Source organism: Ambystoma mexicanum, chromosome 5p (genome assembly GCF_040938575.1).
Source record: "Ambystoma mexicanum isolate Mex_15411 chromosome 5p, UKY_AmexF1_1, whole genome shotgun sequence".
In the NCBI taxonomy this organism is placed as follows: domain Eukaryota; kingdom Metazoa; phylum Chordata; class Amphibia; order Caudata; family Ambystomatidae; genus Ambystoma; species Ambystoma mexicanum.
Genome location: NC_090930.1, coordinates 1,136,579,764 through 1,136,651,852, shown reverse-complemented (window position 1 = coordinate 1,136,651,852; position 72,089 = coordinate 1,136,579,764).

Below are 72,089 nucleotides of genomic sequence, written 5' to 3'. Positions count from 1 at the left end.
TGGCAATTCCAATCTGAACGAGAGTACCACCAGCAACCCCATACACGTGTTTCACCCTTGTTGGGGATCATCAGTGAGGTGAAGTTGATGCCTCTCTAAGCACAGTGAGAGGGAGACCACGTCTGGTTGCCCCCAGGAGACCTAGGGTTACCAATCCCAGGTTCCTTAAAAAATAGTTTTACAAAGGTAGCGGACGCCCCTCTCGCAAGAACAGACATGATAACCTGTTCAGTGGTTATTAACCACTTGAGAGTTTGCAGCCACTGCTTTTACTCACTGTGCCTTTCACAGATGGGAAATATCCATTTGCATATCAGTCTTTGTCCTGCCCAGGGGCAGTCCAGCACCGAAATACAATGGCAATTCCAATCTGAACGAGAGTACCACCAGCAACCCCATACACGTGTTTCACCCTTGTTGGGGATCATCAGTGAGGTGAAGTTGATGCCTCTCTAAGCACAGTGAGAGGGAGACCACGTCTGGTTGCCCCCAGGAGACCTAGGGTTACCAATCCCAGGTTCCTTAAAAAATAGTTTTACAAAGGTAGCGGGCGCCCCTCTCTCGCAAGAACAGACATGATAACCTGTTCAGTGGTTATTAACCACTTGAGAGTTCGCAGCCACTGCTTTTACTCACTGTGCCTTTCACAGATGGGAAATATCCATTTGCATATCAGTCTTTGTCCTGCCCAGGGGCAGTCCAGCACCGAAATACAATGGAAATTCCAATCTGAACGAGAGTACCACCAGCAACCCCATACACGTGTTTCACCCTTGTTGGGGATCATCAGTGAGGTGAAGTTGATGCCTCTCTAAGCACAGTGAGAGGGAGACAACGTCTGGTTGCGCACAGGAGACCTAGGGTTACCAATCCCAGGTTCCTTAAAAAATAGTTTTACAAAGGTAGCGGGCGCCCCTCTCTCGCAAGAACAGACATGATAACCTGTTCAGTGGTTATTAACCACTTGAGAGTTCGCAGCCACTGCTTTTACTCACTGTGCCTTTCACAGATGGGAAATATCCATTTGCATATCAGTCTTTGTCCTGCCCAGGGGCAGTCCAGCACCGAAATACAATGGCAATTCCAATCTGAACGAGAGTACCACCAGCAACCCCATACACGTGTTTCACCCTTGTTGGGGATCATCAGTGAGGTGAAGTTGATGCCTCTCTAAGCACAGTGAGAGGGAGACCACGTCTGGTTGCCCCCAGGAGACTTAGGGTTACCAATCCCAGGTTCCTTAAAAAATAGTTTTACAAAGGTAGCGGGCGCCCCTCTCTCGCAAGAACAGACATGATAACCTGTTCAGTGGTTATTAACCACTTGAGAGTTCGCAGCCACTGCTTTTACTCACTGTGCCTTTCACAGATGGGAAATATCCATTTGCATATCAGTCTTTGTCCTGCCAGGGGCAGTCCAGCACCGAAATACAATGGCAATTTCAATCTGAACGAGAGTACCACCAGCAACCCCATACACGTGTTTCACCCTTGTTGGGGATCATCAGTGAGGTGAAGTTGATGCCTCTCTAAGCACAGTGAGAGGGAGATCACGTCTGGTTGCCCCCAGGAGACCTAGGGTTACCAATCCCAGGTTCCTTAAAAAATAGTTTTACAAAGGTAGCGGGCACCCCTCTCTCGCAAGAACAGACATGATAACCTGTTCAGTGGTTATTAACCACTTGAGAGTTCGCAGCCACTGCTTTTACTCACTGTGCCTTTCACAGATGGGAAATATCCATTTGCATATCAGTCTTTGTCCTGCCCAGGGGCAGTCCAGCACCGAAATACAATGGCAATTCCAATGTGAACGAGAGTACCACCAGCAACCCCATACACGTGTTTCACCCTTGTTGGGGATCATCAGTGAGGTGAAGTTGATGCCTCTCTAAGCACAGTGAGAGGGAGACCACGTCTGGTTGCCCCCAGGAGACCTAGGGTTACCAATCCCAGGTTCCTTAAAAAATAGTTTTACAAAGGTAGCGGACGCCCCTCTCGCAAGAACAGACATGATAACCTGTTCAGTGGTTATTAACCACTTGAGAGTTCGCAGCCACTGCTTTTTCTCACTGTGCCTTTCACAGATGGGAAATATCCATTTGCATATCAGTCTTTGTCCTGCCCAGGGGCAGTCCAGCACCGAAATACAATGGCAATTCCAATCTGAACGAGAGTACCACCAGCAATCCCATACACGTGTTTCACCCTTGTTGGGGATCATCAGTGAGGTGAAGTTGATGCCTCTCTAAGCACAGTGAGAGGGAGACCACGTCTGGTTGCCCCCAGGAGACCCCTAGGTCCTGGGGGCAACCAGACGTGGTCTCCCTCTCACTGTGCTTAGAGAGGCATCAGCTAGGTCTCCTGGGGGCAACCAGACGTGGTCTCCCTCTCACTGTGCTTAGAGAGGCATCAGCTTCACCTCACTGATGATCCCCAACAAGGGTGAAACACGTGTATGGGGTTGCTGGTGGTACTCTCGTTCAGATTGGAATTGCCATTGTATTTCGGTGCTGGACTGCCCCTGGGCAGGACAAAGACTGATATGCAAATGGATATTTCCCATCTGTGAAAGGCACAGTGAGTAAAAGCAGTGGCTGCGAACTCTCAAGTGGTTAGTAACCACTGAACAGGTTATCATGTCTGTTCTTGCGAGAGAGGGGCGCCCGCTACCTTTGTAAAACTATTTTTTAAGGAACATGGGATTGGTAACCCTAGGTCTCCTGGGGGCAACTAGACGTGGTCTACCTCTCACTGTGCTTAGAGAGGCATCAGCTTCACCTCACTGATGATCCCCAACAAGGGTGAAACATGTGTATGGGATTGCTGGTGGTACTCTCGTTCAGATTGGAATTGCCATTGTATTTCGGTGCTGGACTGCCCCTGGGCAGGACAAAGACTGATATGCAAATGGATATTTCCCATCTGTGAAAGGCACAGTGAGTAAAAGCAGTGGCTGCAAACTCTCAAGTGGTTAATAACCACTGAACAGGTTATCATGTCTGTTCTTGCGAGAGAGGGGCGCCCGCTACCTTTGTAAAACTATTTAACAAAAGCATACTGGCTGGTTCCTGTTAATCCATCAGATAAACCCCCCAAAAAAATGTCTACTCCACTAGATCTTTTTTCTGTTTAAAGTTCTATGTTTTGGTTTACATTGAGATTCAGCTACCTTTCAAAGATTAATGGACAAAGTCCTCCAACTCAATGCTTCCTTCTGTCTGGCTTATTTTGACAATATTATTATACACTTTAACTCATGGAGAGAACATAAGTATCATCTTTATTTTAATACCCAGAGCCTTAAGAAAAGAGGGACTCACAGCCACTCCAAAGAAATGTCACCTGGCGGGATCAGAAGTAAAATTACTTGGGGTTTGTGTGGGTAATGGGTTGGTAAAACCTCAAACTGAGAAACGTTAAGGCAGTTAAGGAAACTTCAAAGCCCAAGACAAAGAAAGATCAAAGACAAACTGATGCCTCACTAAATGGGTTGGGTGCAGTTCTTTCACAGGGTCATGATGGAATACAACATCCAATCCACTAGATAAGTTGAAAAGTGTTTCCTGCAGAGAAACATGATGCCACTCTTGAGCTTGAAGTTTTAGCCATTAAACGGGCAGTGACTTGCCTTAAATATTATCTTATCTACTGGAAGGAGATGATTCAGTTTAATTACTGACCATGCCCTTATTATTTCTTAGTGGAACATCGGAAAGGAAAATTGCAAGGGACTTTAGATTTCCTTTCCCGGTTGCCAATAGGGGCAGTGAAAACCAGCAACATTAGGGGAGAGTATGTGATGAATCCTGAGGAGTCATTAGTGATTTCCCAGTGTTGATCTTCTCTCACATGGCCAGGGATTGGGAGCCGCTACCTGATCCTGACCCATGGGGTGGTGTCAGGAGGGAGGACCATGGGGAGGAGATGAGGGCCTGGGGGGAGGTGCTTGCCCAGACAAGAGAGACACAGTATTCTTACCCTTTCTGTGAGGAGGAAACCCTAATACCAACGTTTTTGATGGCATATAGTTGTAAAACATCTGATGTCTTTGGTGATTGTATTCCAAACACAACTGTTCAACAATGTGACCCAAAATCATTTCAAACGTATTGGAACTCGAAGTTCCAGAAATTTTTTAGTACTGTTACAAAGAGGAGACATATGGAGTTCAAGTGGAGAAAATGTGACTTTGAAAACAATGTGCAGTGTAGTTGTTATCAACCTACTCAATTAAGCAGGAAATTTAAACTCCCCGAACATCTGTGGCAGAGAAGATGACAAGTGTAATACCAGGGACAAGAATAATGAAGGAAGACAGAGAAGCAAGACTGCAGAGTGTGCAGAGTGGGAAGTGTGACCAGTGGCAGAGAAAAACCCACAGAGGGCTATGGGGAGAATGAGAGACGCCCACCAGAAGCGGGTTGGCGTTGCTCAACACCGTAGGAGAAGAGCTCTTGGAGCTAAATTGCAGATAGTGTGCGATCCTGCACAGCTGCACGTGGCTTGGTGGCAAAGGTCGGGAGAGCCCATACAGAGCCCCAAAGAAACTTTGCACAGAAGTGGAAGCTGGCCCCTTGCGAGCACATCTCAGCTGACGCACAGTGAATTGGTGAGTCAGCCTAACGTCAAAGGGGCCCCTGATCATGTATATATGCCAAAAAGAATTTTTTAAGCACTTTTGAATACCGGCCAAATATAAATGAAAAGAAATGGTGAATACGGTGCTATTCTTCTGACAAGAGATGTCATTTGGGGGAAGCCTGTGACCAGTATTGTCTAAGCCAAAAGACTTTGCAAGAAGAACCAAAGGAGCACATTTGGTGCAATTCTCCTGACACAAGCAATCAGTTGGGAGAAACTCAGAACAAGCATAGCCAAGAGCCAAGAGACATTGTAGAGAGGTTGACAGATGGAGCTTGAACATACCCTCATATACGGGAGGTCACTATGAGGTAGATTGAGCAAGTGCTAACTGAAGTCAACAATGGTTGTGCCACTGAAGAGGTGCAATTGCAAGAATATCTAAGATGAGAGTGATTGTTGCAGAGAAGCCTGATAATGGTATCAATGAGTGAAACCTTTTTAAAAGAAGATACCTGGCAGGAGAGTACACCACATCTGAGTGAACCAGAAGGGGATATTCCTGGCAAGATAGTAAACCAGGATATCAAAGGTTTTCAGTTGAAATTGAAAGGTTTCCTGGCAGGGGAGTGTACCGGGAAACTTACTTTGAGTTGGTATTTTGAAAAGAGACTTTGACATTTTAAGTTTTGCCTCAATTGAACATGTTGTCAACCAGAAGCTTGCCTTTTACCATACTTGAATCACAGTTTTGAAAAAGACATTTGTTTTGCCATGCTGAAAAGTAGTAAAGACTTTTTGTTGCCTGGTCCGCACCAACATTGTGAAAGGAACATTTGTTTTATCATCCTGAGGAAAGTATTAGGTGGAAAAGACATTTGTAATGCTTTTAAGAGACCGGTCTTGTTAAAAGAACAGTGTGAATAATTTACCTGAGGTAATCCAAGCAAAGGGTGACAACTCTGGATACAAGATGTTATTGTTGTTTGAAATATTGACCTTGAACTGTCTGCGTATATGGTAGTGTGAGGGACAGATTGAGTTTGGGCACAAGGTCATCCTGCTTTACTTTTAGTTTCATAGGAAGGGACATTCACGTTTGGAAAGGCAAAAATAGGCCTTAATCCAAACACCTTTTCTGTTAATAAAGTGGATATGGTTGAGAATGATATCTCATTGTACCCTCCTCTCATTTCTCACCCTTCACACCACACACAGTTGCTCCTAGGCCTAAGGCCCGGCTCTGCCACCCTTGTTTTTATGTTAGTTCTAAGATATTAGATTTGATTACAGACTTTTCATCTTAGTGCTGTGAGCTGAATGCATCTGTAGCAGCATAATCACAATAAGCATTAGGCATGACTGGTGGCCCAGGCCAGTCTGAGTCTATGGCACAGTATGTGCTTCTTCAAGGACCTTGGGGGGGCTTCAGCAGCGCTTGCAAGGGGGCCCACTCATTTAGTGTTATGCCACTGCATGGTCCATCAACTGTGAGCATTCCTGTTCATGTGCCTCTGCTAATGGGTTACTCGAGTACCAGGCACATTCTCTCTCGCTCTTTTCCACATATCCTGGTAATGAAAATATAATCCCCTCTTCTGTCTCACTCTCCTCTCCTTAACTCTCGTCCCTTTAGCAGTCTCTCACATAGAAATGTAAGCAGTCTGCCCCCACAACTCAATAACTGACCCCCACCCCCAAAACAAAAATAATATGTCTTTGGATATTAGGGTGCAAGCTATGTAAAGAGTTGGTTAGAAGAACTAAGGATGCAGTTATTGGACTAGTTTGGATGGATGTGATGTATTAAAGAATAATTCTTCGGATAGTAAATGCTTCACGAAAAAAGGGTTTGAATAGTGTATTCTCATGTGATTACATCATTATCATTGTCTTGGAGATCAGGGATAGGTTTTCCACTTCACCTTCAATACAGTCACCTGCCTCATCCCGAGGTTCCATTGAAACATGTGTCTCTGGCAGGCTGTTATGTGGCATTCACAACAACAAAACCTGGAAGCACAAATTGGTCCATTTGTATGTAGACAGGAACTGGTGGTGAGGCTTCAGGCATGCTCTTCATTTCAGACTCATTGTAGCACTACTGGAGTGCACTGATGATTTTCATCAATGGTGTAAGTAGCCATGCTCCAATCCACTTTGAATAGGAGAGGGTGCATGCAAACCTAAATGCAGATTATATTGCATTGTGAATGTCATTATGCACAATTACCTGCGCTCACCAGTACCATGTCCTCCATTCCAGTGATCAGTACATCATTTCACACCTCCTATCCTTTATTAGTTTAGTTTAGTTCATTTAAAATACTTATAGCCTTGCGTCTTTGTATATACAACAAATACACAACAAATACACTTTGTATATAAAGCAAATCCTTTATTTGGCCAGTGCCTGCTCAACAAAATCATACATCAACCATAGCATTATTTCTTCATGCCACATGTGGAATGGTGATGTGACATATGGCTTGTGCCATTGTGCTCTTGCTGATGTATACAGGAAGCTGGGATTCTGGCCCCTGCCCAACTGACTGATGAATGCCCGACAAATGCATTGCTCTGCCACTGGCAGACATTTTCCTGGGAAAAAGTCACAAGTCCTAGCAGGCTACTGAGCACAGCACCTGAGCATGTTTGAGGCACACTGCAGCCAGCCAACCAATTAACACACTAACGAAGATAAAATGGTTGCTAGTGGTCCTCATATTTCTGGCAGTGGTTACTCTGAACCAAACATTCTTGCCTCCCATAACCCTTAGCATGTAGTTTATGGACCATGCTGTGGCATAACATTGACTGCCCATTTCCATCATCAACCCCTTCACAGATAGATAGTGCACACTGACTGTTTTTGAGAAAGATAGCGAGAGAGAGAGAGAGCGAGAGAGAGAGAGAGAGAAAGAACAAGAGAGAATGATAGGTGGCTAGATACTGGCTATGTGAGATAGTGAATTTGGCACAGGTCTACAATAAACCAGTGATGGGAATGCAGGGTTGCAGGCTGTTTTGGCTTGTCAAGCCTCCTTTCCTCTACCCCCAACTAATTGACTCCCACTTAGATCTTCTATCCCCTAACATTACACACACAAAGCTCCCACAGACTGCCTCCAAAGGCCTAGCCATTAGTACTTTCCCACTCAACAAGTCATGACTAAGGTTTCCTCTTTGCCCTTTCACTCTCTCACACACCAGTGTCTAAACACACTGAAAGTACTGTGATCTATCAGATTGTAGGTTTGTCACTGTGGATAACACACTCTCAAGTCTCTCCTGCCAAACCCATAGAACTAGCACACAGGAACTGGGATCTTCTGACTTGCCCCCATCAACACCACTGGTTTGACATATGTCATCCCCCACTTTGCCAGTAATCCCCCTTTTTACTTACAGAGTCAAACACAGTTATGCAGACAAAAATGGAAGATGGATGCTTTACAAGATCACTATTACATTACATTGCATTACACATAAGAGAGTAGAGAGTCTCCATGGGACCGGCTGCAGCAGACAAGAGTGGGTGGAATATCAATTGCACACTCAGGAGCATATTAGTGAATGGCACTGGGTGAACTAACTATGGAATGACTGGTTGATTGATTGATTGTTTATTTATTATGCACTATACACAAGTGTTTCAAAGCACAACCATTCATGTGAGGAGAAGACATAGGGAACACAAGACAAACAATTTTACTAGGCATGGTACATTCAGATTATGCAGGTGAACATAAACAGAAAGTGCATGGGGGGGCAACAGGGACCAAGTGCGCCCAGTCCCATCAGAACCTGGGTTAAGTGCATAGAGATAACACTCTCTTGGGTCATAACTGAAGTGCAGTAGTGCTGCAGCAAGTGCAAGGCCCGAGGTCAAGTGCAAGAAACTGGCGAGGAAACACCCTGACACAGCCCTCACTACCCTTAATCTCTCTATCTCCAACACTCTTGATACTCTTGCCCTTGTCATGAGGGTTTAATTGAAGCCTTCCAAAAAGAGCATTTCTTGGTATGAGTATGATTTGGCTGCCCTTAAACGCAAGTGCAGGGTAGCTAAGCGGAAATGGAATTCATCTGGTGGGCCTGGTGGGCCATCTGACAAATTGGCCTGCAGCATCCTTCAAAGGCATTTCAATGAAGCCTGCATCACCTCGGCATCAAACAACACAGCCAAACGTTTCAAAGTCTACAAGGAACTGGCCAATCCTGCAGCAACCTCCTCATCTATCACTCCCACCCAGGACCTCTGTTCAGCCCTGGCAGCACACCTCACTACAAAAACCCAAGACATCCTCTCCTCTCTCCCACCCACACCAGAGCACATACCAACCCCTGTGCCTCCCCTGGCCCCACCTAAACTAACACTCTCTCCTCTCTCTCTCTCTCTCTCTCTCTCTCTCTCTCTCTCTCTCTCTCTCTCTCTCTCTCTCTCTCTCTCTCTCTCTCTCTCTTTCTCTCTCCCATCACACCTGATGAGGTCCCCAGACAAGTCCGGTCTATGAAGGCCTCATCTAAGCAAGTTGACCATTGCCCTTCTAAAACCATCAAGGACAACATTGACTCCCTCACACCAGCATTGGCCGACCTTTGCAACCTCTCATTTTCCACTGGAGTTTTCCCAACTGCTCTCAAGCACTCCCTTGTGCACCCTCTTCTCAAGAAACCCTCTGCTGACCTCTCCATTTTGTCAAATTACTGCCTGATCTCTATCACTCTTTTCTTGGGCAAAATCCTTGAGAAGCTAGCAGTATCTCAGCTAAACCTCCACACAGAATCAATTGGTTGTTTCCACAACCATCAGTCTGGCTTTAGAGCATCCAGAGGCATGGAAACTGCTCTTCTGAACACCTGCGAAGACCTGCTCTCAAATCTTGACACTAACACTCCCTCTGTCCTCATTCTTCTTGACCTATCTTCCGCCTTTGACACGGTTAACCACAACATCCAGATCTCACGGCTTTGTGACACCTTGGGAAACACAGGTCAGGCTCTGGCCTGGTTAACCTCTTTTGTCTTCGACTGCCCTACCCAGGTCGAACTTGGTGCCTTTCTCTCTATTATCACCCTCTCAACCTACAGCGTTCCCCAGGGTTCTAACCTATACCCCTGGTTCTTCAACATCTACATGGCTACCCTTGCATGTGTGATTGCCACTTTTACCTCTAATTTCCAGTGTTACGAGGATGACACACAACTATCCTTCAGGCTACCCCCAGCTACTGCCTTCTCCTCGTTACTCATATATGACTGTCTGTCGACTATTCAGTGATGGTGTTCTGCAAATGACCTTTGTATCAATACTAGTAAAACTGAGATTGTTTGCATTGGGACACCTGCTTCCGCTTCCCCCTCTCACTCTGGTCGCCCTCCCTTGGCCCCGCCCCCACCCCCACCTTGGCGTCATATTCAATTCCACTCTCTACTTCTCCTCGCACATTTCTGACATCTCAACAAAGTTTATCAACTACACCTCCTCAGAGGCATTCTACCTTTTCTCACTTTCCCCAGCGGCTCACTGTCTCCAGAGCCCTGGTTCTCTCCAGGCTGGACTACTGCAACAGCCTCTTCCTTAACATCCCTGCTTCCACCCTGTGCCCTCTGCAACTCATCCAGAACAGAGTGTGAAACATATCCTTGGCCTCAAGCCCAGAGACTGCATCTCTTCAGCACTGAAATCCCTTCATTGGCTCTGCGTGGCTGCAAGGATCAAATTCTAGACCCATTGCATTATCCACAAGGCTTTCTGGGGCCTGTGACCTACATGCCTTTAATGCTGCTTTCCTAAATACTGTCCCTCTCGAGACCTTCAGTCATCTACCTCCAACCTTTTGTTAGTGAGCCAGTTCTCCAAGCAGAGATTTGGAGGGAGATCCCGTTCCTCATCAGGTGCCTCCCTCTGGAACAGCCTCTCTGCCACCCTCCGTCTTGAGCCTGATATTCTTAAGTTCTGGAAACTTCTCAAGACCGTCCACTTCTCCTCTTCCTTCTCTCTCACCCTACCCTGCTAACCTAGTTCTCTGCTCTTCCTTCTCTCCTTCCTTCCACACAGCTGAGTGGCTGCCTGGTGTACCTCAGAGTGTCACAGGTCACAGTCATCCATGCCATTCCTTTCAGCACTTGCCTTAGAATCCTCAACCCCCACTACACTTGTAATAAACACATGGGAGCTTCTCTCTATCATCACTTCACCAGTCTCTACCGACTGGGTGCACTTGGTCTCCTGCCCCTCCCTTGCCCTTCCCGCATTTGCACGATCTGTATACAGCCCGGCCTGAAGATCGTTCTGTGTGTTCTCCCTTGTCTTCACCACTTAATGTGCACTTGAGAAAAACGCAGAATCGCCGTCAGGCCTATCTGCGGTATCTAAATTGTTGAATGTATCATATTCACTTAATCTGCCTGTGCAGACCTTTACCGTTTCAGAAGTTCAAGGGCTTTGAGCGACTGTTGTATTTCCCCCCATGTTCCAACCCTCCTTCAGTGCTTTGCAACACTTGCCTGTGTAAAGGTGCTATATAAATAAACATTACTGTACCATACCACATCAGGCAGCCAGACGGCCAAACTGAGCAGAAATAGAGAGAGCGAGAGCGCAGGAAAAGGTGGTTAGCAGGTTAGGCAGAGAGAGAAGGAAGAGACAAAGAGCAAAGTCTTGAGGAGTTTCCAGAACCTAAGGAGATCAAGCTCATGATGGAGAGAGACGGGGAGGCTGTTCCAGAGGGAGGCACCTGGAGTGGAAAAAGATCTACCCCCAAGTCTCTGCTTCGAGAAGCAGCTCACCCGCAAAGAGTTGGAGGAAGACAAACGGAGGGCTCGGGAAGGTGAGTATTTAGGAAGAGAGCTTTGCAGATAGAGTGTGCCCAGGCCCCAGAAATCCTTGTGAACAATGCAAAGGGTCTTGAACTTAATCCTTGCAGCCAGGAGGAGCCAGTGAAGGGATTTCAGTGTTGGTGAAATGCAGTCCCTGGGCTTGAGGCCAAGGATACGTCTTGGGGTTCTGTTCAGGAGGAGTTGAAGAGGACAGAGGGTAGACGAGTGCAGATTGAGAAGTAGTCCAGCCTAGATAGGACCAAGGCTTTGGAGAAGATGAGCCTCTGTAGGAAGGTGAGAAAAGGTAGAATACCTCTGAGAAGGTGCAGTTGGTAGTGGGACTTTTTAGAGATGTCCATGATGTGAGACGAGAAGGATAGAGTAGAGTCGAAGATGACCTCCAGATTTTTTTGCCTCGTTTGTAGATGGAGTTGCAGGGCCAAGGGAGGCCGGCATGATAGATAGAGGGAAGGCTGGGGCAGGGGTCTCTGTCTTACTGGCATTGGGGGAAGAGGTTGTTAGCAGCACAACACGACTGAATTGTGGACAGAGAGTCAGGTATGAGTGAGGAAGAGGAAGAGGCTGAGGGTAGCCTGAAGGGGACCCGTATTTCATCCGTGTAACACTGAAAGTAGTAGGTGAAGGTGGCTATCATATGGGACAGGCGGGTGATGTAACCATGGAAAAATCAGGGGGATAGCATAGATCCCTGGGGGACACTGCAGGTAGAGAGAGTGATAGTGAGAGGAAGGACCCTAATTCCACCTGGGATGGGTGGTTGTAGAGGAAGGAGGTTAGCCACGCCAGAGCCTGATCAATGATGCCCAGGGTGTCACAGAGACGTGCGATCAGGGTGTTGTGGTTCACTGTAACGAAGGCAGAGGAGAGGTTGAGTAGAATAAGGACAGAGGGAGAGTTAGAATCAAGATTTGAGAGCAGATGTTCAGAAGAGCAGTTTCCCTGCTTCTGGATGCTGGTCTCAAGATTACAAATATTTAAGAACATTAATGAAGCAATCAATATACACATACCAATTTTAAACGTTTTCAAACTGAAACTTTGAGTGCCAATAGTGTTTCCTGGAGCTCTGCAAATGTTTGCTTCTCCCTGATCCGAAATGCTCACTTGTGTATATTTAGTAAAACTTTTGCTTGTTTTCTTCCTTAAGAAAGCTTGTGTAAAATATGCAATCATGCAAACTGTTTTGTCACCAGGGAATTTCGCCCCACCACCTGCTTTCGTTGAGATGCCTACACATAGGGCCTGATTCACAGAAGTGTTTTGTAATGGCACAATCCCATAGGAAAACACTCAGTGAATCAGGCCCATAATTATGACAACATTTTAATTTCAATCATTGGCGCTTCTGGTCAACAATAAATAGTTCCCCTGATTTCTGTGTACGCATTGCATAGAACTCGTGCTCATACTAGCGTCAACATTGTGCTTAACAGGAATTCAGCAAAAGAAAATCATGCACAGCTGAAAATGTTGCTTATAAGTAAAGTGGCTGAACATCACTTGGTTAAGACCTGTTTAAACATAGGAGGAGCTAGTTTACAGTGTTTGGAATGTTTTTACCGAAACATTTTCACTGCATTCTTTAACCACACCTTTTTTTTCTGAATTTTAGTGGCGGGGTGCGTGTTTGGATGAGTGAGAATGGTTGGGGTAGAGGGTGGAGGGGGAGGCAGTAGATGGAGTGAGGTGGGCTGCAGGGTTTCTCTCCCATCATTTCCACTGCAAAATAAAATTGGTTTCCAAAAATGAGGGCAAAAACACAGAATGAAAAATCAGCTGTGAAGACACATAGCACCAATTTACAGCTGCAATTAATGCATTACCTTTCAGAAGACTACTTAGAACTAACATTGGAATATCCTTAAAAGCGCAGAGATAGCTCAAAGAGGTGGGTGGGAGTGGCCACAGGGCCTAACATTGCAAAGAGCTGTTAATTGGTCGATACAAAGTAAAACATCTCCCACATGCACTGTTCCCCTCTTCACATCCAGTCTCTCGCCAATTTTCACTTTCCCGATAGGTAGTTTCAGCTTAGTGGCAGTGCGTAGATCACCACCTAACAGCCAATGTGTAAAATGGGGGGAGTGCCGACGTTAACTGAGGGTCTTCCCATGAAGAGTAAGTCCTAAAAAGGAGTGGTGTGGAGCAAAGGGAAAGAACTGAAAATTAAAATAGTGTCAAAATGACCTCCGTCCAGTGACTTAAATGGGATGTGTTTGCAAATGAGTTGGACAATTAATAAACAAATTAGAGTATACGGAAGCTGCGAGTTGCTGCATAGCAATTTGAAAAATGGGTTCTCTGATTACTTTTGTATACATAGCTTTAAAATGGCGGGCCAGTTTATGGTCGAGGCATGGGAAGTGAAGTACTGTTCCATTGGAAAACCGAGTCCTTCAACATATTTGCACTCAACCTAAATGTGCACAGAGACCGATTTATTTTCATGATGCGCTGAACTGAAAATTGTAGCTTTAGGAAGATGGGGGCTTCATAGACACAAATAACAGCATTACAATGATGAAAAACATCAATACAAACCCTCTAGATCAATACCTACCACGGAGAAACCCTGGATAATGGGGGGTCAGCCAATCATTACAAACACATTGGTGAGTCTTCCATTGCCATTTGGGAAAAGTGAACCTATGTGTCTTCTTTGCTTTCTGTTATCCAAGTTTGCCCCCCCCCCAACCACAACTCGCCAGACACCGACTCTTCGTTCCTGTCTATATATGACTCTTTGTCCGATTCCATTTAATATCTTTCACCTTGCAAAGCCATGATACAATTTTCCTTGTTAAAGAAGTTCCCTCCCTGCCCCTTTTTCTCACTACACACCACCCTTGCCCCATGCCCCAATCCATTATCTGATCCCATCTGTTAATGGCAGGGTTTCAGCCTCACACCCTCTGCCAACTCCATTCCGTTCCCAGTGAGGACCACAAACCAGATTGACTTTGTCGGGTGTACCTCAGTCTCCGGATCCAGGAACAAGTGTCTGGACTCCCTGGACTATCCTACACGGAGATTCTGCGGCCCTCAACCCGAATCTGAAACTCAAGCTTGTTTCCGTCCGTGTAGAGGGATTTCACACCACCCTGCAAAGCTTGGATCAGAGTAATATGTGTTCTTTGTAAAGATGAAAGAGGCTTCACTGATTACCACTGGTTTACACTGTATTCCAATGCTAGGCACACATTTCCAGCATGAGACATGAATGAGCGCTGGCACCAATTAAAGAGTGTTTAATGACCCATTTCCCCTCACTGGCTGGAGATACCCAATTAGTTGTGCTCTTGTTAATTCTTGTGATTTCTGTCCCACGCATACGCATGCAATTTCTGATAAGAGACATTATTAGAAGGGGAAACAGATGTGAGAGCAGTGTTTGCCCCATCTCATGTAATGCTTGTTTGGGTTAATTGGAGTCAAAACGTGTTTTTCAACCCGAGAATAAACCTGCTAGCACAACCAGACATTATGTCCATGTTCTCTGTTGAAATGTTTCTCTTTTTTTGTAGAAATTGGACTAGCACTCTATTTGCAATAAGCTTTAAATGGCCAATTATTTATCTTTAGAATGTATTTTTTTACGTTTTTATTCAATCAACAATTGTGAAAATTCAATGTCTTATTATTCGTGCATGGACAAAAATAACAAGTATCATGTTTATGGAACTAATACCTATCAACTGGTTCCCATGATACTTATTTCAAAGCACTAAAAGACAAGACTCCTGTGGGAAAAAACGTACAAGTTATATGTGGCACAAACCAATTAGTACCTACTGTGAATGGTTGGCCAGGTTTAGCGAGGGGAATTCCAAAGTCAACAGCCTACCTTTAATTGTATGATTTCTGCAATGTAAAGAAGGTGTTTGTGAGTTTAAAGTAAAAGAACGAAAGGTTTGGGATTGTTTGTGTTGATGATTCTTTAAGTGCTACGGTGTGTTATGTGTATACATGTTATTCAAAGAGTGGACATGTGTACAGTTTTATTATATAATGGTTTAGCCATGATATACCAAAAAACAAGATCGATTTGTCTTTGTGCTTTCATATGCTCTTGTACAACAGCAATTGTGTAGGTATTTATTCTAAATGACCAAGGATTCACACCCTCTTCTCAGACCGTTCCATCATACGTTATGATTTGCTCTGATCTGGCCATGTTATGCCACTGCCTGACTCTGCATGACCAAATATTATTAACGCGTTTACAATAATATTTAAAATTCTTCGGGGGAAGGTATGTACGAACAGGGCTGTTGTTCTTTATATTCATTTTTTAAAGACCCTGGGTTCCGTTTGAATTTGCATTGTAAAGTGTGTCCTAAAAAAGAAAATAATGCCTACAATAATTTGGAGACTGTCACTGCCACATAAGCCTCATTTTTATTTGTTTTAATTGTTTTTTTTTGGTTGTAAATAACAACCTTTTAAATACAAGTTTTAAAAACATATAAATAAAATCATAATGAATCTTTTCGGTTTCAATAAAATTTACAAATAGTTAATTGAGTGAAATGTGGTTGATGCATTATGCGTGCTAACATCAGTCTCAAGCGATTCCTATCTATAAAAGCCTGCCTTTGCATAGTTTTAGTAATGTGACAATAGGACCAATACATTTCATGGTAGCCCAAGACAGTCAAGTTCATTCATTATGTGGAAACCAGGCTGCTGTGGTCACACCTTATTACTGCGCCAGAAATAAAATGTATGCTGGAGACTAAGTCCAATTGCTGTTGTGTGATAAGAAAGTTTAATTGATCTGCCCTATGGTTTACATGTGTTTCGGCAAGGTGCCTTTCTAAAATCAGGGCTTATCCATCTTTATTTCTCTTGATCATTACTGCAAGTGTAATAACGGGGATCAATCCCAACTGGAAATATCATTACCGCGTCCCGCGTTCAAGAGAAGAGATAAAAGGTAGGCATAGTTATTTAAAATATATGGCTATATTGGCACAGCATTATCAACTTGGATAACGTGTATTCGAATCAGATGCCAAACGGGCAGATCAAGTGTTTAGGTGTTTAATCTCAGTAAAAAGTTTTTGTGGCAATATTTAAGGAAATACGAAGGCCATTACATATCATAACCCACAACTGCTGGGGTGTTAGTAAACGAAACTTAGCAAAGCATTTGTGAAAATGTTCTTTTCTTAGTTTTATCAACTTAGTTCAGTTAACCAGTAAGTGTTCTCAAGTTTCTGGTTCGGTGTCCAGGTTACAAAATCTGCACTTTTTGTGTATTTCCTGATTTCTTGCTGAGTCGCTAGCTATGTGTTTGCTGGCCATAAATAAAACCGCATTCTCAATAAGAGAGAGCAATATACTTGATCTGGACATCTTTGCAACTATTTCGGAATCTGGTTGGGGAGTTTAGGCACATAGTGCCCCAAGCTAAAAACTTTGTATTGACTAAATTTGGCCAAAGTCTCATTCCAATGAAAATACCAGAGTTTTTTCTTTGCACGATCAGGATTAGAGATTAACAGGTTAAAATCAAGGTCTGCTTGATTCATGATTGTTGTACAGTTTGCTTTCCATGTACTTAGTAATTTGTCGTTATTTCTCTCTAATAAGTGCCAATGTTGCTATTAAGGTATATTTATACATTGATGCCATTAAACATTTCCTAAAGAGCATCAGAGCCTGCCAAGATACAACGGCATTAAGCATTATCAGACCCAGTTCATAACGGACCACTTAGATTTGGAAACTTTTGGGTATGGGTAGAACTTTTTTCCAGAAAATTCCTTCAAGATAGTCCCTGTCTAGACGGTTTTCAGGTAGTTTATCTTGAGACCCATACGTTACTACAGGTGTGACTTTTGGTTTATAACAATTTATCGCTGGTAAATAAGAAAATGTACCATATTTGCAGTGCAGTAATCGGGCTTAGGAACACATCGATTTCATTGTATGTTTAATTTCATCCTTGTATTGTGTGTCTGTTCTGCTATCATTAATGTTTTTACCTAAATATTTGTATTCAGGGACAATATAAATATTTAGTGTTGCGATTGACTATTTAAAAGTTGATGATTTGTTTTTGGTGTTTGGCTGCATTACCACAATATTTGATTTGTGAGTGTTAATCATGGGCACATTTGTTGATGTGTATTTTTGGAGCATATGAAGTTGTCTATGTAGACTGATGGGTGTTTCATCAGCTAAGACAAGATCATCTGCATAGAGGGGCCACGCTATCGAATGTTGTCCAATTTTGGGGCGAAAAGCTCTAGTAGAGTCAAGATAGCTGTGTAAATCCCTAATATAGAAATTAAAAAGAGTTGCGGCCAGGATGCACCCCTAATCAAGACCTCGGCAAGTACCAATTGGCTGGAAGAGGAGACCATCTTGATTTAATTTCACTTGGATTGATGTGCTAGAATAGAATTGGTGTAGCAAGTTGAGGTTGTACAGCGGACATCCTGCCGCCATCAATTTCTGCCATAGAAGGTTTCTTGAGATAGAATCTAAGGCTTGCTTGAAGTCTATGAACGCTATATAAATGGCTTGATTTGATGACAATACTTGCTTTTTTAATGCTGATAAATAACAGGGGTGCCCAGGCCCGATAGAAATAAGGATTGATGTACATCTGTCAGAGCTGCAAATGAGATCCATTTATTAAGATCTCTGAGTAATAGTCATGCAAAAATGTTACCAGGAATGTCTAGAAGGGCAATAAGTCGATAGTTTGATGGTTGGTTCCGATTTCATTTTTTAAATACTGGGATTAGTATTGATTGTTTCCACGATGGGTCAATCCGGTACGTATAATATCTTGGAAGATTACAAGCAAAATCGGCATGCACTGATCAGGATGGGCTTTCGGGATAGCTTTATATAGTCAGTCGGGCCCCGAGGCTCTGGAGGAGCTACATTTTTTAATTTGTACGAGGATATCTGTGTGGTCAATTAGCAATGAAACCAGTTTATTTTTAAATGGAGTCAGAATATTAATGGGGGGAGAGGAATCAGCAAGATGACTGGTAAAGTGGGACAGCCCAAGTTTGTTCGCCTATCACATTTAATAAAAGTGATGCTGCACCAGAATTAGTTCCCTCATTAAGGAGTCTCCATGACTGGGCACTTGATTTCGGCGCCAATGCAGCAAGCATACATTGACCAGCTTCTTGGATTTTACTTAACTTATACAGTTTTAGAAAGTTCTTGTAGATGGTACGGATATTGGTAGTTTATTTCTGTAATCCATGGAGGTGGTGAATTTAATGCTTTTTAATTCTCTCCTTATCTGAGGTTTCTTGGTTTTAATGACCTCGTCAAATGTATATTCATAGCGAAAGATTGGGCGAGATCCAGGTCGATGTGTCTCGACAAATATGAGGAGTGTATCCGTGTAGGAAGATTCTATTACAGTGTCTCGCAATAGGGAGTCTTTATGTAGTCTAATAGAAGGATGGCTACATGAGACCCAAGAGGATTCAGAGGATTTGCAAATGGAAGTTTTGATAGTTGTATACAGGGGTGAGGTGAGGCCCATAATGGTATCTTGCAATTTAAGTCAAGCTTGACTGCAACTAAAAGAGTCAACATGGGCCTACCGTTTGCTTTTTTAAGGGCAGAAGTCCAGAATATTTGATCATTTGGCCACGTTGGAACTACAGTTATCCAGGTTTCTTGCAATATAATGATTTGATAGGCAGCTAAAGGATGGTTTTTACTGTATCACATTAGATGTTTAAACCCTCTTGTGTTCCACACAGCCATCTTTAACAAGTACTGACAAGACAAAGTTTGGCATTAGTGATTTATACCATGATTAGTGTTACTAATTGCTTTCTTCATTCAGGACCATGTTGTTTCTCGTGTGTGATGTTGGGAGTCCTTGAAATATACTTCTTGTTTTAGGTCACTGCTGTTACCCTCACAGATAATAATTAGGGGCTCTGTGTTAGTGGATTTTTGGGATGATGTCCTATCAGACTTGGATTTATGGGTCCTCATTACGACCCTGGCGGTGGACCATGATGCTAATAGCACCATGGTCCATGCCGGTAACTCACCGACTCCGCCATGGTGGATGGCGGAATTACCGCCCCATTCCAAGGTTGGCGGGGCGGTAATTCCCTATTCACCATGGCCCCTTCCCCATTCCCATTTTTGCCCCCATAAGGCATAATGGGAATGGGGAAGGCGCTAATTACGGCACCGTAAATTACGGTGCAGTAATTAGCTCCAAAGTCCCTTTGCGGGTTGGATTTTTAACGCCTGCTAAAAGCAGGCGTTAAACACCAACCCGCAAAGGGACACTTGTAATCAGGCATTAAGGGTTTAACGGCGCTGACGCTCTTTACGGCGCCGTTAACCCCTTAACGCCTGACTTGTAATGAGAGCCATGTACTTCTATAGCTCGCGTAGGATTTAGTGTTTTACTAATGGATAGACTAAAGCATTGTTATTCTAAACTATCTTTGGCATCCCATATTATTTCCTTGACAATTTTAGAGGGCACTTTACTGTGTTCATATGTCGGCTGTTGGTAAAGGATAGAGTTTGGATGTCTTGTGACTGAATTAATTTTAGTTTAGGGATTAAATTGAAGACAGTTAATAAGGTTGTTCTATTGGGGAATGGGTCTCTTCTTTGTCTATGTTTCATTGTTAGTATTAGCGTATCTGATGGCTTCAAGGTGTGGTTTCTCTTATCGCAGAGTTATCTCTGCTCAGGGATGGTGACTCTGTTGTGTGTCAATCTTTATGATATGAATGCAAGTTTTTCTAGGATGTACGTTTGCATATGAACGCTCATTAAGATGCAACCTCAGTGTTTACCCCTAGATTGTTGCAAGTTATAAGAGGTAAATTATTTAATGGACGTACACTTTGGTCCTGATTTTTGGACTCAGCTAGCACTTTTGAATGCATTGAGTGAATTGTGATCTATTGTTAGCAGAGCTGGGTCCTGGTGGCATCGTCAAGGAATCAATAAACTTTTTAGATTTGCTCTTATTCGTTTTGTTTATTAAGAGGTGATTCTCATTTATACATTTTTTTACAATATTATCTCATTTGGATTTCTTTTTGTGTTTTTGTGGTTGAAAAACCACTGGCTTCTATGATTCCATAATTTCAACTATGGATGTAGATAGTATAGAGTCAGGTTGGATTGTAACATTAAAATGATTTGCTGGCATTACATCCATAGGCTCTGCTGACAGAGAACCTGCCCCAATTGCAACTGAGGGAAGAAAAATCACACTGAAGAGCTCATTCGCAGGATTGATGACAGTTGGAGGTGTACGATTGTTTAGATAAATATGATGATGGTGGTTTAATTCATTAGCTATCCAATCGGTTTTGGAAGATAAAAGATGTAATATGGTGGAATGTGACTCTGTTTTTTGTTCCAGAATCTCAACATGTTTTTGTTAGGCTATACAGCCCATTATTCAGAGCAGACCGAGTAGTTTCATATATAGGGGTGGGTGCTTGCTTTAACCCAAAAGATGGTCTCAGGGTAGGTTTGACAAATGACATACAAGATGATGCTGATGAATTACAAGGCGAGTTTGGTGACTCCGGATATAAGATTGACAAATGTTTGTTTGTTTGTTTGTTTGTTTGTTTGTTTGTTTGTTTGTTTATTTGTTTGCTTGTTTGTTCCAGACTTGTGAGTAAAAGGGTGCAGCAAAATGGAAATGCAAGACTTACATAGTTTTGTGTCCACAGGTTACAATATTTACATGATAGCAAAATATACAGTTTTTTACATGAATACAGGATATATACAATGTACAAAATAGGATCAAGAAAAACATAGCCAATGAAATTAAATAAATGAACAATGGGCACTGTACAAAGGATGAATGTGCCACGTGGGGCCCTTTGTAAGATACTAGGCTCCCGAATGGATCACAATGCACAAGGTCTTTAGAGATTAATGCAAAACTCAAAAGTAATACGGTAGTCCGCTGTTACTTCAGGATGACCAAGTCTCTGTGGGAGTGGGCAAGTCCTCTGAGGGTAATGGGAGACTAAGGATCCGTAGCAGTAATATGTTTTATTAAATTTGTCCTGAAATGTAAGTAGGGTTGGTCTGCTCTCAGCTCCTGAGACAATGAGTTCCAACTTTTAGCTGCCTTAACAGTAAAGCTATTACCCCCAATGGTAGTAAGCTTATATTTGGGAATAGTCAGGCAATTAGTATTCCCAATTCTAGTAGGTCTGAGAGAAGTTCTTCTCTGGAGTTTATCTATGAGGTAACTGGGGGCTCGTTGTTAAGGGCTTTATGTGTCAAGCAGAGCGTTTTTAGTAGTATTTTGTTAGATGTAGATAACCATTTATGTTGACGTCTCAAGGAGGAGATGTGAGTCTTCTTATTTATGCCTAGTGCTGCTCTTAGGGCATTATTCTGTAGTGTTTGGAGCTTTTGAATGGTAGATTTATTGGCACCACTGTAGAGGGCATTGCAGTAGTCGATTCTGGAGAGTATTAGAGCTCTAGCCAGGATCAGACAACTATTGTCAGAGAGGAACGGTTTACCAGCTCTGAGTAATTTGCAGGTGTAAGCCATGGCAAAGGTAAGGTATTTGACCTGTTTATCAAAGGACAGTGTGGAGTCCAAATAGAATCCAAGGGTTTTTACTTCCTTGGAAACTTTAATGGTGTTACCGTCAATATTGAATGATGAGAATTCTTGGTTTAGTTTTTTGATATTAGCCTGCAAACCCAGAATTATAAGTTCAGTCTTATCATAGTTCAAGCCCAGGCCATGAGTGGCCATCCATGCTTGGATGATAAGGTAGACTTTGTTCACTAAACCCATGTCTGTACCGTAAACCCCGGAAAGTGGGAGGAGAATCTGAGTAGCATCTGCATAGTTAGTGTAGGTGATACCCAGCTGGTCCAGATCGTCGAACAGTGGCTTAGTGAAGATGTTGTAAAGGGTGGGCGAGACACAGGACCCTTGGGGAACACTGCATAGGATGGGTGTAGGGTCGGCAGCTGCTGAAGGGGAGAAGACTCTCATGGTTCTCTCGCTCATGAAGGACTCAATCCATTTGTGGCGCCCATGGAGAAGACGGCTGCAGAGTCAAGGTGCCGGCATAAGACCTTGTGATTGACCAGATCAAATGCGGCAGAGAGGTCAAGTAGGAGCAAAAGTACTGCCCTTCCTTTGTCTCTCAGCTCGTCTATTTGGGACTTTAGGTCGATTAGTGCTGTCTCTGTTCCGTGTAGTGGACGGAAACCAGATTGTCTGTTGCCTAGAAGTTTATGCAATTCCAAGTGTTTTTGAATTTGAATGTAAGCGGCTTTATCCAATATTTTTAGTAGAAAGGGGACCGTGGTAATGGGCCAGTAGTTAGTGGGAATAAGAGTATCTAGTGACTGTTTCTTGAGGAGGGGTAACACCCAAGATTGTTTGAGGTTAGCAGGTATGGTACCTGTAGCAAATGAGATCAAGTGCATTAAAGTGACCATCACCTAAAATGCCCTTTTATATTGACATGGACATTTCAATGGAGCAAACGTAAAACAAAAATAATGAAACAACTCAGCATGAGTTTCTATATTTTAGGCACGACAGGACAAGCATGGGAATGAAAGCACCAATACATACTTTTCACATTTATAGGTGGGAAGACAGGTGAGGAACAGGATAACGGTACACCATAGGTGTCACACCCCTTTGTAGGTATAAGGTTAGCTGTGGAAAGCACTGTTTTGTATAAACTTTGAACTGCAGTTTTCCCTTTAGTGTATTAACCCTGAGACAGAATTAGTTTATATGTGTTACTTGAGATCACAGGCATACCTATTCCCTTCAATTCCATGAATGGAGTGATTTCCCAACTATACTCAGGACTAAGAAAGCATTGGTCAGTTAAAAGATCCAATCTTTTAGATCAGTGACTTATTATAGAATTTGAAAGTATTAGTTTTAGTACTCAGAAATAGGTCGGGAAACGCAAAGTCACCATATACACAACTACTGGGACCCATAAGATCACATTACACACCGCGTATACTGCAACATGCTTAGAAATTATCCTCATTACATTAAACTAGTCATTTGACATCAGACCTTAGTTAATTTTCCCTATTGTAGCTCTCATTACTGTAATTGAGCAATGCTGCACAAGAAATTACATTTCCCATGAACCAGCACTCTCATATTACTGTAACCGAGGAATGCTGTATGCAAAACTACATTTCCCGGAGAACTGGCACATAATGGTCCTCATCACGCCTATTATAACCAGGCATATCACTTAGCAACAGTTAATAACTGTATCTGAACAACGCGTGACGCTCGCACTTATACGAAGACGTTTGGCAATGCACTGCTGTAGACCATGGAAAGCTATTTTCTAATATCATAGGTTTTCCTCAATAACTTACAATCAATTGATGCATCATCACTATACAAACATACTTAGCAATACATTCTATTCTCAACAGTAATCTGGGTCGCATACACACGAAGTAAAGGCAGTCTTTTGCTACATCGCTAGAGCCTATTCTGCAGCGACTCCATAGAAGCACCAGCCACTTGTAAGTAGCGGTCGTATTACATCTATAACATGTACACAAACTATACACACTCACTAAACGAAACTGATACTCCTCGGAGGCAGACCTAGACAGAGGTATTTTGGCCCGTTGAAGATTCAAAGACGATTTTATCCTTTTGAGATAATCAAACACACTACATTCACAGGCAGCATTGACCAAAGTGTCTTATAAGGTACATCTTTTCATCACATTTAGCGTATTAACTCTAATTAAAATCAATATGCAGTTACATCATTTTTTGAATGTGTCATTCACAGGTTACTTGCCCAAAAATCACTCCCCGGCTGTACAGATGCATATTATTTTTCCACTCCATGAGAGAAAATTAGGTGAAGTATCAAAGAGTACAGGTTTATTTTGCATAAGAAAATAAAACATGTTATGAGGCAATGGTTCTTAACATTTTCTTTTGAATTTGTTTATAGAATGATTATGTGAAAAATTGAAGCAGAATTGATCTTTAGCTCCTGAAGAAGAGATGGATATCTCGAAACGCGTAGAGCTCATTGTATAAACTGCTTTTTGGAATTCTACTCATTATGAAGTTTCACTAATAACATGATGTATTTATGAATGAAAAATGTGCTCACGTTTGTACTAGCAAATAAATCACTGATTAAACACAACATTATTATGCAAGATTGTATTTGAATTACGTACTATTTGGGTGACTACCTAGCAGACTCCAACACCCTCACCTCTATCTACTCTACCATCCAATCCTGGATGGCTGAGAATTGGCTCTGCCTCAATAGCGAAAAAACTGAACTCCTTCTTATTGGCTCACCGTTCACCCTCGGTAACCTTGGAGATCAGTACAACTCCTTCACTATTGATAACATTCCAATTAGGGTCTCAAACCATGTTAAGACACTCAGAGTCTACCTTGACTCCGACCTGTCGATGGACAGACAGGTCAATGCCATCGCTGCCTCCTCAGCTTACTACTCCAAAGTCCTCAATGCAGCCAGGCCCTTCCTGGCCCGTCAAAGTTGCCTCACGATTGCCAGGGCAATCATCGGGTCAAGACTTGACTATTGTAATACCCTTCTCGTGGGGGCATCTAACAAAAACCTGGTCAAACTTCAGCTAGCCCAAAACAACGCACTAAGGGCAGCCACCAGCACCGCAAGGAGAAACCATATCTCCGAAATCAGAAGACAAGTACACTGGCTCCCTGTCAAAGAGAGAATTGTCTTTAAAACACTTGCCCTCACCCACAAATGCCTCCACAAACTTGCCCCCCCCTACCTGACCAACAGAATTACTAGGCACTCCGCCACAAGACCGCTCAGATCCATCTATGCCAACACCATCGTTACGCATACCTCACGGAAAGTGCGCGCGGGTGGCTCCAGTTTCCCCACCTTAGCAGCCACACACTGGAATGCTTTGCCTCCTCACCTAAGACTCATTGAGTCCCACCTAGCCTTTCGTAAGGCTATCCAAACCAGACTTTTTGTGTAAATTAAATCTGTATCCTCCACTGCTTATTTGTCTGCCAAACTGTAACTAAGAGCCATCTGGCACCTGTATGTAATCTTGAATCTGAGTATCCTCTGTAACAGCGCTTCGATGCCTTATGGGCTGCAAGTGCGCTTAACAAATGCAAATAAATAAATAAAATATTTGAACAGACATACAAATAATTAAGTATTTTACTGAAGTTCTCTACAGTAAAATAGGAATACATGGGACAGGAGTGTCCATAAGTCTTGGACACTTATTCCTGCTACTTTTGAGTGTGATTTGTTATGCCAGAGTCACGTATGTCTCTTGTGCACCGTGATTGATGTAACTCCTCCTGTCTGCAAACTACTACTGCCATCCTTCCACTTAAAATATTAGTTGTGCTTGCCATATCTCAATTCAGTTAAATGCATGCCACAAGGAACAAGACCATACTATAGTTTTTGCAGAATATTAGAAGAATAAACAAGTTAAATGCACTAAGAAGGTAAGCAATATAACAAATCCTTTGTATATGTATACCTAATAGTTTCAGCAGGCCTGCTGACAATCACCACAATGTGCAAAACATATTTCTAGAAAACTAAAAGAAGCATACTAATTGGAAGATTAATCAGGATTTGGACAGTAAAGAAAAGATAGCACGCATCGAATGGGTAAGAGTCTTAAATAGAGCATGTGCTATGTACAAATAAGTACAGAAATGGACAGAACTTAGGGAGTTAACTCTAATAATTCCATCTTTATTCTTAGGACTGAGTACAAAAGAAACTCCTTTTGGGTGAGATGCTATTGAAACACCATGTGATACAGGACAACGGGTTAATGCAGAATTCACTAATAAGGTGGCCCTTTAACCAATAATGATGCACAGCAAGATGCACACAATCTCTTTAATGGTACTAAGGGTACACACATCTGAATTCGTCAATTATGAGAACCTAACAGCTAGCATGTAGCTCTGAACTGGTCACGGGAAGCATGGGGCTCCATACAACCCTCACACTTATATATTATTGCACAACATGTCATTTACCAATAAGACCAAGTTAAGAATGATACTTGTTCCTGTTTGTTTTTCCTCATAACACACCTCTCTGCCCATTTACTATGAATTGGGTATGTAACTTTACATTATTTTATTTCAACTTGTGTTGTTTTGAAATATCATTCTCATTTTGCAATTGTAATAATATGTATGATTTTGACATGTTTTCATTTACAATCTATCAGCCTTGAAAACGACCCAGTGTCAAAACGTGTGTCAGCTGAGCTATGAGACTACATTTTAAACAGAATGACTAAAGAAGAATGAATTACTGATTTTTGGACTTTTACCGCTTTGTCTTTTATATAGACAATTGTCTGCCATATGTTTGTGCCCACACACATATAACACATTGATTGGCAGTTACTGCCTAAAGGCTCAGCGCGATTCGCCGGCACTACTAATAACTGTGTACTTACCATTAGGGGTTTAGGGTAAACCTCTCGGTGCCAGAGGCGCAGCTTGACAAATCATAATTCAAATGGCCCAAGCCCACTCGTAAACGGTTAAATCCTCACAAACCCAATGTTTCTAAGTGTAATAGCACGCTTGGAGTGTATTGGAATGTAGGGTCTGGTTAAAGTAGTTAGATACTCATTGGCATATTCTAACTATATTGGATTTTAGTACTATTGTAGTACTATGCAAGTACTGTGAAAGTGTAACTGTGATGCTATATTTGATGTGTATGTTTGAAGTAGTTAGAAACCCATCAGTGTATTCTAACTGTGTATTGTTCTATACTTTAGTGAGTACATTTGGGTTATAAGAATATTAGGTAGGCAGTTGTTAGACTTGCTGGTAGCCTATGTTTTAGAGTAACAGAAGTATCATTACATTCATACCAAACAAATTTCTTTTTGACAAATGCAGTGTAATGCCCTGAAGTCGTTTGGGCACTGGTGTGGTAGATTATGCCTACTGTTGTGAAGGTTTTCTAACCATGAGATACTTGGCTGTGTGTAAAGCTGATGAGCTTACAGTTGTTTTTGGTACCATCTTCCTTGCACGTTAGAAGTATTAGTATAGCATATTGGCCATGTGAGTTTATTTGGATACTGGAACGATTTCAAAAGAGCATAACAGGCTATGATTTGCATTCTGCAGTTGCTGATGAAATGGAACGGATTCACAGTTTGGTATGGATGCATAGACAAATTGTTCGCTAGGGATGCATTCTTGTGAAAGATGTGTATCTTTCCACATGAATGAAATCTGGAAGATGTCATTTATAGGTATGTTTTTGGTTTGTAATAGTTGTAGTAAGTACATTAGGAGTTCTTGTGGATCTTTTTGTGTGTTTATGGTGAATGTTTCCGTTCTTGCACAATAGGCCAATACTCGTCTTAAACATCAGACACTGTAGGTGCATTCAGGATTATTTGTGGCATTTATATGAAGGTCAGACATTTGCAATCACTACTGGTCCAACCTATTTAAGAAACTATTGTGAACAATTGGTGTCAGTTGGAAGAGAAGATTGATTGCTACATTTTGATAGCAATTTACTCCAGTTGTGTTGATGAATTTAAATGGACCAGGCAATTGTGCCTCTGTATCCTTTGAGGGCCTGCAGTCATTATTCTAGAAGAGACATTTGTCTTTTTGTATTGTGATGGACTTGCAGTTGTTTCTGGACTAGAGAGTTGTGTACTGCAGTTGTATGGCTACACCAAGCACAAGTAGGCTTCAGACCCTTGAGAGGAACAGAGACAGCACTAGTCTAAAGATGAACACATACTCCAACACCAAATCAGCACTGATATTACTGGATCATACTGCTGCCTTCGACACAGTCAAACACAACATCCTAAAAAAAAGACTGGAAGAAATAGGGCTCACTGACAAAGCACTGCTCTGGATCAAATCTTTCCTCTCGGAAAGAACAGAAACAGTTTGGTTAAAACCTTTCAAATCCGCACCACAGGACACCACCTGCGGAGTACCCCAAGGCTCATTGCTATCACTGCTACTCTTCAACATCTACATGACGCCGCAAATCAGCCTTATCAAAAACATGGACTAGAATACTACAACTGTGCAGATGATACACAAATCATCTTCAAATACAGTGACATACAAGAAGAGAACACACCCCTAATATAATGTCTCAAAGAGCTCTACCAATGGATGAACATCAACAAACTCAAAATTAACCCAGACAAAACTGGAATTATGATTACACTTGAAGATAGAGGAAAACATCAGAAGATTCCATGGCCCATAGAACTGGGAAACCCAGTGACACCATCTGCAGCAGTAAAATGCCTTGAAATCATAATGGAAAAGAGTCAACACTAGAACCCCAAGTTTATACGATAATCCAGAAGTATTTTTCAATTTACAAATGATTAAAACAATTCTATCGCTCGTCTTATCCATGCACAAAACACTGGCCAGAAAATCCCTCATCATGTCCAGGATAGATTATGATAACAGCATATACCTTGGAATGCCAGACTACCTACTGAGGAAACTGCAATGAATACAACCACAGCAGCCAGAATACTCCTTGAACTCAACAAAAAAGATTACATAACGCACAGAGCAATACATGGGCAGGGAGCAAAATGTATTAAAAAAATGTTTTCCATCTTCAAACCAAACGGAACCCTGAGATCCTGCAAAGACATCTGCCTAGAACCGAAACAATACACAAAGAAAAACGTGGGTGTATCAGCATTCTCCTGCTTAGCTGTGAAACTATGGAACTCTCTTCCATGGAAATATGAACTATGGAGGACCATACAAAATTCAGAAAACTTCTTAATACCTGGCTCTTCAGCTCCAAACTCAATGAAACCGACTGAACAGTACCTGCATACCCCATAAAGGGACAAGCACTGAAAAATGAAAAATAGCCAGAAACAATAGAAGAATGAGGGACAGGACTGGGAAGAGAGACCTTACACAGAGATGCATCCTCTGGCCCCTAAAGAGGGACTACTAAAAAACAGGAGAAGCTGGTAGGCCAGATAAGATTAGGCCAGTGAACAAGTCTCAAGGGAAACTGGGGGGAGGAAAAATCAGGGAAGAGAGACTCTCAGCTTAGGCGTACGCCCACGGAGGACCAACAAGTAAACAGGAGATATGCTCCATACCCTCCCCAATAGATAATTGACAACGCCTGTAGGGTATCAAGGAAGATGACTAACAGCTCCCTGCCTATTACACTTAGGCCAATGAACACATCAGCCTAGATAGAAATAGGGCTTTTAATAAGAAAATAAATATTCTAACAAATACCATAGAAGCTTAGGAATGATGACCGCAGAGGTGACAATTAAGGTGAAATCCAGAAAGGTAATCTCTGGGAGGAGACAACGATCATGACCGCCACAGGTGTCACGTTAGATTCATTTCAAGGACAGGAATTGTGATGCTCTTAGACAGATTTCAGAGATGGGAACTGTGAGGCACTTAGATGAATTTCAGGGTTAGGAAATGTGATGCACTTAGCTGGATTGTCATAGGGGTGGAGGTGTGACACACTCAGAATGATTCCTGGTGAGGGATGTGTGACCCACTTGGATAGATTACATAGGTGGGAGTTGTGACACAGGTTGGTGAACTTCAGGGGTGAGAGATGTGATGCACTGAATTTTCATGGGGGTGTGTGACACACTTGGATGCATTTATAGGGCAGTGTGAGACAAACTTGGATTGATTTCTGGGGTGGGGGAGTAGTGCACTTGGGTGGATTTTTGGGGGAGGGTGTGGTCACTTGGATGGCTTCCTAGGGTGGGAGATGTGGTGCACTTGGGTGGAATTTGGGGATGTGCGAGTGGAGCACTTGGATGGATTTCCAGGACTTTCACAAACAATCCATACTAATAAACTCACTCCTCTGCATACACCTCTCAAACTCTGGACTTGATATAACCAGACATCTATGACACCAGAGTCCACAAAACCACATATAACCTCGCACAACAGCACATGGTGGCCAACTTCCAAAAATCACATTTATGCTCTGTGAATGGTGTTTCTGAACTGAAGCAGCTCTCTTGCTCTTTTCCCAATCCGCCCTACTAACCAAAACATTACACACCTGCCTTAACACCTGGAGACCACACAATTGGCATAGGTGCGCGATATAAAAACCTTTGACATTAACATTATCATTCGATGGAGAAGCAGTTGATCTTTGTGTGTTAGTGATATTGCAGGAATATCTGGTATAGATTCTGTTTTTTTTCATTTTCTTTTAAAAGGTTGTGTTTTTTGTGGTACACAGTACATATCTATATGGGGGCTGTACAGTGCATGTAGCCTGTTGTATTCTAGGCAGGGGAACCGCCAATGGGTGGCCAGGGGGGCCACGGCCACCCTTATAAAAATGCTGAACCCCCATCGGCTCTCCACGATAAAGCAAGCAAAAACAAAATATATATTTTTTCGCACTGAACTGTGCATGGACAATAACATGCCCAGTTCAGTGTGGAAAAGAAAGTATATGTTTTTTGCTTTTTTGCCACGGGCCCGGCTTGCCACCCATGACGTTCTGGAGTCAGGGTGGACGGACCTGGAAATAAACACAGCCTGAGCCTGGACGCGTGTTTTTCTGCCTTGGCTTGCGCTTCAAGGCTGTGTTCATTTCCGGGTTTCCTCCTCAGGCTGCATGTAGGTTGTGCCGGCCTGAGCGCAGCACATCTGTGTGTAGTATACACACACGCTGGCAATATTTTTGGATTGGCAGTGGCACTGCATGCAAAGGAGACCTGGGCTGCAGCGCTGAGAGATTCGACAAGGCAGGCAAGCAAGCACTTCAGAGCTGAGAGGTAAGCAGAATGTGTATACAGTCTGAAGTGATAAGGTAGCACACGAGCAACGTCATTGAGCTAATCGGGCACAAGCCCTGAGGCCCCCCACCCCCATTCCAAAATGTGAGCTGAAGAGCGCCAGTGGGGAACAGTTCAATGGATCAGGAACATACACCTGGGCGCATTTTGTTTCTTCCGAGGCAAATCTACAATCTGCTCGGCTGATCAAGCACTGCCGTTTCCCTTAGTCACAGCCCCCCTGAGACACACAGGCTGCGGCCCTGACTCTGAAGCCAGCACCAAAATATATTGGAAAACAAGTTTCTTTTGCCATTCAGCAGCACAGCCTTTCTTATGCAGGATGATGAATTTACAACTGAAAGTCCACCAGTCACCTTGCAAATCTGTGACAGTTAAAGCAAGCAACAAAATAAAGCACCCTTTGAAATATTTGTTCATACCCATAATACCTAATAGCTTGATTTGCTAAAAAGTAAAGTTTGTGCTGATGTCCTTAGCTGAATGTTCTTAAAACCATACATAGCACGCTGGAGGGTTGTGACGAATCTCCAGACCTAAGTGAGTTTACTACACAACTTATTTTATTTTGCGTCATAAAGCACTGAAAATAAAGTGGGTAAATATATAGTTTGCCTTTTGCATCTTATAGTTTTCCATTCAAGATGTGGAAAATAAAGGTACTCTGATATTATTTTATTACAGCATGCTTTAAGGATTTGCATGTTTTCATGATGCTTCATTATGCAATTTGTGTATTTTGCAAGTAAACTCCTTAAGACAGCATTATTGTAGGCCTCACCTCCCAAAACATTATTGTTTCTTCCAAGTAAAGCGTGGAAGAAGGTGGTCGTGCCTAAATTGGAGAGTGGGTTAAAATCGATGCTTCGCTGTTTAGCCTCAGAGTGTGATCCTGGGCAAATAATGCAATCCCACCCTGACTTCAACTGCAAAAATTGGAGTGCTTATCAGTGATTATGTTTCTCACTTACAATACGACAGTTTTAATAAGTGTAGGGACTCAATGGTGTACCCTGGTTCTCCACTGCTAGTGGCTCCAATACTGTCACATATCATTGCATGATTGCTGCACTGGCCCTCCCCCGGTCTCCAATCACTTGATTTGACAGGCAGACAGTCTCACCAGCCAGTCAGTGCACCAGAGTTTTTAGTATAGCAGACTAACTGTGGTTGAACCAATATTACATTTTCTCCCCTGTTGCTCCCAGCCACTGAAGTTGCTTGTGCCGTCCAGAGTACTGCCCCATACTCTGCAATGTCCTGTTATGCTATTATGTTAAGTCTTTCATTGCACACCATCTGCCATTTTCAGACTTTCTAGGAGCTTCAGAATCTTCAAGGAATAGGGTAGGGGGCTAATGCAGGCCAAGATTGCTTTGTTACATTGATGTTTGCCGATTTAAAATATATGGTTCTGTACGGTGAACTTTTTAGATATTTTGTCAGATGTGTGGAGCACTAGTTATGTGCGTTTCAGGCAGCTAAGGTACTTGTTTGTATGATTGACAGAAAATGTAAGCGTTTTGCTTCTTGTTTTTGCCACCAACTCACCAGAGAGCCAAAGACCAAAGGAGAGGTGGACCAAAGCATCACCTGCAAGGGAGCCAAGAATCAGAGGAGAGTTCACCATAGCAGCTGAGGACAAGAGGGGCAACTGACCAGCAAGGTTTACTTTTAGCTTAGTTTTTTTTTACTTCATTCGATTTTTAATTGTTGCTGAAACTATTGATCTGGAGTACAATTAGGAAGGACAGGACTTGTGAGGAGGGACACTTGAGGGTGTTTTAATTACCAGCCCAATGACTGCCCATGGCCATGCTTATTCCTATGGACAATCCCACCCACTACATGAAGAGTAAGATTATTCCTAAGAAAGTCAAACTTTTGAACTGCCTGGGTTTTTTTATGCACACTGGCAGGTGGTGACTTTACCGGGGTTGTGTTCTCAGTGAAACAGAACATAGTAAAGGAAAGATGTGTTGCTCAAACTTACAAGTAACATTCTGAAAACTAAATTGGGGATAGCAGAAAAGCTTTCATTTCAGAAACTGAAAATAAGCCTCCTCATCTTACCATGAACCTGAATTCCCTAAGATTATTTTGTGGAGACCAATGCATACAATGTACCACTGGCTGCATTCCCATTGTAAATGAAGTCCAATGGCAAGATAAATCTAGTATTCTATTGCTACATAAGTCAAACCCTGCTGAGTGTGTCTAACAGAAGACATCAAGCTATTTACTTGTCCTTTTGTGGAAAGTGGTCCCGGGAAGTCAATGTGACATTTGGTATAGTATGCTGCTTTGTTTTTATATTAACATTGGCAGTATTTGCCTCACTTATGTTTTTGGAAGCGTAGGATTTGTGTACATAGGTTACAATGTGTGGTTTCTGAAGGGATGTCACAGGTAATGTATTTTTGAATACATTGTAAAACAGTGGCATAACTCTCATGGCTACATCTGGGAGCATATTTTATCCCCAAAAGTTTGTGAATGTGTGGTGCTCATCTGGATTGATATTCCTTTCTCCAAAAGAAGTGTTCTACTTCTCTGAGTGGATGGGTAGTTTTATTGCAGATGAATAGCAGCATGGCAATGAAGCAATGGGGAAAGTACCATGAAACATTGACAGAGTCAAGGGAACAGAGTGTTCCTAGTGTTTTTGTTTCTATTCCCTCTTTATTTTGGTTTGCAGTACAAACAAAATCATGCAAATTACCCCATGCATATTCTGCACAACTGAAAGTAACAAACCATGTGGTTGGGCCTTCGTTCAGTAGCATACAATGCACATCAGCGTGACATCAGAACCAGTATTCTTTTGTACCACACATGTTTGCCAAAAGATTTGTGATACTTGACTGCAAAGCTTCATCTTTGTCTTTTATCTTTTGAAGGAGTTGGGTAGCGGGCATAAGAAACTAAAGAGGAAACGTACCTGGTCCCCCTCAATCTCTCAACACTCTTCGCCTCCCCTGTCTCGACCCACCTCCTCTTTCCCCCAATCACCTCCTTCTCCCATAGCTTCACCCTTCCTGAAAATTGCTACTTGCGCTCGGCCCAAGAGACCACATCTCCCCGGCCCTTAAGACGCTGCACTAGCTTCCAGTAGCCCGAAGGGTGACCTTCAAAACCGTATGCATCTCCCATCAAGCACTGCATAAAACTGGACCTCAATATCTTCAAGACAAGCTAAAACTCTATCAACCCCACACACCCTAAGATCAAGCTGAGCCGGCCTCCTAGTCATACTGAAGACAGACTCAGTCAGGTTAGGTGGATCATCATTCTCCGCCTTGGCCCCCACGCTATGGAACTCACTCCCACCCCACATCTGCCTAATTGAGGATTTAACGTCTTTCCGTAAACTGCTGAAAACCTGGCTCTTCCCTTAAAACCAACCCATACCAAACTAAGCCAAACAGACTAACAGCAACCCAATGACACCAATCCAACATACTACCTGATACAAGAAATTGACAGCTAATAACCCCTAATATAAACTAGAAGGACAAACAGAATTAAACGAATAAACTAGATCAAAGCAGTGAAATGGTTAATCAGAAGTAAATCATTCGGAAACAGTAACGAGATTAAACTCCTGAAATGGACAGAATGCATAAAGAATGAACGAAGTGAATGGCGTGGATGAAATAGTTATAATGGATGAAGCAGGTGAAACAGATGAATGCACTGAGTGGCAGAATGCATGAGTGGAAGAACAGATAACTATATATTTTGAATGAGTGCGGAAATCGAATGAATATGTAGATCGGATGAGTATATAGAATGGATGAACATGTTGAGCGGATGAGTGTGTAGAGCGGCTGGGTGGGTAGAGCGGACGAGCGTGTAGCGCGGATGAGTGCATAAATACAGAGAAGCGAGTAGAACGCAGGAGCGCGTAAACCAGATGAATGTGCAGAAGGATGAGCGTAAACTGGATGAGTGTGTAGAACAGACGAGTATGTAGAGCGGATGAGTACGTAGAGCGCATGAGTGTGGATAGCGGATGAATACGGAAGTGCGGTGAGTGTGTAGATCGCCAGAGCAGATGAATGTACAAACCTACCAAAAGTATAGAACGGATGAGTGTATAGAGCGGATGAGTGTATAGAGCGGATGAGTGTATGGAGCGGATGAGTGTGTGGAGTGGATGAGGGTATGGAGCGGATGAGTGTATGGAGCGGATGAGTGTACAGAACAGATGAAGGTATAGAACAGATGAGCATAAAGATGAATAGATAAAACAGGATATTGCTGTTGATTGCGTGATAAGCACAAGTGCCTAAAGCAGATGAGTGCGGAGAGGGGATGAGTGTGTGGAGCGGATGAGTGCGTAGAGGGGATGAGTGTGTAGAGGGGATGAGTGCGTAGAGGGGGTGAGTGCATAGAGGGGATGAGTGCGTAGAGGGGATGAGTGCGTAGAGGTGATGAGTACGTAGAGGGGATGAGTGCGTAGAGGGGTTGAATGCGCAGAGGGGATAAGTGCATAGTGGGGATGATTGCGCAGTGGGGATGAGTGCATAGAGAGGATGAGTGCATAGAGGGGATGACAGCGTAGAAGGGATGAGTGCATAGAGGAGATGAGTGCGTAGAGGGGGTGAGTGCGTAGAGGGGGTGAGTGCATAGAGGGGGTGAGTATGTAAAACAGATGAATGCATAGTACGCATGTGGGCATAAAGTAGGTGAGTACCTGGAGCGAACAAGTGCCTGGAGCGAACAAGTGCCCAAAGTGAATGGACGTATTGCGTAGAGCGGACGAGTACGTAGAATGAATGAGCACAGATTGCATCCAGTACTGATGAGTGTGTAGAATGGATGAGTACGTAGAGCTGCGGAATGCGTAGAGCCTGGGGGCAGACAAGAGTGCTTGCGTGGGGCAGACAAGAGTGCTTGCATGGGGCAGACAAGAATGCATGCGTGGGGCAGACAAGAGTGCATGGGTGTGGCAGCCAAGAGTGCAGGCGTGTGGCAGCCAAGAGTGCATGCATGGGGCACACAAGAGTGCATGCGTAGGGCGGACAAGAGTGCATGTGTGGGGCGGACTGGAACGCGCGGGGCGGACTGGAATGCGCAGAGTGGACTAGAGCGCGCGGAGCGGGCTGGAATGCATGAGTGTGTGGAGTGGTCCAGAGTGTATAGACCAGACTGCAGTGCATGGAGTGGATAGGAGTGCACGGAACAGACTGGTGAATTGCGTGACGTATATAGTATAGTTTGGAATGCGGAGAACGTGTGAAAGAGCATATAACCTATCATATCACACCACCACGCTTACTCTCTCCTTTACATCACCACTCAACTAGAACACAGAGATACTATGACACCATTCAGTATATCTGTTCTCATACCAACATCTGCCGCTCACTCCACATCATTCTAAGTAAACACTGCTGGTTTCACACCCCCCAGCCAGGCGTTCTCCTCTGGCCTAACACAGCCACTTCTGTTCTGGATAAATCCTGCCAGAACTAACACATTCTCCTGGTCTCTCAACCACCACGCCTACCGCTAAGAAACAGCTATTACACGAATACCGCACGAGCTGCACACATACCCGGTGCTCACAGGCACCTTTTGACTCTCTCTACTCTCTCTACTGATCTGAACTTCGGTTTGCAAGGGCGTTCAACCTACCACCGCCTTCAGACCATACCAATGGTATATAAGGCGCTATATAAATGCAAAATAACATAACATAACATATTTAAGAAATGTGTGCCTGTTTTTAATGTGTGCACAAATCCATAACATAGAGTTGCTGGTTCGCTTTCAAACAGGAGGTGAACATTGGATTCAATATTTTGTCTGAATATTGGGTCCTCAGAATACATTAGTAAAGAGCGATATTCTGATGCACTAATTTGTGTGGATCTTTCATCAAATCTTCCTCATTTTCCTGTAGGAAAGAGTAGAGGGTAAGAACATGCTTCTACACCTTTCTCCCATATGTTCATTGGAGATCCTTTGGCTTGACACATTTGATATGTTTTAGTGCGTCTTCAATGTTGTCTTTGGCATGGAGTGGATGAATTTTGTACTGGTCTAAAATGTTGGCAGCAGCACCAGGACCTACACGTTCAAATTGGCCAGTTTGTGGTCAATCATCAATTATTTGAGTGTTTTCTCTTAGGTTTTGTTCTATGTTTATATCACTGTAGTATTCATTGTCTCGTCTGCATAGGAGAGGACTCTGGAACCCACATGGCCAAATAAGTATCATCAGATGCCAAATATACAAATTAAAAAACAGCAGAGACAGGCGGGACCCTGCAAGTCACAGCAATTGGGGAAGACCAATAGGGAGTGAGAGAAGCCATCTGAGTGAGAGAGATCAGAAAGGCACAGGACCAATGCAAGACTGGTCCAGAGAACCCCACCCCCTGTTATCTGGAGAGCAGAATCCCATGGTCAATAACATCAGCAATGAGCAGTGCTCATGGCTTGCAGTCATGGTTAGTCTCCACAATGCATGAGGCATGGGCTTTGGCCATGCCTCATTCCCAATAAGAAAATCAGGGTCGACGTTTGCTGTTGATGAGGGCCAGGCCAACTGCCCAGGCACTCAAGTTATATCACTATGTACTTACATTTTGACACTTTGGAAAAAATAAAACACAGGACAGATTTGCAAAACCATGCTTTAAGGTCCTTGCTGATGCTCCTCATACAAGTGTGTTACAATCCCGTCCAGTACTTCAGAGTGCAGCCGCAAAAAGAATTTCTTTTCCCATTCAAACCTAGGGCTTCAGCAATGCAGCCTGCCCCAATAACTAAATCAGAGCAGATGTTTGCCCTTGTTAAGGGTCAGGCCTACTGTCCAGGCACCAAAGTTATATCATTTTTGTACTAACATTTTTAAACTTGGGAAAAAATAAGCCACAGGACAGATTTGCGAAAGCATGCTTTCAGTTCCCTGCTGATGCTCCTTGGTCAGGTTTTCTGGAATCCCGTCCAGATCTTTGGCTGTAGCTGCAAGCCAAATTTTATTTCCTATTCAAACCTAGGGATTAACCATGCTGCATCCCCCAATAACAAATCAGACATCTGTCCTTGCCGAGGGTCAGACCCACTGCCTAGACACCAAAGTTATAACACTATTTATTTTTTTATTTTTTATTAAAATGTTTATTGATTCATATAGGCCAAAAGAAAAAAAAGAAGTTATGTTTAACCATTTACATTTGCATAAATCCAATCCAATTAGCATAAATCCTGCATCATATTCTTGAAAAGGATTTTTAAAAACACAAAAAAGTAAAATGGGTTACATTTCCACAAAAAAATCTTGTTAGTAGTTTTGGGTGTCCTGACCCACGTTGGGACTATTATGCTGCAACATTTGGTGCTGTGGGTTTAGAAAATCCAAGATGGCCGAAAAAGCCCACATTGCGCCAGAATCCAGGAAAAACCGCGCAGTTTTGGCGCACACCAAAATGTTCCCCTGACCTGCCGCCCACCAGTGCGAGTGTGAGGGGCCAGGAGTGCCATGAGTGAAATGTGTGCCAAAGGAAAAACAGCAGTGCCGGTGGCTCAAAAAGCGCTTTGAAATCACCTTTGTTTCTCTGAAATGCAAGCTAAAAAAGCCTATTTAAACATTGCAAGATATTCAAAAATCTCAATGAACACCAGCAGACATTTGGCAGAAGGTAGACTTGTGTGCATACCAAATCTGGAAAGAGAAAGAGCCCAAAATAATGTTCATAATGAAACTGGCTGAGCTGTGGATGTCAGCAGCTGAAGTGAAATTGGACTTAAAGCCACTAAAATCGAAATGTTTAAAATAAATGAGTGACCTACTGTTGAGTGTCACATAGTTTGCAACTGTTAAATGTCATAGTTTTGAACTTAGAATCAGCGTTCTAGCTGCATGTGTAAAGATTGTAAGTTTGTTTTGAATGAAGAAAAACTGGGAACCAAAGTGACATTTAGCTGAAGCCTGGATTAAAGAGATTGAATTCTGCCTGACAACTACCCCGACAGGAGTTGAAACTTGATCAGCAGCTGTGTTCCCAGGCCTGGTTGCATTCTGCTGCCCCTGTCAAAAGGAGATGACACCTCTCTGATTGAATTAGGGGAGTGGCACCTGGGGACTGCAGGAAACTGAACAAAGCACTGTCTTGGGCTCAGGCAAATGTTATATTGGGAGGGGTCGTAAAATAGCTTCCTCTTGGGAGAAGTGGGAGGAGAAGTGCCCCTGTGGGCAAGCTGAGCTTGGGGGAAGTGGACAAACCAGAAATTCCACCATGTGCTTTGGAAAACCACACCCCTTTGGGGCCAGAGCATAATTTTAAAAAGATGGATAATTCATAGTGCAGACTTGTAAAAATTATATAAATAATATCATCATTCTTGTGATTTTTTCTGTGCACATTTTCAGAGGTGTCAGGACTCTGTGGTATGTTCTGGGGAGTAGTAGCGGAAAATAAGGTTGTTACTCCAAATGTATACATGTTACAAATCTGACACTTTATCATCTGAAACCCATATCCCTTGTGCACATTTGTGTAAAATCTGGAAAAGTTTAGAGGTCATTATCTGGATGAAAAGGGCAGAATTCTGTCAAAAGTGGACACGACATCTTACAAAGACAGGGATCGGATGGTTTGGCGCTACAGAAAATATGTTAACGGGACATATAATATTAGAAAAATGGTACATAGATAAATGGGTATTTGTATCAGAAATAGATTTGTGTGCAATTTGACAAGGGGAGGATCCTCTGACCATAAACCTACCTCATCACTCTGACTCACTGTTCCTTTCTCAAATCAGGTCAAAGAGAAATCCTTGACCTATCAAATCGTGAGTGGGTTGGGCAAAGAAAGTTAGCATCCACACCCATTTTCAAAAGACATAAAAAGAGCCACTGGAACCCAGGTAGGGACATTCACTTTCCACTTTCTAGCGGGACGCTTTGCCGGGAGACTCCAGACTTCAAATCCATCAATCTCCAGAGACTACAAAACTTTGAACCAAGAAGGCCTACTGCAAGCAAAAGTATTCTCAGCAGGCCTCAAAATCATTTGCAAACTATTCAACAGCTGGGCGAGCTGTTTGAATTATTTGCCAAGAACTTTTGCCAGATCCGGTAGCAGACCCAGAAAGCAGTGCTGTATCCAGAGAGACCAGAGAACCAGAGAGACCAGACCCAGACCAGATCGCTGAGAGCTGACCCAAATCGCTGTGCACAGAACCAGTACCCAGTGGCGAGAGAACCGCAGCCAATCCTGACCCGATCCGTGACGAAGTCACATTCCTGTCCAAAATATAGTGTGAGTACTCAGCCAGAACTGTGCAAAACCAATCTCTTAGTTTAAAATAATGTAATTCAAACTATTTTAACCTATTGAGAACTGCATCATAGAAATCGTGTCCCTCCTGTTGATTCAAAGCTGCAAAACTGTCATCTGTCATTCTGAGCTTTACTTTTATTTTGAGAATCTACCTTCACGAAATCGTCCGTATCTCTTGAACCGTTCGTGCTAGAGGCGTGATTTAACTTTCATTTTAAAGCTAAGATTCTGGGCATTCCAAGGAACCCAGAACCGACTTTCTATTCATTATATCCTTTCCGTAATCACGCTCGACGCACTCGGAAAAAGTGCAGCGATTTGCGATTTGGCTCAAATTTCTTCACGTGTCAAAATAGCAGCTTCTTGCTTTCCTTTGCTGAAATTTGTTTGCAACCTGACAATCATTCATAGAGCATTGCTAAAGTGATCCTGAACTAATTTAAAGTAGCTATCACCCACCCTGAATCTCTTATATGGAATTAAAATCAATGTTAGCATATTTTTCCCTTCTTTGCATACCACCTTTAAAGTACTTTGCCTGTGTTTAAAATTATCCCTGTTTCTCTAAGCTTGCTAGGGGGGAACTGAATTATATTGTACTGTAATTGTATTCCTGAAGACTGTGTGTGTTACTTCCATCTCCTTACATTGCATAGTGGGGAGTGAATTGTCAGAGAAAAAGTGATTCTATTATCTTTTGCTGAAATCATATCAAGTTTATCCCCGTGTTGCTTCTTTTCCACCTTGAATTTCCTTGTACCATATAAAGCATTCTCAGCTACCTTATCCTCCATACTACTCCTAAGTAATTAAACCAGTGTGCTAGTATAACATCATCCATTGTTGATCACTGTCATATGTCTAAGTGTGATGTCAAATATTAATTTATTATAAAAGTGTGATATATATCTATTGTTTCATTTTTCAAATAAACCTTTTCAATTTGCAAAACAAACCTACTTCTTGGCTCAGTGGGGTCAGGGGGATTCTCAGAGAGGGGCGTGATACAAGGGTTCATCATCCAGATTATAACTTGTCATAAAAATATATAAATAAGGGCTTCCCTTGAGCAATCCCAGACAAGGCACTGACTTAGTGGGAATGCTTGATTGGAGTCATTAACAGTACAAAGTTCAGTTCACTCATATTTCTTTTGTGAGAATTAAAATTGCATCTATAAACTTCGACACTTCCAGACATAGACTTCCTACCAATATTGATCTAATTATGTATAACCTAAAAGTTGTGTTTTTTCTTAAGTACATAGAACGCATGCTTGTCAGGGCAATGCAAGATGTAACCAAGTGGTTAAGAGTTTCCATCACACTAGTCTGACTACAATGACAGCAATAGGACATTTCATGTGAGATTAAGTGTCTTTCCAATTGCACCTCTCCTGTTTCGAGAATGTTCAATCTCAAATTTCTGCAGGTACTGTGGGGACTGGTTCAGACTTTTTCTCTCTCTCCCTCTCTCTAAGCATGGCCTCAGGGGATCAAGATTTTGTATCCTGAAACTATTTTTTGTACTTACTGCTAGGGAGTAATTTCATTTTGGTGCTAATTCCCTTCAACCTTAGAGACCCCCAGCTCTTTTGCCGAATTTAGGGCTTGTGATGTTTTCCTCCTCAGTGACTGGGACCCTTTTCTCACTCCCTTGTGTATTTTTCCTGACTAGAACATTTGTGTTTTACTGTTTTATGGAGTCTGACAAACTCCATAGGCATCTGCTTTTTGTATAATGACACACAGCTACTTAGGTGCAGTCCCACTATGATATCCCTTGGGCTTCTCTTAATGTTTAATTACATGTTTTTGGGTGAACTACCGTTCCCAAGAATAGTAAGAAAATCCCTGTCTTACATACCTTTTTCTTTGTGGGACAAGCACATAACACCCTATATGGAGTGCTGGGTGGGGAGGTTACTTAGTAATTCACTATCCCACTTCTCATGTAACATTTTATTGTTACACTTACATACTTTAAATGCTGGTGGCAGTGGTTTACTTTTACTACTAGTGTGCATTTCTGCTGCAGGCTGAACCCTCAGCTGCAGCACAGCACCCATGGGTGACATTTTATTTTTTTCAATAATCGCCCTGTCTTCTTTTTGTGTCATTTTCTGCTTGTTACTTCTTTCTTGGCTTTTACTCTGTTAGTTGAAACCAGTTTGAGCCCTTTGTATGTTTGTTGCTTTTGGTGGGATTCAGCCCTGAAACCCACCCATGCTTGAGTGTGTCTGAAAAGGCAGTAAATGAGGGAGGGTTCCAAAACTTCCCTGTCCTTTGTCCCTGTCCTTTGTCTCTAGATATGCCTGAGTGAAACCAGTCCTGATTGGCCAGCTGGCTGTCCTGAAAGGACATCCACCCTGCTCTGTGATTGACAGCCTGCGCTGTAAATGAAAGGGAAATCACATAAAGAGCGAGGTTTTTGGGACTAGAGGCAGAGTCGGCCATTGGAGAGGAACATCCGAGGAAGAATATATGACAAGATACCAGCAGCACCCTCTTGGACCACAAAGTGCCCGGTGAAGCCCTGCAGCTGTCCTGACCCCATTTTCATATCTACAGGGAAGATCTGTACATGATTACTTCCTCCCTTGGGCTAGTGGGACCAACTAGCCTCAAGACAAGCTTCCATTTGGTGTAACCCCCAACTTGCTGTGCCTCACCAGAGCTGCAGAAGATCAATGCCAGGGCACCTGTGACCATTGACGAGTGCATCATCTTGCAAAGTCTGAATCCATACAAATATTTGCGGGCATTCAGAGAACCCTATCAAAGCAGGAAATCTTGATCCAGAGCCCCCACACAAGAGTCCAGGACTGAGGGAGCAAGCTTCTTCCAACCAGAGTTTTCATTCTTCATTGACGCTGAGGAAAAGGTGCCAAAACACTGAAGTGACGCTGAAACAAAGGAAATTCATTGCTGGGGAGTCCCTCTCCTGAGTACTGTGAGAGGAGCTCACCAGACGTCCTCTGTTTCGTCAACACGACCAGGGTCCAGGAACAAGGGTCTGCCAATCTGTACAAAGAAGGAATCCAGCAGGAACATGTTTCTTCAAATCACAGGTACTGTGGGGCTTGGGGTTTACATCTTTTAGCCATAAGTCGTGCTTCCTGTCTTTGTATAAGTCATTCACACATTTTACCCCTTCTTGGTGAAACGGCACCAAACATTGCAAAAGCATTCAAAGTTGGGTCTTAAATTAAATTGCAAAATTGTATGCAGTTACATGCTGTTTTTCAGTCAGGCCAGGCTGCCAGCCAGCATGAGTTTCTGAGCGCGAGAGGCCTGAACATGCCGGTGCGCTGAACTGCAACCGCCCGCTTCATGTAATCGGATAATGTGAGGCTGGCTGGGTGTCCCCCAGCCAGGCTTGCGCTGTACAATTACACATGTGACACAGCCACATTGCGCCCCCCAACCCTGCCCTGCCACAGCCAAATGATGGGGGGACAAAAAGACATGCCACGAACATTGGGGTGAACAAACATCCTGCCCTCCTATAATTACTCCCATGTCACCAACAAACTGGCCTCCCCCCCACAGCATTCCCCCACACAAGGTACCCGATTTATCTGCAGGCATCAGGGTTGTATATATAGAAATGTTTAACAATGTCTTGTCTCTACTTTGCCATGTGTTCAGATCAACTCCTCTCTGAACGTTCAGTTGCTTAACTGTTGCTCTTAAGTGGCACATGCTACCGGTGTCTTTGATCTGCTCCAGGACAATGGTCCGGACTTGATCTGTGTTACGGAAACATGGCCGGCCAATACCTCAGCGCCCATTTTCCCTCAGTTTCTGCCAGATGGTTATAAAATCACACATTTAGACTGAGCTGCTGCTCACCCAGATGGGGGCATACCCAATATATTTAGGACTGCTCTTCGGTTGACTACTGTGCCCCTAATCCATGACTTGGTGATGGAGGCTCTGCTAGTGTGTTTAGCAATGTCAGCCTCTGAGTCTTTTCAGTTTCTATTAGTATATCGCCCTCCTGGTTCCTAAGCACATTTTCTTCAGCAATTTATGGAGCGTATAGCCTTGTTACACCTCATTCACGTTAATCTGATGGTCTTGGGTGACTTAAATATAAGGATCAACTCTCCCCTGCCTCCCATTCTAGGTGAATTTTGTGAAACGTTTCTAGACGTAGGCTTAATTCAACACGTTGCTGAACCTTCCCTACCCTACTGCATGGGAGCATTTTAGACTTGCCTTTCTCTGCTATCTCTGATTTGGTAGTCTTGCCCCTAATTCCAATTTCCTCTTCTCTGCTATCTCTGATTTGGTAGTATTGCCCCTAATTCCAATTTCCTCGTCAGATCATCATTTGGTCCCTGTCTTGGTGCCTCTGAAGTCTCCTCTCTATGGGCAGACTGCACACTCGGTAGTAAAGAGGAATTGGCATGATGTGGATATGTCTCACCCCGCATCTGTTGTTAGGGCCAATTGTCCTGCTGACTCTTAATGGCTGCTGATCAATTGGCACCTCTCAAACTGGCACAGGTATGCAGCTGCCCCTCCCAACCATGGTTCTCTGCCCAACTCAGAATTGCTAAACTGGGGCTACATCAGTCTAAACGCAAATGGCGTTCTTCTTATAGCCTATGTGATAAATTGATTTTTGTCTCCCTGTCGAAAAGTTATCATCTGTCATTCAAAATCGCCAAACAGTGTTTTTTCCCCTCGCAGATAGAAACAACTCTCTATAAAGCCAAGGAGCTTTTCTCGGTTGTTAAATCTCTTTCATGTACTGCTCACTTTGTGCCTGCTGCTCCTGCATCTCAGTTGCAGTGCAATGCTTTTGTTGCTTTTTTCCACTCCAAAATTGAACGCATTTGTCGCAATATACAGCTCTGTCAGGCTGATGCTGGGCTGTTAACTAACACCATCCCTCTGCCTGATGCTTCCGGCTGGTCCACTTTTCCGGTGTTCACAGAGGAGGTCGAATTGGCTGCCATTTCCTGTTTAAAATCTGCGGCGCCATCTGACTCTATACCTCTATTTGTTCTAAAGGCTCTTGTGCCTGTAATCATTCCCTTGGTGACTCAGGCTGTCAACCTTTCCTGATTTTGGGGAGTTATTACTAAAGAACCTAAGCAAGCTATTGTGATCCTTCTTTTGAAGAAGCCATCACTGGATGCTTCTATTCTCTCAAATTTTCATTCTATTTCACTGCTACCTTTCTTTATGAAACTACTTGAGTCTCTAATCTCACCTCTTTTCTCTGTCTTTTGGAGCACTCCTCCGTGCTTGACCCTTTTCAGTCTGGTTTCTGCCCCAGGAAAGGCACCAAGAGTGCCCTTGTTTCAGTGAGGGATGATATGGCCAAGCTGGTCTACGGCAAGGGCTTGGGGCCCTGATCCTACTTGATCTGCCAGCAGCCTTTGATACTGTGGACCACCCCCTGCTTCTCGCCTGCCTGGCCTCCATCAGCCTCTCGGGTCCTGTCTTGTCCTTGCGTGGTTCACCTCCTATTTGACTGACAGGGGCCAATCAGTCTTGCTTCCTTTGTTTCTTTGTTCTCTGTACTCTCTCTCCTGTGAGGTCCCCCAGGGCTCCGCCTTGTCCCTGATGTTATTTAACATTTATATACAGCCACTGATTGGCTTCATCTACTCCTTCAGCTTCAGATGTTACACGTATGCTGATGACAGTCAGATCCTATTCCAATTAGATCTAGAGCGAGCATGGTGTCATTTTGTCTGCGTGATTGTCGGTCGTGGGGGTTTGGATGAGTGCCAAATGGCTTAATTTGAATGGGGACAAGACAGAGGTTCTGGTGGTTGGCACCTCTTCTGACAGTTCTTGGTCTTCTGCCTGTTGGCCTTCCTCACTGGGTGAGTTTCCTATCCCAGTGACAGTTGTGAAGAACCTGGCGGTCTATTTCTTGGCCTCTCTGTGTATGGCCCTGCAGGTTAGCGCAGTCTGCCAAACCGGACACTTTCTATTGGGGGTTCTTTGCAAGGTCCTCCCTTTCCTCCCCCCTCTTTTCTTCCTGTGGTCGTCACCTCTCTTATCTCCAGTAGGCTTGACTACTGCAACACTTTGTATCTGGCTCAACCCGTGGGACTAATTCATCGTCTTCAATTATTACAAAATCAGGCCACCTGGGTAGCCACAGACATACCTTATGGCTCTCACATCAGTCCAGTACTATGTTGTCTGCACTGGCTCCTGGTGAAATAAAGTATAGCTTTCAAATCCCTCTTCCTTGTCCATCGGATTTACCATCAGGTGGGCACTGACTTTCTCCGGGACAAGTTTCAGACATATGTTGCATGCCGACCCCTGTGATCTGGTAATGATCTTCTGGTTCAGGTCGCCAAGTTTAGCCTTCAGAGATTGGGTGGCCAGGCTTTTTCAGTGACTGCCGGTAAATTATGGAACAGCCTCCCACTTCATCTGAGGCTGAACGAAAATCACCTGCCTTTTTGTCACTTGTTAACAACTGAGCTTTTTGTTTAGTCCTGGGATAGCTACTACCGTGCTGTACATGTCCTCGATCCAAGATGCCCTCCGGTGAACGTGCATGCTACAAGCTTTATTAACATACAGGGTTTGTTTTGATGGGATATTGGTCATGCGCAAAACAACATTTTAACTCTGGTGCACCCCAGAGGGAGCCCTTGATGTGAATGGCTTTCACCCCCATATTCGAGGTCGTTCAGGGCTGTAATAGCCCTGAACACTTGCTGAGGACCTTGCTTTGCTTGGGATTAACTTTCTGGCTGGTCGGTCATTATCAGCCCTGTATGCCCCGAATGTGGGGGTAATAGCTTTATTTAGACAAAAAAAGAGCTGCAACTTATTGTGGTGGGATAACTATATTTTGACACAGAATAATGCTCTTCGAAGTAATGGCCTATGTACTATGTCTCATTGAAGAAAAAACAATATAAAGTTTTAATCATTTATTTTTTCTCTCACTACAAATTATTTTCTGACAATTTACCCCACTTTAATCCATCCATCTTGCATATGTACACACACACTTACTTTCCCTTTCAGATCAGACATAAACACTAACTAGGATATACAGAAGCAATATTAATTAATATGCACACCAGATTTACACCTTGAGCAAATGCACTTCAAACCAGTTTTTCTACTTGTATCAAACGGAATGGATCAAACGCCTTTTCCCAAATCCATTTATCATTAAAGCTTCACATTGGGGCAGACATGAAACAGTCTTCTTTTTGTAATATGAGTACTCTGGCATAAACATAACACCGATTTTGCCTGAAAGAAAATCCAATTTTACACATTGAAAAAGTGTGGCAACATTGTGGTACGTTTTGCTTAAACATAGATAACTTGAATAATTCATTTGTGTGTTCAGTTTTGCTGCCTTGATTCTTCACAGGTAATCTAATGGATTCCTAACTAAAGTTGGGCCTGGCCTAATTTGTTCTATTCCCTATCACATAATTACATTTGCAGCATTTCCGCACTGGTGCAGTGTTAGACAATTAGGCCCTTAGTGTGACCTAAGTATGGTCTCTAATATTGCTGAGAAAACGTACACATTTTGGGAATACACATAAAGCTACACTTCTGTTGGTGTATACACCTCCCAACCAGCTATTCCCTTGAAATAGCCACATCAGCTCTAAATGGCATAAGGAATGCTAACATTTGTTTTTCTGGGCGAGGGTGAAAGTCCTAAACTGGGCCCCATACAAGGAGGTATGCACATTTTCCTTTTTCCAGGCTGAGTTACTAACCCTGTTTCCCTGATTAACTCTAATCTGAGTTTAATGATACTATTCATAAAAGGTTATGTATGTACGTTTTTGATGGTTCTCTTAAGAACATTATTTTCCGAATTAAAAAAATGCGTTTGATTTGGGGTCACATCAGAGACACCATAATTGTGCACCTGAGAGCCTCTTTACTTCTCGGGAATAGCGTGTCCCAAAGACTCTTTCGCAGGACAATCTGTGTGTTTACATCGCTGGCGGTAATTGACTTAAAATGATGAATAGACTCAGGAGGATAGCTCAGGAGCAACGCCTTGGAAGCAAGACCACATGGAGCAACGCAGGTTCGATCCCCGGGTCTGCGCTTAGAAACCTCTGGGTATTAAACGCAACATAAATAAGCTATCATATCATATCCAACTTGTTGACTCTACAGAAGGCTCAGGAGAACACTGCTATTTTAAATGTCCAATGTTAGTTTGACACTTAAACCTGTCCCCTTGTGTGAAAGAAAATTGATGGAGCAATACATGGTCAGGAATTCTGCCTATTTTGGACGTTGAAGGCAGGAGAAGCTAAACACAGTTTTTGCTCGATAATTGAATAGTGTGTGGGTTTCCTGGTAAGAATCCATAGCTGAGTTATCTGAAGCACTCTGGGAAAGATGTAATGTAGTTAGCATCAGTGCCTTAGTGAAATAAATGGATGCATCCTCCCACTTGGAATGAAACTCATGCTCATCTTCCAACTTGCCCACAAAGCTAGGGAGCTTGCTTCATTTCTCTTTGTAACTTTAAAATGAGTCCTGAAATGCAAGAAGAAAGCCCAACCACTACTTGCCACGATCCAACTGACAGGTGAGCTGGGAACTGGGTTATATTTAAGTTGGCTGAACTTGTGGACAGTGAACATTGAGCTATGTATATTCTTTTGGCAAATAACTGCGCCAAAATGTGAGAGACCTTCTACTGGTATTAAGAAGACACCCATTTTTCCTTTATTTAGAAAGCAAGTATAAGGGTCGGAAATATGCTTTTTTGTTTGATCGACATCCTGAGCAGGTCCGTAGTAAGCTTTGTTGAGGCAGGGCATCCCCTCTTAGTAGTTTAGGATACTGAGGTCTTTCCCTAACCCCATTTCCTTTCATTATTGAATAAAAGTCTTTCACCGAAAGCGAAAATGCCACCTGTGTCTCCTCTCAATCCTTCTGCACCATTACACTGGATACATGGATAGACACAGAGGACAGCCAATGTGGATCATGGGTGAGAACATGTGCCATCACACAATTTCAATGTGCTGCACTACAGAAAAGCATAGTGAAGGGCTGCAGGGGGTTCATGGTACAACAGTAATATACCTGCCCTAATGCTGCCATGCACATGCAGGACCTGGCCAATCACCACCCAAATGACAGCCTACAACCTGCAGGAGTAGGACATGATGGGCAATGCTGTATGAATACGCATATGCACATTGGCACAACCGACAACCAACACACACACGTGAATACCGGTAACACAACGCAACATGATACATCCCTAATCAATGATGAACAACAAAGTGCAATACTGCACCAAAGAACAGCAAAAGTAACACAGGTAGTTGTTCAGCCAAATAATCAGGTAGATGAGGCTAACATGGAAGAGGCGCGGACACCGGAAACCTGATGAGGTGCAGCTAACAAACGACCAGGGCACTTGCATGAGAGCAATGTACAGACCAAAAGAGGCACAATGGCATCTTGCCATAACAATCACAGACCCTGAAAAAGGAAACTGCTTCCAGTAAGCTGGGTGCTTGCGGTAACACAACAATGTAAATACTGCTGGATTCCACATACACATACTGTGATAGCAAGACATGTGGTGCAATAAAACTCATAATGCATGCATAGAATGTCCATCAACATGCTTTAGTAAATGCCAACATATCCACAAAGCACTGTGACTGACAACTTTGACCTATCTCCTTGCAGGTGTTTCTGGAATACCCCAGCTGCCATTGTTCATGACACATGTGTGAGATTCACAGACATCAGGAGGAGCACACATCAGGAACAGACTCTGTATTGAGCAGCCCTTTGGTCTTCTGAAGACCCTTTTCCACTGCCTCGACCGAACTGGAGGGGCACTCATGTATAGGCTTTAAAACGTTGGTAAAATTGTGCTGGTCTGTGCCATGTTGCACAATATGTGCCTCAAGAGGAATGTCCCTCTACCCCCTTATGTGGACATGCCACCACCTGACGAGGTGGATATGGCTGAAGCAGTGGCACTGTCACGTCTCGGCTAAATTGGAAACTGCCTTGGCGATTGTATGAGCGCTATCCGGCCCGTAAACACCTTGAAACTACAACTCCCACAACTCTTGCTATTATAGCCACGTGACGTACACGCATGACGTTGCTGTGTTTTCATTTGTTCGGAACTTCATTTAACTCCCATCTATCCGGAGATCGAGTGCTCCTAAACTGCTGTTAGTTACGAGCTCTGTTCCCGGATTCCCGTTTGAATACTTGACTACCCGGCGCTTGAATTAAGTTATTGTCTTTGCCTTGTTCTTGTCTGCCTCCCGACGCCTGCCTCCCTCGATTGTTCCCCTTGGATTATATGAACCCGGCTTACCCATTATTGACCTCCCACTTCTAAATCCTTAAGTTTTTGGTGACCCGATAACCCGAACATTTCCGTAAGGGAAATAGCGTGAGATGAACGCTCGCTTCCCTGACCATTTCATTTCTTTCCTTGTCCACTCCTGTTGCTTTGAACCTTTTTGGGACGCTCTGCTGTTTACACTTTGAATTGCTTTGAACCTTTTTTGGGACGCTCTGCTGTTTACACTTTGCATTGCTTTGAACCAATTTGGGACGCTCTGCTGTTTACACTTTGGATTGCTTTGAACCTAATTGGGAGGCTCTGCTGCATTGACACTGGATTACTTTGAACATTTTTGGAACACTCTGCTGCTTTCACCGTGGTGTTCCTAGGATACTGGCACACCTTCCCTTCACCCTTCATCCTCCTTGTTTTCTGCACTTCGATACTAGTAGGTTACTGGTATATCGTTCCTACGGATCAGGTAAGAGTGGGTAATTGTGGGCGGTGTCGGCTGTTTATTCTCCGGCACTACTTGGCTGCATTTCCTGAACAACTGTTTTGTTCTTTGTCCCTCTAGCTCTGACGATTCTGCTCCGGCCTTTTCACTCAAGCCCCCGGCCTGCCAGGTGTATTGATCCCTGTAGGCTGAGCTCTTTGGAGGGAAGTCTTTGGCACATCACCATAAAGACCCCCGATTCCTTGAGTGAAAGGAACTTCCCTAGAAGAGTGGGGAAGGATTATCTGCAACGACCAGAAAACAACCTCTGAGTTGTGACAGATTTAGGAGCCTTACAATAACGCCTATTTGTTATGGAGGCTGCATCAGACCTGATGGCAGCTCTCATGCAGGCTTTTTCTGCCTTGCGTATCGATATGGCATCCGCCCATGTGACCTTACATCAACGCATGGATGTATTACAGAGCTTCGTGCAGCCATTACCCCATGATGAGGAATTCGGTGATGCCGCTGCAGCAACACCTCCTCCTGTATCCCCTCCAGCTCCAGCTCTGGTTGTTCTTCCTGGGCCTTTTCCTTTGGCCCCACCCGAACGCTTTTTGGGGGATCCCAAGGCGTATCGGACTTTTGTGAATCAATGTCGCCTTCACTTTCCTTGTCGTCCCTTGGCGTTCCCAGACGCTACCACTAAGGCGGCCTTCGTTCTCTCCCATCTAGGTGGCACTGCCGCAGCATGGGCTAATCCGTTGCTGGAAGCTAATGATCCGGCTCTTTACGACTTCGATATGCTAATTCATTCCATGAACAGCGTTTTTGATATCCGATACAAAGCACAAACCTCGGATTTGGAATTTTTGGCTATTAATCAAGGCAAGACGGATCTCTTGACCTACCTGGCCCGTTTCAACCAGTTGGCAGCTGAGACCACGTGGCCAGAACAGAAGAAAGCGGCTGTTTTCTACAAAGGTTTGTCGGATGATCTAAAAGATGCCTTATCAGTGGTGCCCGCCCTTCCACCTGGTTTTCCTGAGTTACTCGACCTGGTTCTTCAAGTCGATGCTCGGATTCGGCAAAGACGGGGCGAACGTCGGTATCCTGATATTCGTACCTCTTCCCGATCAGATGGCACTACTCCTGTTTCTCAAGGCGAAGCCGAACCCATGCAAATTGGGGCCATCAGGGGTCCATTGTCCAAGGCTGAACGAGAGAAACGGGTACTGAATAACCTATGTTTCTATTGTGGCCAGTCAGGACATTATATTCGTTTATGTCCTAAAAGACCCGCCAAACCGGCGGGAAACGCCAGGACTCGTCCGTAAACTGGGCCTTTAGGATGAGTCAAATGTACCCGGGCTCGGATGTGTGTTTTCCGTCTTCACATGTGTATCTTACTATGTGTTTCAAGGCCCCTGGCATCAAATCTTTTTCCAAACCTGTAATAATAGACTCCGGGGCTAGTGGGAATTATATGGATTCTAGGTTGGCCGAACATTACGGACTACCCATAATTCCCACAATACGACCTGAGGACATACATGCTGTAGACGGTTCCCGTTTGATATCCGGACAAGTTACGGAGCAAACGACTTCACTACAAATGTCCACCTTACAAGGTCATTCAGAATCTATCACATTTGACCTTATAATGGCCCCCCAGTTCGGTATGATTCTGGGTCTATCTTGGCTGCAAACCCATAATCCCGTAATTGATTGGGTTGAACAAACCGTGCGGTTCTCTTCCTCTTTTTGCATACAGAAATGCCTTGGGTCTCACGAGGCAGCAGTCTTCTCTCCTTGCCTGGCCCTGGTGACTAGTATTCCTTCCATCAGTGCCTTATCCTCTATCCCGGTCCCTGTACTTCCATTGGAATACGAGAATACTCGGATGTGTTCGATAAAGGCTTGTCAGAAAAACTGCCTCCACACAGAGACTATGACTGCCCCATTGATCTCATACCTGGGGCAGTCATTCCACACGGTCGTATCTACTCACTTACTCAAAAGGAAGAAGAACACCTGCGAGACTATGTGGACAATGCTTTGCGCTTGGGACACATACATCCATCCCGTTCACCAGCGGCCTCCCCGATATTCTTTGTACCTAAAAAGGAAGGGGATTTACGCCCATGTGTGGATTATCGTGCCCTCAATAATGTCACGATCAAAAACCAGTATCCACTGCCACTTATCACGGAGCTCCTTGATAAAATGACCTCCTCTACCGTCTTCACCAAGTTGGACTTACGGGGAGCATACAACTTGGTGAGGATACGTAAGGGGGATGAATGGAAAACCGCATTCAAGATGAAATTCGGGCTTTATGAATATTGTGTAATGCCCTTCGGGCTTTGCAATGCCCCAGCGACGTTCCAACACTTTGTTAATGATATTTTCAGGGACTTGTTGGATTGTTACGTCGTAATATATTTGGACGACATCCTGATATATTCAGAATCCTTATCTCAACACATGCAACATGTACGCTCTGTCCTACTACGTCTAAGAGAGCACTCTCTCTTTGCAAAACTGGAGAAGTGTGTGTTCCATGCATCGTCTGTAGAGTTCCTGGGATTTCAAATATCTCAAAAGGGAGTGCTTATGTGCACCTCCAAGGTCCGGGCAGTACTGGATTGGCCTGTCCCGACTTCAGTAAAAGCCCTTCAATCATTCTTGGGTTTTTCTAACTTCTACAGACGTTTCATCGCTTCCTTTTCCGAAATAGTTGCGCCACTAACTCGGTTGACTAGTCCGAACGTCCCTTTCCTTTGGGATGAACAAGCGCAGTCTGCATTTCACAAATTGAAGGAGGCTTTTACCACTGCTCCCGTCTTGCAGCACCCTAATCCGGCCCTTCCATTTATCGTGAAAGCCGATGCCTCTGCAATTGCCGTGGGGGCCATCCTGTCGCAAATTTGTCCGGCTACCCATCGACTACATCCGGTGGCTTTCCATTCTCGGAAACTAACGCCAGCTGAACGTAATTATACGATCATGGAGAGAGAATTACTGGCGATTAAGGTGGCATTCAATGAGTGGAGACATCATCTATTAGGTGCTAAGCATCCCATTACTGTGTATACGGATCATCGGAATCTCCAAGCATTGTCCCATGTGAAATGTACCAATGCTAGGCAAATACGGTGGCATTTGTTTTTTACCATGTTCAATTTCACGGTGACATATCGCCCCGGTCCGTTACATGGAAAGGCGGACGCATTATCACGTATTGGTACAGATATGGAAAGTATGAAACAGTCAACCCCAGTGTTATCCTTAGGGACTGTAGTGTGTGTTTGTTCGGTTTCTCCGTCCATCCAAGATGGGTTAAGGAGATGGGCTAAGGATCATGCTCCTTTTCTTAAGGAGTTGGACGCCGAACACATCACCGGTCTTCCATATGTTAAAGGCCTACTATACCTGCCTGATAATCAAACCCGGCGAAAAGCTCTCGAATGGTCCCATGATCTCCCGTTGGCAGCTCACCCTGGTCGGGCTAAAACCTATGATCTTCTCCACCGATGGTGCTGGTGGCCTGGTATGAAGAAGGACACCGAACAATATGTCTCCAAGTGTGCCGTATGTACACAGTGCAAAAGACCACCAGGCAAACCCGTAGGTCTTCTAATGAGCATGCCGTTACCCCCGTATCCGTGGCATACGGTCACCCTTGATTTTGTGGTGGAACTCCCTTGTGTCGGGGGCATGTCCACCATTCTTGTGGTTGTGGATGTTTTCACCAAAATGGCACGATTTATACCGTGCTCAGGAATACCTACTGCTTCTATGTTAGCGAGTCTGTTTTTTGACCATGTGGTACGTTTTTTTGAACTTCCTACGGTTCTGATATCTGACCGGGGATCTCAATTCACCTCGAGCTTTTGGCGCTCCCTTACTTCCTCTTTGGGTATTGATACCCGCTTGTCCTCGTCCTACCATCCTCAGACGGATGGCCAGACTGAACGTACCAATGGCACTATGGAACAGTTTCTTCGCTGTCTGTGTCTGCAACATCAGTCTAACTGGTTCTCGCTACTAGGTGCAGCAGAATTTGCCTATAACAATTCTATACATTCATCAATTGGCTGCTCTCCATTTTATGCTTTATATGGTCTGCACCCAAGGACTCTGCCGCCTGTCTTGCCTTCTTTAAAGCAGTTTCCCGCAGCTAATGCCGTGAAGGATTCCTTGCTTGCCATCCGTAAATCAGTGTTATCTCATTTACAAACTGCGCAACGTCGTACCAAAATGCAGGCTGACAAGTGACGCGCACCGGCTCCTTCGATTCTTGTGGTGACCGTGTGTGGCTCTCTTCAAAACATCTGGCCATTAAAGGTAAAAGGAAACTGTTGCCATGTTACCTGGGTCCTTATACGATTCTACGGTGCCTTAACCCTGTCACTGTTTGTCTAGAGATTCCATCTCATTGGCGGGTGCACCCGGTATTCCATGTCTCCTTGCTTCGCCCTTTTGTTCCTGGCACACGGTTACCTCCTGTCCCCACCCCAGTTAACGTCCATGGAGAGGACGAGTATGAGGTGCGTGCTATCATGGACACTCGCCTATGTCGTGGGGTTCGGTCTTACCTGATTGATTGGAAGGGGTATGGTACAGAGGACAGGTCCTGGGAACCAGCCTCTAATTAGAACGCACCCCGTTTGTTACGTGCCTTTTGGTCTCAACGCTTGCGAAGACTCAGGAGAGAGCGCTCTTTGTGGAGGGGTACTGTCACGTCTCGGCTAAATTGGAAACTGCCTTGGCAATTGTCTGAGCGCTATCCGGCACGTAAACACCTTGAAACTACAACTCCCACAACTCTTGCTATTATAGCCACGTGATGTACACGCATGACGTTGCTGTGTTTTCATTTGTTGGGAACTTCATTTAACTCCCATCTATCCGGAGATCGAGTGCTCCTAAACTGCTGTTAGTTACGAGCTCTGTTCCCGGATTCCCGTTTGAATACTTGACTACCCGGCGCTTGAATCAAGTTATTGTCTTTGCCTTGTCCTTGTCTGCCTCCCGACGCCTGCCTCCCTCGATTGTTCCCCTTGGATTATATGAACCCGGCTTACCCATTATTGACCTCCCACTTCTAAATCCTTAAGTTTTTGGTGACCCGATAACCCGAACATTTCCGTAAGGGAAATAGCGTGAGATGAACGCTCGCTTCCCTGACAATTTAATTTCTTTCCTTGTCCACTCCTGTTGCTTTGAACCTTTTTGGGACGCTCTGCTGTTTACACTTTGGATTGCTTTGAACCTTTTTTGGGACGCTCTGCTGTTTACACTTTGGATTGCTTTGAACCAATTTGGGACGCTCTGCTGTTTACACTTTGGATTGCTTTGAACCTAATTGGGACGCTCTGCTGCATTGACACTGGATTACTTTGAACATTTTTGGAACACTCTGCTGCTTTCACCGTGGTGTTCCTAGGATACTGGCACACCTTCCCTTCACCCTTCATCCTCCTTGTTTTCTGCACTTCGATACTAGTAGGTTACTGGTATATCGTTCCTACGGATCAGGTAAGAGTGGGTAATTGTGGGCGGTGTCGGCTGTTTATTCTCCGGCACTACTTGGCTGCATTTCCTGAACAACTGTTTTGTTCTTTGTCCCTCTAGCTCTGACGATTCTGCTCCGGCCTTTTCACTCAAGCCCCCGGCCTGCCAGGTGTATTGATCCCTGTAGGCTGAGCTCTTGGGAGGGAAGTCTTTGGCACATCACCATAAAGACCCCCGATTCCTTGAGTGAAAGGAACTTCCCTAGAAGAGTGGGGAAGGATTATCTGCAACGACCAGAAAACAACCTCTGAGTTGTGACAGGCACGCAATGGACTGGATGAGGTCAGAGCTGGAAGAATGGTTCATCAGGAACTCATGGACATCTTTTTCTGAGCACATTTCAATCAACATGCCATGCATCACTGTATGTATTGTCAGATTAAAGAGTGGACACATTTACACAAAAATTATTGTCCTGGCATTGCTTCAGGTGAACTAATGTTTAATGTGAAATTGTGCAGACACCCACCACACCTTCCCCCCACCCCACAACACCATCCCCAACAGACCCTCCTCCCAAACCCTACCCACAACATTATCCCCCAAGCCCCCTCCCTCCCTCCCCCTCCTCACAACACCATCCTGAAAACACTCTCCCCCCTCCCCATAAAACCACGCCCAACACACCCTTTTTCCTGACAACAAACATCTGATCACTTGTTTGGCCTCTTCCCTTACTGGTGGCTGCCAGAACCTTTTGGGCTAGCACACACACCATGTGCAGCCTAGGGGTGCTGACCAACGAGCCATCTGTGGGTGTGACGAAGATTTATTCCCCAGACCCTGGCACCAGGATGTGCTGCATGGTCAGCTGCATGTTGGCCTGCATGGCTTCAGCGAAGACTGAGATGCCTACCGTGAGCTCCCACACCCTCTGACCATAGACAGTCAGGGCGGCAGATGTGGCAGCAGCCTGACGTTTGTCACGGTCCATGGCGCTGAAAATTCTGTGGATGGCACCCTGAAAACAATCCAGGATATTCTGGAGGTGGAGGATATTTGCATCTGAGCACACCTCCAGAGACACCTCATATGTGGCTTGGGGAATGAGTTGAGGGTTGTAGAGAGTTCTGGGGATGATGTACAGTGACCCATAGTACTGGTTGTCCAAGTCACCCTGTGAATCTTCCCCATGATACTGGCTGCCTCGCTCATGTGTTGAGTACATCTCATGGGCCTTTTTTGGGCACTGGGATGCTGCATACCTTGGGCATGAATGCGAGCAACAGGTTCTCCCGCCACATACACATTGGCCGGCTGATGGGGAGCATTTGCATGTGCCAGGGGTGCAATCCCAGTGGCCATGTTTCCAATAAATGGCAATGGCTACAGGGCTTGCGCTGGCACTGGCAGGTATGGTGCAAGTGGACCCTGGTGTCGCTTGCCGTCCCTTTCCCCTGACCTTTCCATTGCTGGCCGGTGCTGGAGTGGTGGCCAATGGAGTGGACCCAAAGGCCCGGCAATGGGAGCCTGATGGCCCTTCCCCCTCCTCATGCTAAGTTCGCTGTGACCTGTTGTGTGTGGGAGCAGACCCCTAATGACCTCAACCTAAGAATACCTTATTTCAGAGTTTTCGCAGTGAGAAGCGTGTAGCAGACATGTCTGGAGGCTTGCATGCTACAGAGGGTCATGGTGAGCCAAACTCCATGCCTGTGTGGTGGAACCAAAGGCAGCTTGAAGAGAGGTCCGGTCAAGGAAACACCCATGGTAGAAACCCTGCAGCCGTTGACTGTGGCCAAGGAGCCGGTGAGTGATGACATCCACTCGCAGGCCTTCAGGCAGTGCAGGTGGCCAACTGTCATGAGTTGCTTTTCACTCGCAAAGGATTGAAATTGAATAAGGCTGACCCAAGTGTGTCAGACAATGGAGTGCAACAAATGTACCACTCGCCTATAAGCGAATATGGTGTGGATGGAAGTTTAAACCATGTATGTTTTCTAAGCAGCTTCAACTGCGTTAAGAATGGTTGCATGTACTTAAAAGTGACTTTGAAACAAATACCAAGCCTCAGTAAAGACCTGGCAACATTGCATTTTGTTAACCAAGTAGTAAACCTCTATAGGTTGAACAGGAAAGAACGAAAAAGCATTACCTTAAGTCAAGAATTCAACAAGTATTGCCCTCAGCCAAAAGAGACTGAAATAACAGTTCTGTTGGGAATAACCAGTACTGCTAGAGTAAAAGGGGCTGATAAAATGTCTTTAATGTAGAGCTTGCACATGAATGACTATGGTGTGAAAGAACCAGCTATTGGGCAGGAATTCACATTGTCAAAGCAAATACAGGCTACATTGAAAATACTTGGTTGGTGGCTTATCAAAAGACAAGGCTGTTAAGTAGTAGCCCTTGAAGGAAGGGGGTGTTAAGAAGGAGGCGAAGACATTGCTTCTCTAGCAGAGCTAAAAGGGCATTGGTCAAAAGCTTGCCTTTATTATAACGTTGTACAGACATTTTAAAAGTTGTTTTAAGTGGAAGCAGTTGTATTTAAATGCAGAAGAGTGAACACTGCATGGTATACATTTGAAGTAGTTAGTTCTGGTAATAGAGTGAACCAGGAAGACGCAGAGGTAGAAGACTTGGAGTGGATCACCCCAGTGAAAAATGAAGATGTTGTATTTCATGGTGCCAAGAGAAAAGCACTGTGAACTGAGCTGTGTGTTTCATAGTGCAAAGAGAAGAGCACTGAGATAAAAGCTTTGTATTTAATGGTGCCAAGAGAAATGAACTGTGAGACGAGCCTTGTGTTGCATGGTGCCAAGAGAAAAGCACTGTGAGAAGAGTCTTGTGTTTCATGGTGCCAAGAGGAAAGTGCTGTGAAGCAAACCTTGTGTTTCATGGTGCCAAGTGAAAAACGCTGTGAAGCGAATGTTGTGTTTCATGGTGCCAAGGAAAAAGCACTGCAACATTTTCTGAGGAAGCTGCTGTGTTTCATCTTGCCAGGGAGGAAGCACTGTGATACCTACTAAGTCAAGAAGTTATTTTGTTACATGGCACTACAGGAAAAGCAGTATGTTTTTCTTAAAGGAACTTCTTGAACTATATTTACTAGAGTAGATGGATCTTCTCTGGATTGAACTTTGAAGTGTTGGCCATTTCATTCAATCCAAATAGACTTTACAAGGAACTGTGTTGGAACTCTGTTTACACCTGGGATTTTCTTGTTTTGTGGTGAACCTGACTTTGACTTAAAACCTGGGGAAGTGGAATTCACTCAGGTTATCAACATCAAATCAAAGGTGTTACACATACACATTTTTAACTTAAAAACTGCCATACATTTCTTGTTTATGTTATTGTATAAGTGTGAGGGCCAGAAATGTAATGTTAGAGTGTTTTTCTTTACTTAATTTAGGCAGCAAAATCCTGCTTATAGTACGGCAAGAAAGGTGTTACATTTATCATGTGGGTTAATAAAATGATACTGTTTGAAAAATCCTCTAAAATGTGTCCGCTTCACATATTTGACCCCTCATAGCAGGCATGTTTCATATTTTTTTCACTGTGGGTTCTCTATGACCAGTTATGTCCCTTGTATGAACATTAAAAACCCTTCCCATCTCTGAATTTTCACGTACTTCAGAGCAACCTATGTGTGAAACGGGTTCATGTTATATTTGGTGGTCTTAACATTTTATCTTTCAGTGCGCATACAAATCTAATATGTATCCATTCTAAAAAAAAAGTAACACTAGGTAACGTATCCCATTCAGATTTAACTATACTGGATACATATGATATTGTTTGACGAACCCCCAATCACAAATATGGCATGGCATTCCCCCCTTTATTTAATACTTTAACAAATCATAATCATCTTCTTAAGGAACAACCCTAAAACCCTCTGTTATACCAGCCCTAATATGGCCATACCCCTCTGCTGATCAACCCAACTGATCCCCCCACCATGTCTGAAATCTACAGACTGCTCTACACACTTGTAACAATTTGGTGGAGGACACAAAGCAGCTTCAGTCTAAGAACCCTTGTGAGAATAAATGATAGTTATCCTAGCCTTGGCACTGTCAAGTTTATCATGTCAGCTGCTTTCGGTACCTGGGCAGAACAACAATGTAAGCACAATTCACAGGAGCAGAAAAGAATAAGGAGAAATACAAAAATAGGCAATATGATCTTCAGAGCGAGGCTCATACAAGAAGGCACCCGAGAAAACAGTGTCTAACCACCAATCATTTGTTACTCCTGCCTCATTTTCATGAACACTCTGAGCTTATGTAAGGAGTGAAAGTCTGTGATAGGGTACAATTCTATGTGTTGCTTGGAGGCACAAATGTGCAGCAGGTACTCTCAATTTTCTAACACACTCTGCCCTCCATTGCTTTTAGTAGGTTGAGTATGTACCGGTTCTGCAAAGTCATTAACCTAAGTGCCCGTAACTCTTCTTTGATGGCACTAAATGCTGACTCGGATGTCTTGACAAATAGCAAATGGTCAGACCTGGTCACCTGGAGCCATTTGACATTTTCAGCTGCCTGAACGCCAGGTGCCAAAGTAGAGGCAAAGAAGCTCTTGGTATGACTGAACAGACTATATTGATCGGGAATGTCCATTAAAGCCTTTGATGATGCTGATGAAAACAATTGGACTGTATTACCGCCAAACTCGTAATGATCCCAGAGACAGAGAGAGGGATTTTCTTCTGTATTTATTCATTGTGCCTAGAGGTAAGACTGCTGTACTGTCACTACCAGTGTTGCATTTGCTCAGTGAATGTGAGCAAAGGCTGCATTTCTATTGCCTGTACTGCAGTTTTTGCTCCCTGTGTCCATGTTTCACCAGTTCAGTGTGCCTTTCAGGGATTGCTCTGAAAAACGTTTCTTTGCTATGCTCATCCACTATGAAAAGTGTCTGCTGACAACTCAATACTCATCACAATACCCACACAATGGGTGTACCCCGACATTCAGATTATTTTTGAAAGCCTGCTAGGACTTGGTCATTGTCAAACACATCCAGCTTCCTAGATGTAGTTCAGACCCCATGCCTATTTCATGTATGGCCTCCCTGTTGAGACTTCCAACAAGTGACGCTCCTGTACTACTTTATTTAGCCAATATGAATGGAGGAAGGGGGCCAATACTGGTTGGGTAATTCCCCCGGGGCCATAATTAAAAGTCCAAGCGAAGGCGAGGGCCATATTGCTATTAATACCCTGGCACGTCATACCGGGGTACTAGTAGAATTTTTTCTCGAGTCAAGAAACAGCCATGCGACTATTTCTCAACTTCAGAAAAAAAAAGAAAAAAAAATGGCCACCAGGGTTTGGGGAAAAGGGACTATGTAAAGTCCCCTTTCCCTTTCCATGGCGGCCATTAAAATCACTGTAAAAAAAATAAACAAAGAAAATGGCTGCCATGGAAGGGGCAAAGGGACTACACATAGTCCCTTTTCCCTTTCAATGGTGGCCACTCGCAAAAAGAACTCCGGACCGGCATGGCTCGGAGAGTTCTCGGTGAGGTTAGGCTTGCTTGTAACAAACTCATAGACCCTCGCCGGGTACTAATGTTAAATATTATCCCTGAGAGATGTTCTGGTAAATTTCTGAATAGTTTATAGCAGACTTTTTTAGAAAGGCTGCTGTGATCACATTGAAAATACAGCGACTGTGTTGAGAAGTACCTTATCTTCCTGATAAGGAAGCATCCTACTGAAGAGTTTTGGTAGTGTTTCAACCAATAAGCTCAGTTATCGCACTCAGAATAGTCAGTTGCTTATCACACTAACCAGCATATCAGATAATAGACTGGAATAATAAAGACAATGATCAATGTGATTTGAAGATTAAAAAAAACAAAATAGAAACTAAATCCTCGAAGCCTCCTGTTTCTTCTGGTAATTTTGGTTTTGAAAACTCAAATGCATTTTCAGATTACAGATTACATATGTTTATGTTTATGTTCTACAAATTGCATAACCCAAAGAGTGAATTGAAACTCAATGACTGTTCAATAATTGCAAAATTCTACAGATAATATTAGTACATGCCAGTGTTGTCTTTATAAATGATGTAGCAATACTTCATTTTACTGTAAGTGACCAAAGTACCAATTGCAACACAGAAGACAAAAAAGCAGCTTAAATAAAAAAAACTCATGGAAATCAGCAAACCAAGTGATAAGTTTGAAACTATAAAATTCAATTCATCCAAACAGGACTTGAAGTGGCACAGACTCATGACTGAATTATTTATGTATTGTGCATTTGTAAGACGCTTATACATCAAGTAAATTGTGATTCAAAGCGCCCACACAACAATGGGGAGGGAACGTGGAAATGAAAGGCAACATGAAAATGAAAGAGAGAGGCAGTCCAACTAGACCTTGTGAGCATTCAGAACATGCAAGTGCAGAGAGAAAGGATGGGGTAAGTGCTACGAGTAACATGGAGGGAAGTGCTAAGGAGTAAGTGGCAACTCTTAAGTGACTGGCAGAGATCACTTGGTAAGAGTGGTCAACTGCCAATAAAAAGTGTAGGCCTGTGATAGCACAGGCTAATGGCCAGCAAGGCAAGTGCTGAGGATGGGCGGCGGCTGAAGGCTATTGTGGGTGGGAGGCCAGGACCCAGGTGGACTCAAAAGGGCCCTGGTCACAAATCACAGTGACTGCAGTGTTTAGCACAAGAGAGAGAGAGGGAAGTAGGTGAAAAGGAAAGTCGCAAGGAGCTTCTGTAATTTGAGGAGATCCGGCTCAAGATGAAGAGGATTGGGGAGGCTGTTCTATAGGAGGGAGCCACCGGTGGAAAGAGATTACCCACCCGCACACTCTTTAGCTTCTCTCCATCACTCCTTCCCTCCTTACTTTGAAGGCTGCGTAAAGAACATTTGTTAAAGCAATACATGTTTCTGTTTTGTTACAAGCTTTAAGAAAACACATAGCTCATCCAAGAGTCTGATCCTATACTTCTTAATCAGTGGCCTAATCCATTTGTTCTGTTGATTGGTATACAAAGGACAAACCAAAATGAAATTGATAATAGTTTATTTTACAAGCCACAGGATGGACAAAACATGGAATTACATACAGCCCATTTCCAAGTATGAACTTCAAGGGGGAGAATGTCCAAATGAAAATGAGTAATCAAGGCTCTACGCACAATTTTTTCAGAGCAAGTAAGATATTGTTCAAATTCCCAACAAAATATTATGTTCAGACATAATAATGATCTTGGACCAATCTTCCGATTATTAACAAATTGGATATAGTCCAATCCTGGACTGCTGCCTTCACTAATGTGTTGGTGCTGTTATCAATTCTGGCCAGGACTCTCCTGAGATGAGCTTAACCAAGTTCTACCAGCATATTTCTGATAAATGTAAGCCATGTCCAATTGCTTCCCTGGTGATCTGTAATATTTAACCATAAGATCCTTCTATGAAGCAGCACATCTCTGCTTACATGTAGATACACCCGAAACAACACAGATTTGAGGTAACTCTCAGATAAGATCGGGTGTATAGCCACTTCAAAATACATTGCAATGGTTGCAGCTAAGGGTGGAAGCACCCACAACTGTTGTAAAAATTCCGGTTCCGCTAAACCCAGCCGATCTGATGCCAAGGAATCCCAAAATTCAGATACGTACATGGTGGTTGAGCGTGCCACTGCTTCATTCACTTCCAAAACAGGAAGAGTTGTATTGCACCAAATATTGTGGATTGCACCACCTCATTGCCTCAGAGTGCAATTACTGAATTTCTGTCGGTCACTCCATTCATAAATACGTAACCTAAATAATTAAATGAATAACTAAACAGATAATTTCCCCCTTCCGCTCAAAATTAGGTTTCCGTTTCTGTGCACGGGTGTGTTGGAAAACTATTGACACTGGGCCTCATTACACGGAAGGCGGTAGCCATGGTGCTATTAGTGCCATGGCTACCCCCTTACCGCTGTCGGAGGCCGGGTTCCCGGAATAGGGACTTACCGGCCTACTCCGACCTTTGCGGGACCGTTAAGTCCCCACTCCGGGAACCATTCCCCATTCCCATTTGAGCCCCCATAGGGCTCAATGGGAATGGGGAAGGAGCAAATAACGGTACCGCAATTTGCGGTACCGTTATTTGCACTGAAGTCCCTCAGCGGGTCCCGTCCTTAACGTGTGGTCTGACCACACGTTAAGGACGGGACCCTCTGAGGAACCTTGTAGTAGGGCGGTGGGGATTACCAGCACCGGTGCCCTTACCGGTGCCGGTAATACCCTAACGCCTTCCGTGTAATGAGGCCCACTGTCTCAGTGTTATTCTCTTCAACCTTAAATTCCTGGCTAAACTATATTAAAATTGCAAGCTGCTTTTTAATGCTATGCAGTTTTGTTTTTTTTCTAAATTAAAGCCACATCATCCACATAAAACAGAATCCCAATTTTGTCACTGTCTATGCTGGGGCGTTGCAATCTGAGTTTGTTATCAGTTTGCCAGTTCATTCATATACATTAACAATACAATAGTATTGCTGTACTACAAACGATGTACCTATTCACCTAAAACACCGAAAAACATGTCTTTGTAAAAATGTCATGACTTTTTCCAAAGCATGTTTAATGTTCTATTTATTGAAGAATGACAACTCTTGATTAGTTGCCTAATGTAGTTAATACATTTACCTCATACATAAATGTTTTGTTCAATTTTCTGCAGGTTTTTTTTCTCTCTCTAATCTGGTAAACATGTTTCTTACCCTCTATGGTTAATAATTGTTTTAGAGGTGTACTGGCATAATGTGGTAGTATCAGCCTACTGTAATTATTTTATTTGTCAATTTTCCCCTCATTCCTTTCTCATACCAAACTTTGTATAGATTTCCCACAACCATCTAGGAGGGACTTGTAAAACGACATGGACTTGTGCACAGGACAAAACATTGAAACTTTGATTAGCACTATCAATAAGACTTCAGACGCACAGGTTGCCAGGGTAGAGATCCATCAATAGGTAGGCGAATATGTATGACTTGTTATGAGACAAGAGTCGCTTGTTGGCATTCCATGCAGACTATCTGTGTTCAGTAGCAGATAGGCGATGCAAAGAATGATATAGCAAAATACCTGAGACCATGCACTTAGATGAGTGGTATTTGCTTTCAATTAAACATTGATGATCCTTCAACAATCCTTATTTATCTCTTCTAAGCACTGCAATAATAAATGTTATTGTTGCCCCATTTATCTGTACTCGATTTATCAACGGCAGATGGATGAAAATCGAAATCAACTTTGGCGCAGGATTTGCACTTGCAAAGTGCAGGTTGGCATCATGTCAGAGACCAGCACTTAACTCAAGACCTAGCCATACAAGCAATGACCGTGCATGTTCCTTTAGGATGTAGGAATCAGGAAGTCTGATATATGAAAGTCTCGTCAACACAGGTTATTCCCTGTTCTTCCCAAACCATCAAGGACCACATTGACACCCTTACATCTGCCCTGGCTGACTTCTGCAACTACTGCTTGGCCACTGGAGACTTCCCTTCCCCCCTGAAGCACTCCCTTGTGCACCCTCTTCTCAAGAAATCCTCAGCCGACCACCCCTATCCGGCTAACTATTGCCCAATCTCCATCACTCTTTTTCTGGGCAAACTCCTGGAAAAGCTGGCCATCTCCCAGCTTACTCTTCACACTGAATCTGTTGGTTGTCTCCATGATCATCAGCCTCGCTTCAGAGCAGCCAGAAGCATGGAAACCGCTCTCCTGAACATCTGTGAAGACCTGCACTCTAACCTTGATTCTAATCTCCACTCTGTCCTCATCTTACTTGATCTCTCTTCTGCCTTTGACACAGTCAAACATGCCATCCTGCACAATCTTCTCCCTGATAACCTGGTTATCACCGATCAGGCCAAGGTCTGGATGACCTCTCAAATCGACCCTCTCAGGTCCAACTTGGATCCTTCTTTTCCTCTATCTCACTCTCTACCTGTTGTGTTCCCCAGCAGTCCAACCTCTCTCCCTGGCTGTTCAACCCATACCTGGCACCTCTTGCCCATTGCATTGCCGCTCTCTGCTCCACTTTTCAATGCTATGCAGATGCCACTTAGCTTGTTTTCTGGCTCCCCTCTGTCACCCTTTCTCCTTCTCTCATCTGTGACTGTCTGCTGTCCAGGAGTAATGTGCCGCCAAAAATCTCTGCCTTAATGCCAGTAAGACAGATATTCTCCTCATCGGCACACCTGAAACCTCCTTTCCTGTCATTCTCTGGCCAGCTCACTTGGCCTTCTTCCTGCTCCCACCTGTGAGGCTAAGAACCTCTGTGTCATTTTTGTCTCCAGACTCTCCTTTGATCCTCACATCTCTGATGGCTCTAAGAAATCAAACTACCGACTGCAAGTCCTCAGAGGTATACTTTCTTTCCTCTCCTTCCCCCAGAAGCTCACTGTCTCCAGAACTCTGGTTCTCTATAGGCTGTACTACTGCAACAGCCTCTTTCTAAATCTGCCTGCTTCTACTCCCTGCTATCTGCAACACATCCAGAATAGGACTGCAAGCCTTGTCCTTTGCTTCAAGCCCTGGGATCGTATCTCTCCAGCAATTAAATCTCTGCATTGGCTCCCAGTGGCTGCGAGGATTAAGATCAAGACCCTCTGCATTGTCCACAAGGCCTACTGGGTCCTGGGTCCTCAATACCTCCAACTCTCTCTTTGTAAATACCTTCCTACTCGAGCTCTTCGCTCCTCCACCTTGAACTCTATCAGGGTCAATCGCTTCTCCAAGCAACGAGCTGGAGGTAGATCACTTTCCTCGTGTGGGACCTCAATTTGGAACAGCCTCCCTGCCTCTTTGAAACTTGAGGAGAACAATTTCCAGTTCCAGAAGCACATCCAGACCTTCCTCTTGGTGTCTGTCTTCTCTCTTCCTCTCCCCTGCTGATTTCCTGTCTGAAACTGCACTGGTCACCTGGCTACCCTCTGATTTCGGAGCCAGGGTCCCTGCCCGCCCAGTTGCACACCTGCACTGCCTCCCGGTAACCCTTGCACTTGGGTCTGTATCTGTAACTCTACAGTCCCCTTACCTGCACTTTTGAAAACCTGCTGTCTGCCCTTACCCTTGCACTGCCACCTGCTGGCTGCACTTCTTGTTATTGTTTTGATCCTGTGTACAGTAATTCCCCCCTCCCTTGCCACCTTTGCTTTCCCCACTCCGCAGCACTTCCGTGATCTCAATGTCACCTGGCCTAGTAAGATCGTTGTCTCTGTTCTCCCTCTGTTCCCCCTCCCTTGTGATGTAGCGCCTAAAAACACTTGTGTATAGGCGCGTTATAAATGCAATATCACATCAGGTGTAAACAAAATAAAAAAAAGAAAAAAAAAAAAAATATATATATATATATATATATATATATATATATATATATATATATATATATATATATATATATATATAAATATATGAAATCTTTGGCATATTATTGTGGTAATGCCTGTAAATCTATAAATGGAACAACTGAAGTTGTAAGACAGCTAACATGACAACAAAGGTAAACACAATCTGGAATGGGCTTGGAGGTAAGATGCATTTTATAGTGCATTAATATTTAATGTGTGTGTGAATGAGAGAGTGTCTGATGCATGGGTGCATGTGTGAATGAGCGAGTGAATGCTGTGTGTGAATGACCAAGTTTATATTGTGTGACTGTTTGTGGGCATGTGTTTTTGTGCTGGACCACGGAGTAGGTGTGAGTAACATTTCACCAGTGAAGTGAACATTCCGGAAACGGCACTGGGATCCTCATCCGTTACAGAAATTTTGCACGGTTTTGTGCTGTATCACATGGAGTGTGGTGTTTCCTTCCCATGTTAGTTTTATGTAGCATGACCAGAAACTTCTCACAGGATTTTTTCGATCCATGCCAGTTTAGTGCACTGACACAAGAAACTTCATGTGGGTTTTCCAGAACAGTGTTCGTGTTTTGTGCAGTGCCATGAGAAACTTTGCACAGTTTCTTTATTCATGAAAGGCTCATGCAGTGGGACGAGAAACTTTGTGTTTGTCTTTTTTCAATCCGTAATAGTTTTGTACAGCAGTGCAAGAAACTTTAGGCTCGTCTTTTTCAATCTGTGGTAGTTTTGTGCAGTGGCAAAAGCAACTTTGCACGGTTTTCCACTATCCATGCTAGTTTCACGCAGCGACATGAGAAACTTTGCACTGGTTTATTTTGTTTGTTTGTCCGTTTGTTTGTTTTAATATTTATAATGTGCGCCAGACCCGAGGATATCAGGGCGCAAAAGGCATAAAGAGGGTTGTTCAGCTTCCGTTACATTGCTGTGAAATATCATACATTTTATACACATTATGGCAAGAAACATCAAGGAACAGTTATAAACAGTATGTACAGGCAGGGGGAAAGTGGTGTAATCAGAGTGTAGTAGAGTGTCAGATGTCATGTTCCTTGATCCAATGGATGAGGTTGGATCTAAAGCGTAGATAGGTCAGGTCTTCCCTTAAGGTTGGTGGGAGGGAATTCCAATTTTGGGCAGCTTTGACCGGGAAGCTACTTCCACCGTCTTCATGCGTTTAAATCTAGTAAGAGGTTAGCGTTGGTTCTTCTCGAAGGACGGTTGGAGGATTGTCTCGAGAATATGCCAGTGAGCAGTGAGGTATTGTGGGGCGGTATGGTGTAAGTATTTGTGTGTCAGGGAGGCTGTTTAGAGGAGAATTGTGTCTTTTATGGAGAGACGGTTGTTGGATCGTCTGAGGTCGGATATGTGGGCTTTATTGGGAATACTTAGGGATGTTCTCAGGGCATTATTCTGTAAAATATGGATCTTATTGGTAATGTATTTGTTACTCCCTACATTTCAATAATCCAATTTGGATAACACAAGGGCTCTTGCTAGGGTGATGCAGTTATTAAATGAAGCCATGGAGTTGACTTGTTTTTTGAAGGTTAGAGTCTAGATAGAATACTAGGGCCTTGACTTCCTTGGCTACTGTGATGTTGTTATTGTCTATTATGAAGCTCAAGTAGAACTGGCCTAGTTTGTTGAGGTTAGCAGGGGTGCCAGCAATGAGGAGTTCCGTTTTCAGGCATAGACCATGACATGCCATCCATGCCTGGATGATGAGGTACACTCTATTCACAAAGGCCAAATCCTTGTAATCTCCCGTCAACGGGATGAAGATCTGTGTATCATCTGCATAGTTAGTGTAGGTGATACCCAAGCCCTCTAGTTAATCAAAAGGGGCTTTGTAAAGATGTTGTGCAGAGTAGGCGAAACGCAGGAGCCCTGGGGCACACCACAGGTAATGGGTATGGGGTCAGCGGCTGATGAAGGTGAGAAAACCTGCATTGTTCTATTGTCAAGGAAGGATTGAATCCATCCTATGGCTTCTTGTGAGAAGTGAGTGGCAGAGTCCAAGTGGTTGCAGAGAATCTTATGGTCAACCAGGTTGAACGCCGCTGAGAGATTAAGTAGCAGTAATAGTGCTGTTTTACCATTGTCTCTCAGGGTGTCTATTTGTGCTTTGAGGTCGATAAGCGCAGTTTCCGTTCCGTGTTGAGGTCTAAAACCTGACTGATGTACTCCTAGAAGGTGGTTGCATTCCAGATATTGTTGGATTTGGAGGTACGCCACCTTATCTAAGATTTTAAGCAGGAATGGATCTGTAGTGATGGGACTATAGTTTGTGGGTATAGACGGGTCAAGTGTTTTTTAAGAAGTGGGAGGACCCACAACTGTTTCAGGTTGTTGGGAATGGTGCCGGTGGAGAATGAGTCATTTATAAGCCTGACAATGAAAGGGGAGAGGTCACATGCAGCATCTTTTATAATTTGTGCTGGGCAAGGGTTGCTGTGGCAGTTGGACGGTTTAAAGGGTTAGAATGACTTTTCCAACTTCTAGGATGGATACTTTCTTAAAGTTGAAGTGAGGTGTAGGTATAGTGTAGGTATAGTAGGAGGAGTGGGAGGCAGGGTGGTCAGGGGCAAAGGTACTGTGATTTATTAGGAATAGAGGCAAGGAGGAGAGATTCTTTTTTATTGTTGATCTTAGCCTGGAGGGTCGTTATCTTGTTAGATAGGGCACTCTGTATGCTGGTGTACCAGTTTTTGTCCTTAAGGCAAGTGTCTGTTGCTTTGATGGGCTCTTTGAGGATTGGGAACAATTCTTTTGTATTTGTGTTGGCTTGGGTAATACCAGGGATGTCATTTGGGGGTCTCCAGAGGTCGGAAGTGCGACCTCTGAGGTCTCCCTTGCGACCTCTTAAAAAAAAAAAGTTTTTTTTTTTTTGCAATGCAAGCTCCTGGGCTGTGGCCAGCACCATGTGGCTCTTTAATTCTGGAGTGGCTAGCTTTCTTGTTCAGGCCCCTTGAAAAAAGAAGAAAAATAAAAAAATAAGAACGTGAGGGCCACAAGTCTAACACTTTCAGCACTGAACCTAAATAATAAAGAATAGGAATGCCAAAAAATGTGTCTTTCTGGAATTCTATACAATAATTGATAGACTCATTAAAGTTTATTTCAGGCACACTTCAGGGGGTGAGTCACTGATTTAGTCTGTTCTCAAATGCCTCAACTCAGCCTTTCATCCTTCTGAGGTCGAGTAATGGGTACCAACACAGGTTGGGTGATATTGGGTGTATATTTCTTCTCTGTAAAGCATTGAAGCTTAAGTGCTATATAATAACACATCATTATCATTTAGTCATGGACGTCTGCTTGCAATCACAGTAATTTGGTAATATGGGCCTATACACACTGATCTTAATGATACATATACATATGGTGATCCACTCAGGTATGAAATGTACATCACATTACAGTGATATCGTAACCATATTTTTCATAGTGTACAATGCTATGTGATGCCACTTCCTGTTTTGTCAACGGGTGAAAGGTTGTGTTCCATCGCTTCCCGCGATATCACTTTGGGGTGGGGTCAAATGACATCACTTCCTGTGATGTCATCAGGGGGTCAAGGGTCGTGTGATGTCACTTCCGCTACCCCTGGCATTTTGGTGAAATTACGTCCCTGGGTAATACGCAGGTTATGGGACACTTGTTTGGCAAGGATTATTTATTTTTTGTAGAGGGAGGCTAGCTTGCTGAGGTTATGATTATTAGTATCAGATGGATCTAGTCTCCATATTTGTTCGCTTTTGCGTTTCTCTAGTCTAATTGGTTTCAGGTGAGGAGAGAACCAT